Genomic DNA, 72,089 nt, shown 5'->3' on the forward strand with positions numbered 1-72,089 from the left:
CCAAACACACGCTTAATCTTTGCTCATTGTAGCACTTATGATCCTAATGATTTTTCATTTAATTCTTATTCTCAAACTTTCCATTAATTGATATATTTTCTGAGGAAATGGTGGTAGATGGCCGGGTAACCTGGCCACTTTTTCACAATAGTCTTTGATTATATTTAAGTAAAAAAGGGTAAAAAATTTAAAGAAATCACAATACCCATCATACCTCCATTTTGAACGTTGAGAATTTGAAAATTCTTACTATTTCTTGTTCTTAAATGTTTCTTCATCTCCATCTCCATCGCCATTCTTCAAGACTTTTTCATCCATCTTTATTTCCATCTCCATATTCAAGATTTCTTCATTTTATTTGGTTAAATTTTAATTTATTTGCTTATAATATTGATGGATAATGTGCTTTATCTTTAATTTTCAAAGAATTAAACAACAATTATTTCATTGTGTTTTAGCAGATATGTTATTTGTTAATGAGGTCCAGGGTCCGATGGGAGAAACCTTGCTTTTTAATTTTGAAATGAAGGGTATATTTGTCTTTTAATGTTAAAAAGGCTATTGTGTGAATAATTAGTAAGTTAGGCTTATGTGCTGAATGGAGTGTTTGATGTGGTTATTTCAAAAAATGCGGCATATAATTTATATTTGATAACAGTTTTATATCCAAAAGTTCATTAAAGTAGTGAAAAACAACTTATTTTTTAATCATATTTTTTAAAAATAAATAAATAAAAAGTGCAAAAAAATATTTTTCCCTGACTTCAGAGCATGAAAATAAAATATATTGATCTAAATCATAATTAAAGATGATACGTACTAATTGTTGGGTTTGTGACCCAAATTCGGTAGGGGTTTTTGGAAAATTTTTGTTTTTTATTCCACGTATTTTTTATTGGAAAAATATTGTTTTCTTTATTCCACGCTTTTTTGATACTATTTCCATCTTGAACAATATTGTTAGTGTTTTGATATGTCATTTCTATATAGTTTGCTCTTCTTTACAAGCTGATTTATTATAGAAATTAGAATAATTGTGAGAAATACAATTGTTGTAATTCTCTCTCCATTATAGTTGAATAAAATCTTCAATTCTCCTGTCAAATTAAATTTTTGTCTTTGTGTTCATCTTGTTATTATGATCGATACTTCACATCATGCAGTATAACTTCGTTCTGTCTCTAACAAGTGATATCAGAGCTTTGATTTTTTTGATTTGTGCGAGGTTCTTATTTTTTATGGCAGCCATAAAGTATGATATTTCACTTTTGGATCGCAATACTAGATTCTCGTTGTACAAAAGATGCAAGCTATACTTACGCAGAAGAATTTGGATGATGTGTTGTTAGGTTTTGATAAGATGCCCTCAACTTAGTTGATTGAGGAGAAATAACATAAAGATCGAAAAGCACTTTCATAAATTTATTTTTATCTTTCGAAAAACATTTTTCAGGATATTTTGAAGAAGAAAATGGTAGCAACATTGTGGTTGAAGTTTGAACAATTGTGCATGAGCATTTGTATTCTTATCACATGACAAAAGGCGAACTATTAAAAGATCGCCTAGTTGTTTCTAAGGAGATCATCGCTGATTTGAAGACTTTAAAGGTGAAGTATGACGAAGAAGATTGGGTCTTAATTCTTTTGTGTTTGTTTTCGGCTTCATTTACTTCGTTTAGAAACATGATTTTATATATTCGTGATACTCTCACTATTGAAGATGTGTATGATGCTTTGTTTTCAAAGGAGAAGATGAAGTATCTGATTGGATCTGAGACTAGAGATAGAGAATGTCTCATTGTTTATGATGGTCGCGAAAGGATAATTCCAAATCTAATTTCAAAAATCAAGTTTGTTTTTATTGCAAGAAGAAATGGTACATCAAGAGGGATTGCAACAAGTTGCACAATAAAGGAAATTTGGCTCAGATCAGAAGAGAAAGCAATCAGAAATTATAGGTGAAGCCGACGTTGTAGAGAACTACTTGAATGATAGAGACATATTGCCTATTTCTGACGCCGAGTCCAAACCTGACGATGATTGGATTTTAGATACAGCTTGTCCTTTTCATATGTGTCCCAATTGGGATTTATTTTCAACATATGAAATAGTTTCGATAGATGTCGTTGTTAAGGGAAACAACGCACCTTGTTGGGTAGCTGGTATTGATAGAGTTAAACTTAAATTGATGAATGTGACAGTTAGAATACTTGATCATGTTCAACATGTTTTAGATTTGAAGAAAAATCTCACCTCCTTGAGTACTCTTGATTAAAAGGGTACAAGTTCTTTGGTGGATATGGATATGAAGTTTTGAGGGTCCGTGTTGTATTAGAGGGGTAAAAAAGTCATAGTTATACGTCTTGCAAGGTTGTGCAGAATCCATGAAGAATAATCAACAGAGGTTTAGAACCGTGGTGGATATTCAGTTTGGTACAGTACTGTTGGGATTTGATTTGGGGGTCTATGTTGAAGAATATAGCTCAATCAAATTTGAAGGACATGTGTAATGCCAATTTGCCACCACCTACGGTGCCATCGTATTCAATTGCTAGGGACAGACCCAGTGAAGATATATACCGAGATGCTGATTTTGTTGCACATGCTTTAAGTTTATTAGACATGTTTAGTCTAGTAAGAAGCCTTCTACAAAAGCATTTGGTATTGATTTTTTAGGGTGTGTTTCGACCTTATTTGGTAAATGTTAAATAATTTGATTTTTTTTGGTTGAACTCGAGGTAATTTCATAAAGTAGTGATTAGATTCATTTATCCTAGCTGAATATCGTGGAAGAGGTGGCGAATTTTCGGTTCATTGGAGATGTTAGTTCTGTTCTTTTGAAGAGTTTAGTTAATTCCTTGCAATCATATTTTTTCTGCAGGTGGAGAAATTTTGGAGCTTCGTTTATTATAGTGGAATTTGTGTCAATGTGGAAATTGTTGAGTTTGTGACTTAAATTCGGTTGGTTTTTTGGGAAAATATTGTTTCTTTTATTCCACGCGTTTTTAATTGAAAAAGTATTGTTTGCTTTATTCACTTTGTGTTCATCTTGTTGTTATGATCAATACTTCATATAGTGCCGTATAATCTCATTCTGCTTCCCAATACTAATTAATGGAATGTTAAAAATAAGAATTTGATGAAAAAAGTTTTAAAAAAATATAATTGCTACAATGAAAAAAATTGAGAAGCTTAACTACAATTAAAATGGGATATAACAAAAAAATAAATAAATAAAATTGTGGTGTCAACATAATCACCATACATACTTTATACTAGAATAGTGTCAAACATTAAATATTTTCATATTTAAATCTTTTTTTATGCAACAATCATTAAGATGAATTTATATACTTTTACAGTAAATTCAACCATACTATAATATATTAAAAGTAATCTTCTTGTTGAATATTTAGCATTTGACTAATTGACTCCACCGATAATTTAATTATATATATAAAACAACTTATTAATATAATTCAACAAAAATATGTGAAAATATATTACTATTATTAAGTAAAATGGAAAAGAAGGGCAAAAATGATATTAGTCATTTTGGTGTAAAATGGTGCAAAACTTGGTGTTGGGTTGGAGTAGGATTACGCCAAACATTTGGTGTAAAATGGGAAAAAATGGGGGTTTGGTGTAAGGGTTGGAGTTGTCCTAATTTCACATCAAAAGTGACTAATTTAGGAGCCTCACGATTGGTTTCTCTTGAACATCTACAATGGTTCAACGAACTTTAGGATACATGGATCTCGAATACTTTATCACTAGCCAGTTAATAGAGAAAAATGATGTATTTTTTAGCTTTTGAATTGTCTTTGTGGAACTGCTAACAGGACAGAAGGCTCCTTTTGTCCTTCGACAGACCATAAAATGAATGGCATCTAGCAAACTATTTCCTTTCAATGATGAAACAAGATTGCTTATTTGTAGTTCTTGATGATAGTATAGTTTGCAAGGGGAATGATGAAGGGCTAAAAGAAGTCGCTAGAATTGCAAGAAGATGCTTAAATGCAAAAGAGGACGACTGGTCTAATGTGAAGGAAGTATTAATGGAACATGAGGGACTGAGACTTGTAGGAAAAAAACTTGTGGGTTCAAAATAGTGCTCATTCATTTCTTTGATCGAAAAAGGAACCTAGCATGCACATGAAGTGACGAGTTGAAATATAAAAAGTCTTTGAAAGTTTAAATTTTTAGACGGCATGTATTAAGAAGTTTTATCTTAATTGATCAACATTACTAAGAGGAGTATCTAAAACTCATATATATTGGTTATCGGTTGCATCTTTAATTGATATGATATTTATTTCTTAATGTACTTGTAGAAATTGGGTTGTTGTCCTTTGTGAAGCCCAAGTTAAAATGCCCAACCCGTGACCTGGCTTAAGGCCCAAAAGACAGAACAATTTGGAAGCTGAAATTGGATTAAAAGAAAACGCGTTTTTTTGTTTTGAATAACAACTTTCACCGGATTTTGACATTTGGCAACTGCTGGACCATTAGATCAAACAATTAGCTTCTCCCATATAAAAGAAGCTGAAAAGTCTAGGGTTTGGGGCTTTTCATTTTTACGCGCAGCTTCTTTTTGAGTTAGAAATTCTCTCTATAATTTTGGTTCTTTCCTTTGGATCTTGTCGATCTTCTGTTGTTGGTTGAGAGAAAGTGTGATGTAATGAACTCTTGTGTGAGTTCATCGTGTTGTTAAGGGGATTTTGTTGTTGCTGTGGCTGAAACTATGTGTTCCGTTTGTAACTCAAAAACTGCTATATTTTTAGGTTGGTGATTTAGTGGATTCGAGCTTATTCCTTCATGGATGCTCAATGGGGACTAGGTGATCTAACCAATCGCTAAGCTTCGGGGCTTCGGCCGAAAAATCGTTCGTGTTCTTTACTGTTTTGTTCAGATCTACAAATCTTGATTTTAGCTTTGCGATTTTTCGATGTTATTAAAACGTTCCTAGGTTCTTACAGTGGTATCAGAGCTTGGAAATATTTTTTGTTTTTTTTTCAATCCCCTTTAGTCGAGGGTCTAAAACTCCACTCACTGGCCGAAAGGAAAACAACAGGTCTTAAAAGATCTGCCAACATTTTTATTTTTATTTTTCTCTTTTCTCCCTCGAGTAATACTGAAATTTTTCTAGGCACTATAGGGTGTGCCTCTTTCAACTCTGCAGTATTAGTGTGGGTGTCGATTTTTTTAAAAGAAATCGAAGCTTCTTTCATTGGTTTTGGAACTCAGGTTGGTGCTGTTTTTAAAAAATTGGACAGAAATTCTTGGTACTGTAGGTGTTGATCTTCTTTTACAAAATAAATGAAGCCTACTGTGTATTCTGTAAATTCTGTAGTGTAGTGATAACCTTTGAGTATATTGTGAGCTGTAGGCTAACCTATTTTCTTGGTGAAATTCACAGACGTTTCTTGTTTGTGTTGTGGTACCTGCAGTTTGCAGACATTGCACTTGTGAATAATTAGACATTTTTGAGTATTGTTGGTACATTTAGTTCTTGAGAGTATTGTTTTGGTAATAAAATCATTTTTTTTAAAAAACTAGGGTTTCACTGAACCTCCTCTAACTCTACCTCTGTCTCGGGTTCCCTGAGAGAATCCTAGAAACTTTGGGGATTAGGGGTTCGGTTCAAGAAACCTGTAAAAAACTGTTTTTTGAAATTTCTCACTTTGTGTGGACAATAAAACCAAAAATTATATTTCCATAGTTAAATTGTTATACATTCTGTGTGAATTGTACTAATACTCAAATTTGTGTGAATTGTACTAATACTCAAATTGATATTCTCAGGTGTTGAACTGCCTGAGAATAATTGTTTCAAAGGTACATACATTGCACTTACTATTTTTTGGTAGCTTACCGTGTGTAAGTTTATGTGATTGAATTCCATTGCATGCTTAGTGATATGTACATTGACTGTGTCTTAATTTGTGTGATATACTTCTGTACACATCACACCTAAGCACAATCATACATAATCTGAAATTAGAATAATAAGATAGTGACCTTTGTGACATACTGTTGACTGAAATACTACTGTGATATATCTGTTTTATCATATTTGTGAACAATTTCACACTATTGCACACCATGAACTCTAAGGTAGATGTCCAAATTTGGGATGGCAAATGAGACTATGTCTCTAGCATCTAGAAAATAAAAGCACTCATGTTACAGTTAAAATGTGCTAAGGCCATTGATAAATCTTGGCTAGAAACCTTATCTGAAGCTAGGAAAACTGAACAAGATGAACTGGCCGGAGCACTTTGTTTCTACACTTATCTGATACTGTGATTAGGAAAGTAGGAGAAATTAAAACTGCTGTAGAATTGTGGACTGCCTTAGAAAAACACCACCTCACTAAGACTGTACCAAATAAATTTTTCTTTGGAGACAGTTCTTTAGTTTTAAGTTTGATCCTAATCTTGACATGGGAGATAATATGGATAGATTTGATAGGATCACACAAGACTTAGCAAACTGTGATGAGAATAAAAATTTTAACAAAAGGCAATGGAATAACACCAAAGGAAAAGGCAAGAAACCAATTAAAGGAAAAGCGAACAGCAACAGTAACAGAAAATATTTTTATTGTGGAAAAACAGGTCACTTTATTAAAGATAGTTTTAAAAAGGCAAATGACCAAAAGAATGGGTCTAACACTGAAAATGCTTCTTTAGCAGTTGCTGCTAATTATAAAGAAGTATGAGCAAATATTGGAGTTGCCTATGTGTCTCTATCTGAAAATACTGATCAGGACTGGGTCCTGGATTCAGGTTGTTCTTTTCATATAACATTCAATATTGGCTGCATTTCAGACTTTTGTAGTCTGGATGGAGGATTTGTAAAACTTGGGAATGATGAGTCATGCCAAGTGAAGGGAATTGGAAATGTGCTGTTGAAATTTAAAAATGGCCATCACATGTTAAAACACACGAGATATGTACCAGCACTTAGAAGAAATCTCATATCTCTAGGAGTTCTTGATGATGAAAATTACCAAATTGGTATTAAAAATGACTTTACAAATATAACAAGAAATTATGAACTTATTGTCAGTTGACCCAAGCTCAATAGAATTTATGTAATAGGTGCTGAAATAATTTCACCTAAAAGTTCCATGAATTTTGTCACACATCTCGATAAATTAGAATTATGGCATAAAAGACTTGGCCACTTAAGTGAAAAAGGTTTAAAAACTCTATCATATCAAGGGGCATTTGGGAAGGATAGTGTTCAAAAATTGACTTTTTGTGAACACTGTATCATGGGAAAACAAGTCAGACTGCCTTTTAAGGCAGGTCTGCACAAATCTTAAGATGTCCCTAAATACATACATTCTGATTTATGGGGACCTGTACCTGCTCCTACTGTATCCTGGTTACAAATATTATCTTCTTACAACTGATGACTATTCAAGGAAAACATGGATTTTCTTACTAAAATCTAAATCTGATACCTTTGCAATTTTTAAAGAATGGAATGTACTGATTGAAAATCAGACTGGTAAGAAAATAAAAATTTTAAGAACTGACAATGGGCTAGAATTTTACAATACCGAATTTGATCAATATTGCTGTAAACAAGGGATAATGAGACATAAAACTGTGAGCTATACCCCACAACAAAATGGGGTTGCCAAGAGGTTAAATAGAACAATTCTTGAATGGACCAGATGTATATTAATCAGTTCTAGGCTTCCAAAAGTTTTCTAGGGCGAGGCTGTAAAAACAGCTTGTTATCTTATCAATAGATGTCGTTCCAGCTCTCTAAATAACAGAATTCCGGAACAAATCTGGTCTGGTTCAATGCCAGATTATTTTCACCTAAGATCTTTTGGATTTGCAGTCTATGCACATCATATTGAGTGAAAACTGGACCCTAGATCATTGAAGGGTCTATTCTTAGGATATGGAGAAGGTGTTAAAGGCTATAGACTGTGGGTAAGAGATATGGGGGGTTATAAGGTGATAATAAGCAGATCTGTTATCTTTAATGAATATGACTTTCCTTGTTTTAGTGACAAATATGGTGAAAAATTGGGAAAGAATGACTTTATTATCATAGAAATTAATTTTGATAGCCAAAATACTGATGACCAGGCTCAGTTTGAGGTGGTGGAGCCACATTAGGTAGAACCACAGAATATCTCTGTGTTGAAATATTGGAAGATAAACAGCATCTGGAGCTTGCACATGACTTACAGGGCTCCCAGCTTACTAGAGACAGAGAAAGGAGGCAAATAAGACCTCCTTCCAGGTTTCAGTATGCTGATTTTGCATCTGATCAGTCTAAATCTGATCTGTTTGACAAAGAACCTACCTCTTATGAAGAGGCTATCTCTTCCAAAGAATCACCTAAGCAGATTGCTGCAATAGAAGATGAAATGAACTCACTCTTTGAAAATGAAACCTGGACTTTAGTTGAAAAACCAAAAGATTGTAAATTGATTGACTGTAAATGGGTTTATAAGATTAAAGAGGGTGAGACTAAGGCTAATGATAAAAGGTTTAAGGCAAGACTTGTAACTAAAGGTTTTAATCAAAGAAAAGAGATAGATTATATTGAAATCTTTTCACCGGTTGTTAAATATACATCCATTAGAGTCTTACTTGCTATAGTGACACAATTTGACTTAGAGTTAGAATAACTCGATGTGAAAACTGCATTCTTAGATGGTTCTTTAGATGAAACCATACATATGACTCAACCAAGAGGGTTTGAAGTAGTAGGAAAGGAAAACTTAGTGTGTCTCTTAAAGAAATTATTGTATGGCCTAAAACAGGCCCCTAAGCAGTGATATAAAAGATTTGACTCTTTTATACAAGGTTTGGACTTCAAGAAATCAGAATATGATCCCTGTTTCTATTATAAGAAAGAATGTGAATTCGATTTCTTCTATCTGCTTTTGTATGTTGATGATATGCTCCTTGCTGGCCATAATTCTGATGCACTTAACTCAATTAAAGGAAATCTGAATTTAAAATGAAAGATTTAGGACCAGTTAGAAAGATTTTGGGCATGGAAATAAAAAGAGATAGAATAAATGAAAAGTTGTTTCTAACACAAATATCTTATGTTGAAAGGTTGTAAAAAGGTTTTCCCTTCATGAATCTAAGCCTGTTAGCTTGCCTTTTTCTGCTGGTATGAAATTATCTGTTGATCAATTGCCTAAAACTGAAGAAGAACATAAAAGAATGATAAATGTTCCGTATTCTAATGCTGTTGGATCTATAATGTATGTTATGGTATACTCTAGACTTGATATTGCTTATGCTGCGAGTGTGTTAAGTAGATTTATGAGTAACCCAGGTGAAATACATTGGCAATGCATGAAAAATATGATTAAATATTTGAAAGGAACTAGTAACTTAGGTTTAATGTTCAAAACTAATAAAAATGGACTTAGACTTAAGGGTTATGTAGATTCAGATTTTGCTGGTAATCTGGACAATAGGAAGTCTACAACTGTATATTTTTATGTTATAAATGATACATGCATTAGCTGGAAATTCCAGCTTCAAAAATTGGTTGCATTGTCTTTTACCGAAGCTGAATACATTGCTACAACTGAAGCAGTTAAGGAGGGTTTATGGTTGAAGGGTTTACTTAGTGAATTAGGACTTATAGAAAATCAGGTAGAGATGTGTTCAGACAACCAAAGTGCTATTCTGAGTAAAAATCATATTTTGCATGATAGATCCAAACATATAGTATAAAGTTTCATTTTATTAGAGATATCATTGATAGGTGTGATATTAGATTGATCAAAATACCTGCTAAGGTAAATCCAGTAGATGTCGGAACCAAGGTAATCCCTATTAGTAAGTTTGTTGATTCTTTAAGATTAATTAATCTTGAAGAAGACTGATTTTCATTATTTTGTTTTTACAGGTAATAAGAGCAAATGAAATGGAGATAAGTTTAGCAGGCACAAAAGACAGCAAAGGTGGAGAATATAGAAATTGGGTTGCTGTCCTTTGTGAAGCCCAAGTTAAAATGCCCAACTAGTGACCCGGTTTAATGGCCCAAAAGACAGAACAATCTGAAAGTTGAAATTGGATTAAAAGAAAACGCTTTTTTTTGTTGTGAAATAACAACTTTCACTGGATTTCGACATTTGGCAACTGCTGGACCATTAGATCAAACAATTAGCTTCTCCCATATAAAAGAAGCTGAAAAGTCGAGGGTTTGGGGCTTTTCATTTTTACGCACAACTTCTTTTTGAGTTAGAAATTCTCTCTATAATTTTGGTTCTCTCCTTTGGATCTTCTCGATCTTCTGTTGTTGGTTGAGAGAAAGTGTGATGTAATGAACTCTTGTGTGAGTTCATCGTGTTGTTGAGGAAATTTTGCTATTGCTATGACTGGAACTGTGTGTTCCGTTTGTAACTTGAAAACTGCTGTATTTTTAGGCCGGTAATTTAGTGGATTCGAGCTTATTCCTTCATGGATGCTCAACGGGGACTAGGCAATCTAACCAATCGCTGAACCTCGGGACTTCAACCGAATAATCGTTCGTGTTCTTTACTGTTTTGTTCAGATCTACAAATATTGATTTTAGCTTTGCAATTTTTCGATGTTATTAAAACGTTCCTAGGTTCCTACAGTACCCTTGTAAGATGATGGTTTAGTTGAGAACATTAATTTTGAAATCAGAATGTTTATGTGAACATTAGACGAGTTACATTACTTGTTTAAACTTGAAAGAAGCCATGATGTATCATAATTGGTTCAACTTTGGTTGTCATGTATTGTTAAAAAAAAGGTTGAACCCCAACCTTGAGGGCCCCCACAGCCCCGGCCCTGGAGCATTGTGAGGGAGGTAAATCACGGTTGTCATGTATTGTTGATCTCATGACAAAGTGTATGTAGTTTTGTGATTTCATTATTTGATGGACAATGTTATTTGTCATTAGTAAAAATCATTATCGACCTAGGTGGTAATGAACTCTCTAATTTATTGTCTACTTGAATTAAGAACCCAATGTCCATCAAAACCCAACATCAAGCCCAAATCTCGACTATCAACCTTAGCTCAACTTTCTCTTTATTAGAGGCCTCCAATGCCTCAGCAACAACTAGTCGATGGTTGTCATATTTATAAATTCGCTTCATGAAAGCGGCCACTTCACACTAGCACTCGTGCTTCCCTCTTTAGCAGACTGACCTCTAAATCAGTCGAATCAAGCTCATCTTAACCTCAATTCATTTCAACTCAACTTCAAGGATGTCATCTTTAGCCTTCTTCACATCCTACTCTAGCTTCGAAGATGCTTCGACGCGATCATTAAGCTCTCGATTGCATCTCATCAAGTCCTAAAATAAGTCTTGCAAGGCGATGCCCTCCCCAAGTGCTCAAACCATCTAGGCATAGGTTACATCAAGGAGGTTATTGACATCACAAGACGAGGTGTGATTCAGCCACCTCTCCATCTCATACTTGAAGAAAGTGGTAGTCGTAGAACTGGTCTTCAACATCATCAATGTCTCAACAACTATCATCTCAACATTGGCTCCCAAAAAATCTTAAGCCTTGTCCTTTATGCCTAAGGTAGCAAACCTCTTTTGTCTCTGGGCCCAAGGCAGAAGGCTCTTACACATTTAAACAAATCATTAGAAACACGTCGCCTCTTTGATTGGTAGGGAAGGTGATCATAAGCATTTTCTGGTCAAGTCAATCAACAATAGAAATGTATGTTGGGTGTGGAATGAAGGAAGTGAGATACATGGTTGTGTACGAGCACCATATTGTAAAAAGAAAAATACCAAACAAGATTACTATATTGAGAGTGTAAAATTAAATTGCCTGTGAATGGCATTTAGTTTGAGTTTTTATAGTGGAAGGGTTGAAGTAATTATCATTGGATGAAAGATAAGTGGCCTCGTCATAAAGGCCTACTCGTCATCCTCATGGCGTCACTTCTACAATCTAAGGTTTAGATGATACTTAATGATTTTGAAAAGTGGTCACCATATGGTCTGGGTTTGATATTTGAAAAATAGACTGACAAGTTGATCGAGAGACTTCTGTTGTAGAGATATCATATAAATCAATCATATGAAAGATCTTGTATAGAGGATCTCATAAGTGAGGCGAAGTAATAGAAGATGTCTTGTGGAATGAAATATTTCATCATCGTTTCGAAAATAGGCTAGAGCAGATTGTGGCACTTTGCCTCGATCATGAAGACCTGACCTCTATATGTCGCATCGACTGAGGTAATAGCATCACTTCGGCTTCCTTTGTTTGATGGCCTCGGGTTGGGTCAGTTTATTGTGTTTGTCGAGGGGGTATGTTGCAGTGCTGCTCATTTCAAGACGAAACCAAACAAAGTAAATAGTTGTCTTGTCACGATGAGCTGTGACATGTGTCATTTATTTTCTTTATATACCTTTGTAAAGTAGTGGCTTATTTGAGAATATTAATTTTGGAATTCAAATGTTCATTTGAGTTTTAAACAAGTGACATTGCTTAAATTTAAGGAACTTTGATACCATATTGAACCATAATTGCTTTTAGTGTGGTTGTCTTGTATTAGTAATCTCAAGACAAAGTGCGTGTAGTTTTGTGGCATTTGATGGATAGTCCCATTCGTCATTAGCAAAAATAATTACAAAGCTATGTTGTAATAGACTCTGATTTATTATCTACTTGGATCACGAATCTAATGCTACCTACATCAATAACAATCTCTTTTAATAATACTTCACATTGAGAATTCCTTAGAGAAAATTCTTTGAAGTTGTGTTCGGTTTCAATAATATTCTATTATAAACAAAAAAAGAGTTGAAACTTTAATCACTGAAGGGTTATCATTGATGTGTAAAATTTTCACGTTCGAAATCCAGTTATTCATTCTTATCCTCCTCTTTGATTCAAGAATTGCCATATTTTTACGATGGATTTAAAGATGGAATTTATCCCATTGTAAATCGAACCTCCACCTTAACCATGAAAAATAAGTGGGAAATAAGTGCTGCAATTTTCTGGATTCTAAATCTAATCACAATTTATTTAATTTTAAGAAGAGTTAATTAACATATAAGTGCTAATATAATTTAACTTGTCAAGTAAATTTTAACTCAATAGGTTTTGCTGCCAAAATTTTTCTACCCGTAGTAAGCAAGCAAACAAATTTTATCTATCATATATTTGCTTTAATTTTGGTATTTTGGTTAATCTTTTAAGCTCCCTGTTTATAATTTACATTGATAAAGGAGGGTCAACACTACATTAACTCCGTCCAAAATTAACCTGGAAAAGAAGTGAAATTGTTGAAACATTCTAGAATTTTCCCTGATATATTATTCCTTGAAAGGTCCAAGATTTGAATATCGGTAAGGTGGCAAATTGTTGGATGCATGTTTCCATGAAATTTATTAAATCGAAGGCTAAGAACTGTCAAACTTGTTAGGTGAGTTCCTATCCATTGTGGAACTGCCAGTAGGCCCAAAATTTTATTTTATTTATTCTTTTTTTTTTTTTTAAAGCCTGGTTAAATGTCCAACCTAGATGGAAGCCCAATTTTCCACAGCCCATGACCCATTTACCAACCCAGACCCAGACCCTGAATGTTGATTCAAATCATTCAATTAACCCGTTTCATTGAAATCAAAACCAAACCAAACCCTTGAATCGAGTCTCTCTCCATCTCTCGACTCTCGCCCGCTTCTCTCAAAACTCTGCCCTTGATCTCGCCGGCTACTTCTACTTCCAGTCCACCGGTGGTGGCCGGCATCTCCTAGATTAGGGGCTCTAATCTCCGACCCAGTAAGTGTATCAAATATCCCCAAAGTCGAAACCCCAATCCTCCTCCACCCAAGTCCGCAGGCGGCAACTGCCATCGCCTCCCGCCAGGCACCAGCTGCTGCCCCTAAAGAAGAAGAACCGAAGAAAAGAAGCCGTAGGCGACTAGGCGGTAGGGGCTTACAGCTTTCAAGTTATTGATGCACACTTCTAGGTATTATTTTTTATCGAGATAAAATGATAATTCTACACAATCATTGATTTTTTTATTTTTATCATCCTTTTAACTTCAATTGAAAAGGAACGAAAATCTTTATTAAACTTACGGAGTGTTCTTAATCTTGAAAATATCATAGAATTTTGGATTTATGCTCTGTGAATTTCTTTTAGAAAAAACAATTTGGAGTAATTGTTGAATGTGGATTAAAAACCAAATCTTTTCGATGTTACTATTGAAAATTTCAGGAATGTATCTTCATCTTTTGTTTGTGTCTATTTCCTTAGTTTGCAAGTAAGTTAGGTTGTTGAATAAACAGTAGAATTGGCAAAGAAAATGAAAGCTTGAAGATATAGAAATTGTTTGTTTAAAGCTTTTTAGATTTTGAAAGGCAAAGTTTGAAGAACTGTGGTTGAGCTGTAATCTAGAATTTGGGGTTTAAGATGCAAAGGGGAGAGAGTAGTTAAATTAATGAAGAAGAAAATTTTGGAACTGGGGATATAGTTGAGGCTTCTCTGGACCTGTCTTTGGCTTTCGTGGAACGAAATTTTAAGGGATTATATTTTTTATTTTTTAAGTAATGGCCAATAAGATTTCTAGTTCCCAGTTATCCGATAATGAAATTTTGCGCGTGTCTGGCCTTTGAAATATTTGAATCTGAATTGCACGTAAGGGGGTTTATTAAATTCTAAAGTTAAGTAAATAAACGTAACATCTCTTAAGAGATTAAGCTTTCAGTCATTATTGTTAAACAAATGCCTCTTGACTTTTTCAGCTTTTCTGTGAAATCTATCATCTGATTATTCATGTAGTTGAATATCTATTATTTATTTATTTTAGGCAGAATGCTTAATGTACGGGTGGCACTAGTTGTCATTTTTGTTCAAATATAATTAAAATTTGACTTATTAATACATAATGTTCGCCGGTGATTTAGAAATTATCATGAGATAAGAGTCAACAGTGTGAAATTGAGATTGTGAAAGGTGAATTGCACTGCGAATTGATAGGGTATATCCATTGGTTTACAGACTTTTGGCTTTGACATTGATTTTACCGGTTGCTACAGCTACTGTGGAGAGTCTTTTCTGCAATGAGTATCGTAAACGATAGATTGCGCAATCGGATGGGTGATCAGTGGATGAATGGTAGCACAATTGTTTATGTAGAGAAAGATATATTTTTTAAGCTTGATAATGAAGTTATTGTACGACGATATCGAAATATGAAAACTCGTAAGGAACAAGTTTAATATATAAATTATGTCGTTTTCAATATTGTTTTAATATTATTTTATTTTTTTATCATCATTAAATCTATGACCAAAACCTCGAAGTTCGGCGTCGAAAAATGATGCCCGCACCCTGGTTATATGGATGTAATAGGGCAGCAAAATTTACTAATTGAACTGATATTTAATTGAAAATAGCTTTATAAAGATGAGATTTTTTCGTGCACTGTGAATTAGTTTAATGAGAAGTTTTAATTTAGATTTTCGTGTTATTAACTTAAATTTTTGTGTTATACACTACTACTTTCAAACTCACACAAAATTTGGAAGTAGAAGAAATCTTGAACCTGTGTGTTGGAAGATAATAAATTTATTTTGCAACAAGGACCAAAAGAACAGAAATTTTGAAATGCGAAAGCAATTCCAGGTCAAATTATCCTTTATATATACTGAATAAATGGATTGAAAAATGAATTACATTTTATTACATGGGCAGAATGATTAGTAGGTAATTCAAAATTTGGCATAGAAAAACTGAAATTATATAAAACTTCAGAAATTTCTTCAGCTCTATCTATTGAGAGTCTGAGACCATCTTCAGTGTGTCACGCTTGGGAATTCACAAGATCCATGACCTGCCTAACAAAACAATAAACATGGTATTCGAGCAGGTCATTCATTTATGAAATCTGTCCAACTAAAGAAATTGTTGAAGATTGACTTAAATTTTTAGACGAGATGGTGATTGATTAGAAATTTACTTGGGTTAGAGGTGATTTGAACAGCAAGGCCGTTGAAGTATCAAGAAGCACCACTGTCCCGAAACTTAGCCAAATACGAGCTGAACGCATAGTTCGCATGTGCAACCTCCGATACTGGATGGTAGCTAGGGTTGTCAATGGATTGGTTATGGATCGGATCTGCTCTGCTGCAATCTGATTTGATTCGTTAAGAATAATTATCTGATTCGATCCGATTCGATAATCCGAAGGATATTTGAATGTCAAATCCAACCCGATTAACTATGTTATCCGATAACCAATCCGAATTTGAAAAAATTAGAAAAATAAAATTTTTTTTTCATTAAAAATCATAGTCTCAACAAGATTTTAATTATTTATTTATTTTAAAAAATATTTGAACTATTTTGATGTGTTTACTTATTATACTAGTGTGGATAACGTGCGTTGCACATTGGTTGGTTAATGTTGAAAATAAATGCAATTAAATTTTGGAGAAATTCATTCAAAAACATGAAATCTATTCGTGAATTATTTCAAATGAATTTACTTGTTATCTATTTTCTTTGTATATTTTCGATTCTTCATATGAACATTTGCTATTTAATTTTATTTAACTTTTTGTCACGAATGTATTCTTAACTAAATATAAGCAATGATTTGATGATTACCTATCATTCAACAATGGCAAAGTATTGTAGTCAACAATTATTTCTTAAAATTCTTCTCGTAGTTCTGCAGGCCAAAGATATTCAGCATGGATCTTGTTTTCAAATAGTTCATATCTTCAGTTGGTGATTGTGGGAACTTCAGCCGTAGCTGCATCAACCAATATTTAAATTTTCGGAACATTTGAAAATAGAGATAATCAAGAAGAAATAATATTATTGCCATCATCAGGAAAGAAATCCACTTTCTTTCTCAAGACCTTATTTCCATGTCAAAAGTTGGTACAAGATCATAGTTTTCAAAATGAAGCAATTTTTTTGATAAGATTTAGCATATTCCCATCCGAGATTAAATTTAGCAAATTTGGGGACATAAATTTAATTAAAAGTGATGATTTCCTCCACTTAACAATCACCTGGAAAAGTCCGCATTGAACGAGTGCAAAGAAAAGATCAGAAGTAAGAACATTTGTTGCCTCACTTGGCCCACACAAGAACTTCTAACTTGCACTTTGCTAGATGAAATGCAAGAAAACACTCTTCAAATTTGACTCTGGATCTTTCTCTTCAAATTTTACTTTGAATCTCCATTGAACTATCACTCTCTTCAAACTACCTCACATTACATAAAATGGGAAAAACAAGTGAGCAACACGCTATTAAATTATGAATTTAACCTCTTTTCAAAACCCAGACTGGTGGTGATTTTATAAGGAAGTAGTAAGTATTAACTGGAAACCATGTTATCAATGTGATAGTGAAAATGCTTCTTGTATGGAAATTTGAATGGATATAGAATTGTGAAAACCTATAAAGTAAAATTCATCAAATGGGACCATGTATCACTGAGATCTCTTCTAGTTAATGTCATTGATGGTAGATTTTAAGAATCTCAGGCGTTCATCAGATTATACATAATGTAAACATGACTGAATATCTGCAATGAGTGTATAGCAAAAGAACTCTATGGCCAACAAAAGATAGAAAAGTTGAAATGAAGAAAATGAAACACTTACAAGTATGTCACCCCAACCCAAAGTGAAAAATAATACCAAGTGATACAATCAAAACTTAAATAAATAAAATTGTAATGTATCTTTGCTTTGGAAAGGTTGCAAAGAGCCAAGGGATATCTAACAAGGTAGAAGAAAGTGCCAAATTAATTTTCAATTTGCACTGTGTTCAAAAGAATGAAATAAGTTCGAATGTAATGTATTCTTGAGTTTTTCCAATTAATATTGATAATAGGTACATGTAAAACCTATTCAATGTAGAAAAAGGATTTTCAAATAGCCCATATAATGAACAGCAGGCACTAAGGAATTTAAACAAAATCACTTTAAAAACTTCGGTTTGTAACAAGACACTAACCATAGAAATATCCTTTTTCACATCTTCTTTATTATGTCCCAAGTCGTCCTCTCAAACATTCTAATGCATCCCTAAGCTTCTTCAAAAGAACATGTCCCTCCAATAAAGGCACCTCTCTCAGTTTAGCCCAAAGTAAAAAATCTAACAACTCATTGAGTCATCAATTCTCATGCAACAAGAAATGAAATGATAGAAGAAACAGAAACTGAGTTTCTATCTATTTAGCAACTATCTAGATTAAACGATTATATGGACAGTGATATTTAGATGCTAAAAGGAACTGATTTTTGCATATGTGATTTTAGAACTTCAGTAGCAATATAAATAAAAAAATAAAAATTTATTAAGACCTATGCGGTCAATTTTACAGCAGCAAATAAATTCTTACCGAATTCACTCGTTTGGTCGCGAATTGAAAGCCTCTTCCGCTGCTCCATTAGCTGGTTCATTTCTTCAACCACCACCTCGTTCAGGTTGAATTGCCGTGACGTAGAGGAGCTACTCGTATTCAAAGGGGAAAAACGAGTCCACTTATTTTAAATAGGATCCAAAAGAATATACAGCATAAAAAACAAAATAATGAATGCATTGATAAAATGACAGATAAGCTATAATAATACTGGAAGGAGATGGGGTTACCTTTATTCTTCCTCTTAGCTCATGAAAATTCCATTGGAATTTGGATAAAAATCTCAAGATTACTTCCCTGAAATTCAAAAAAATAAAAATAAATAAATAATAAAAAAAATGAAACTGAATTCATATTGCAGAAAATTGGAAATTCCTGCCCCTCTTGAACACTCAAACAACCATATGATACTGGAAAAATAAATTAAATACATTTTAGCCAGAAGAACATAATATTTACCTCAATTTCGATCTCAATTGTTGAACTATCATTTCCTCTATATTCTTGGAATCATCACGAAGAAGCCCACTCTCCTTAACAATGTCTTGTATTCTAAGGAAAACCCATCATGTACAATAAAATAATTTTTTATAACCACGCTAACCAACGCAACAGAACCTCAATGAGAAAAAAATAGTCACCTCGAAAATAGTCTTTTGGATTTTGATGCATCAATAATTGAATGATCACTCACATCTAATTGTAAGAAAATCGACTAGGATCTTTTAGAACCCATTAATTCTAATTTAATAGAAAATGGACCTTTAAATTTCAAGATACTATAATTTCCTACACAAAAGCTATAAAAAACTAAATGTAATATAGACAATCAAAATTATATTCACAAAACATGAGTTTTGACTATCAATATCAACTGCATCAACGTTAAAACTATATTCACAAAATAATTACAACACTCACCAAACGAATGTCATGGCCTAATGAAGGTGTGATAACTCGAAAGAAATGGTTGGTAGATCGATTTCGCACAACATAATATCTCCACTACAACAATAAATGTATTTATTAAACTCTTAGAAGCAATTGGAAATTAATTTTTTTATACTAATCATTGTCTAAAAATGTAAAATCACATTGTAAAGTAATGTAGTTTGAAAGAATAAAACTCAAATGGCTTAAATGACATAAATTTGCTAGGCATATAGAGATGTGGTAGCTAAAAATTAAGTCTCTGAAATTTGTTAAGCATAAAACTGAATGTATTATACTTGATCTAGAAATGTAGATATCCCAATTTTCATAACTACGGAGAAATCCTAAAATAATAAAAGATTCCAATACAAATTTTTAAGATATCCAAAAATTGATACAAATAATAAAGAGCAAATTCTATATACGTTACCAAAAAAAAATTAATAATAATAATAACGACAATAAACAAAAATCAGCAAAATGCAAAAATAATCCTTACCAGATTGACTTGAGCAGGAAGAACGGTCCAATACTTATAAATACAAAAGCCTGGAAATGGGAAAATTTCAAATTAGAAAATAGTACACAATGTACTTTGGAAATTGGAAAAAAAAATCTAGATCCTTTACACGAGTTAAAATAGATGCAACTTGTGAAACCATTTCAAGAGAAAAGTGGTGTTTGTGTAGTAAGAAATCTCACACTGTTGCTTTTTGGTTAAGGAAGAGATTAAAATGAGAGAAAATGACAAAGAAAAAGTAGGGTTTGTTGAAAAATGAAGGGGACCATTAAAACCTTTATAAATTAATTAATGTTAGAAACCTATAAATTAACGAAGAGGAACGTTAAAACCTTTGAAAAAATGGGGGTTTTTTTAGTTGATAAATTAATGTTAGAAATAAGTGTTTGGTAATTTTCCCGAAATGCATTTGTAAATGTAAAAGACATTTTGAAACTGATTTTGAAAATAAAAATAAAATGAACATCTTGTTTATAAAGAATAAAGTTCAACTTTTGTTAGTGAGTCATTCATCTACATTAATGAAATTTTATTATTAGACAATATTTTGTATGAATATGAAACTTGGTACTAAATTTTGTATGTCCTAAACGACTTATTAGACAATATATTGTATGTTCTAAACGACTTAATCTGATGAACTCTGGGGTATTTGAATACTATCTATATTTTATAAAAAAGGGCGGCGGGGGAGGAGGAGGAGGTGTGCACAACAAAAGTCACTACTAGAGAAAATAAAAATAAAGTGAGGGGAGCTCTGTGTTGTCACTAGGGGAGCTTAAAGCTCCGTGTTTTAGCTTCTTTTTTCTACTTTTTTGTTTAAAAAAAATGTTTTTATTATTTATTTTTCTTTTTTTTTTCTCCATAGCCCAGTAGCACGGAACAGTTTCTACACTACTCGATCTATATATTTTCTCCATCCAATTTCATCTACTCAGATCTGAACAAAAAAATATGCAAATATAAACTAATAAATTTTGACCAAAAATCAATTAAGCACCTCATAAATCTAATAAATTCAAGATAAATTACTTGAAAACATTGCCCATATAAATTGCTTAGCAACTTTAGAAAAGAGAAACATAAAATTTCCTTTTATAATAAGGAAATATCATACTACATCAACAAGTTAAGCTCAAATGCATAGATTCCATACCCAAATGAAGGAATACTACATGCCACCATAGCTTTTACTTCTTGAACCAAGAATACTTTAACTAGAGATTGTAATCGGACTCGTCGACTTGGGTCGCTCGTGGTTTAGCCTGGAAAAAGCTCGAGCCGAGCCCCATTTTAGGGTGGCTGGCCAGCTCGGGCTTATGGGCTTATACATAAAAAAAATAAAAAAATAAAATTCAACATTTTAAAGGCAGCGTGCTGCTGCCTTGAATTAAGGTAGGTTGCTAACAAGGCAGCAGCCTGCTACCTTAATTAAATAAAAAAAAAAGGAACACCAAAACCAAAAAATAAAGCCTGCCCGGCTCGGCTCGGAGAGGCTCGAGCCGAAAGCTCTGGTCGAGCCCAATTTTTTGGCCGAGCTTCGGGCTCGAAAAAAAGCTCGCTCATTTTGCTCGAGCTGAGCTCGAGCTTTGGCTCACGAATTGGCTCGACTCGTTGACATCTCTAACTTCAGCTGATCAAAGAAATCCCCCACCATCTACAAAATAAACCAAGAATACTTTTACTTGGGTAAAACAACGGTAAATTTAAATCTATAGGTTCATTAGCTCTACCAATAGAGGCAACATATTAGCCTCCCATTGGTGTACCTCAGCTAGGGTAATCCAAACATTTACCATAAAACGCACGTAGTATTTTTTACAAAATTCTCATTTTCGTAAAGTAAAAACTTGTTCGGTAGGGATCTCAAAAAAAAAATTATGCAAGCTCAATATCAACAGATTCCTACCTCCTTCCTCTGTAGAAATTGCCTAAGATTTTGTAACAATCAATTCAATCCCAACTTACATGCAACAAGGTTTCAAAATATTTCCTTTTTGTGCAACCATGTAATCAAGTATTATTAGGTTAACAACAACGAACGTGAAAGGAGGAGCAATTAAATTCCATAGTTCTCCACAAAAATTACTACTATCTTGTCTAAATTAGCCACCAGTAATAAGTCCGAACAACGCAATAATTATCACTTAATCAATCATTATAGCAAGGCTTCAATTTGAGATCAATCACAGAATTAGAATTTAATAACTCACAGGACATAAAAAAGAAGTCAAAACCAGAATAATTCAAACTGAAGAGCACATAAACAATAAGAACAAATCGTTCAAATTGAGTTAAAAAGCAACATTATATGGGTAAAAACTCCCAAATCGGCCAAAAAATCTCTTCTATACCCACAACAAACTCTTCTAATCCTCGTGAAAGCATTAAAAGCAAACATCGAACATAATTCTGAAATGCACAGCTAGAGGAACATGTATATGCCAAAAATAATTTGCAGGAAATGGGTGAAATTGGTAATTGTGTGGGAGAAATGGAGAAGTAAAGAGGTACGGCCAATAACATAGGAAAATGGAGTAAGAAATGGAAGAGAAGGAAAGAGGTATGGCGATAGCGTGGAAAATGGAGAAACGATGAAATGAATAAAAAAAAATGCACAAGATGATGTATATTCATGACACGTGTCCCACCCATGTTTCACTCTTTTATATATGTAGGATTAGAAGGCCCAAATCAAATTTTTTTTTATTCAAGTCAAGTGATGCTCCTTTTAACTCATTTTTAAAAGAGACTCCTCTTTGAATGTTTTAGTGATATTTCAATGTGGGATACTAATTTTTTAAAGGATTCATCTCTTTCAATGATTTAGTGATCTTTCAGTGTGGGATACTAATTATAATCATTTGTCAATTCTAAGTATTTACTAGTTTACTTTATTATTTTCATTAAAAATCATAGTCTCAATAAGATTTTAATTATACACAATATCAATTTGAACAAAGTAAATTATTTTGGATATATTAATTGTTAGTTTTTTATGTTATAAAACAAATTATTATAGTACATCTAATCAATAAATTAATTTTTAGTTTTATCTTATTTTAATTAATAAAAAAATTAAATCTCTTCAAAATTTTCAATTAAAAATATTATACTATTATATAATACTATTTATTATTTAAAAATTACAATTAAATTATAATACAATTTTCAAAATGGAAAAAAACAGTGTCATAAATTATGCGATAATATAAAAAAATATAATATATTATTATAATAAATCGGATCGGATTGTTATCGGATCAGATAGACCTATATCCATATTTGACTCATTTAGTTAATAGATTATCAGATTTGGATCTCGATCGAATTATCGGATCTCGACCCTAAATCCATCTCTTATTAATTTCATCGAATTCATATCGGATTCGAATCAAAATCCAATCCATTAACAGCCCTAATGGTAGCATGCCTTCTTCGACGCAAGTTTATCAGGAGTCCCATTTTCGCACGTGAAATCCAATGCTGACCCCAACTCCAATATATCCACTGAATTCGCCACCACGCACCACAACTTCCATTTAAACAGTCCGTTATTCAACAACTCCTACAGTTGCGGATAATCATCTCTAGGCCGAACTCCAGTCAAGTATGGCTCATAAATTGGAGTCCCATTTGGGTTCAACATTCCCAAGTGCCTCTCAGTTCCTGGCTTGGAATTCTTGTTCTTATCATATAAGGAGAATAAAAAGGTTGGGATCAAAACCCCGGTCAAGCTGGTGTTCCAATTGCTAGAGAAGCAGTCATTTTTTTGCTGCATTGTATAAATTTGCACCAGTTTGATCCATGTCACCTCCATTAGGCCAGCCTGTTTCTTATATCCCAATCCTGATGTTTTCAAACCCAAGTTTTTGCATAGCGAAAACAACAGAATCAAGCATCTGATCAAGAAGATTAGTGTAAATCAATCCACTCCCTGTATCGTTGTACGTCTGATTTACATCCTCAAACAATGAAAAATCTCGGCTAATGTTTGTTGGAGTCTCGGACCATGTTAAGAGTATGTCTGGTAGAGATTTTAATCCAATTAACATCAAATTTTTTTTACCGTTATTTCACTATTTTAATCGTCATTTTTGAATTCTTCTCTTACAAGTAGGACCCACTTTATCTCTAACGATCAAAAATTAATTAACAAAATCCCTACCAAACAAGCACTAAATAAGGATACGCATCAAGAAAAAAGTATAATTTAGTCCCATTCAAGAATTTCAGCAATGGGATCATAATCTTGTCCGAAATTTCATCCTTAAATTTCCCACCTAAAAGTGGGAAAATTGATTCCACTACATCCATAGCCAATGGTGTCCCAACTTTGATGTTATGAATGTTATAGAAAACTAAAGATTTCTTGATTTTCTGCTTAGTTGGTACAAGATCAGCCCACATTTTCTGATCATCGTAACTAAGAACTTCATTCCCGACAAGAATGGATCGGATTTTGGTGTTGGGATGATAAGCAAGAACGTTGTCACGTACCCATTGATAAGCTGGTTTGAAGCAATACCAGAAATTATATCGTTTGTCACCATTACTAAGACCTGAAGCCTCGTGCCTGATAGAAGTTTTAGTACTTCAGGGCTAGCATCATAGATCTTCACTTGATCGGCATTCATGGATTTCAGGAATTCAATTGTTTGATAAGGAGATGGCAAATTATTTCCCAGTCGACCATAGTTTATGCCGATGTTGCTTAAAACCAGTGCATCTATAGATAGAAACTCCAAGAAGCGAATATGAGAATTACTTGTACAAAGTTCTGTCTAAAAATTACAAATTTTCTGTTTAAGGGCTTGAGATAATAATGAAATGAGAGATTCTACACTCATTATTCAATCATGATGTAACAATATAGAAATTTGGAAATTTTAGTAGCATTTTACAACTTGTCCCTGTGAGGAAACTTGAGAAAGCGAAGAACAAATTGAATAAAAAAAAACTACCCTTTTCATGCACATCTTTTTGTTGAAAAAAATAGAGAAACTCTCACATCGTGTGTGAAGAATCAGAAGAATGGAAAGGTGTATATGTAGTGAAAAAAAATGAACTGTTGAAAACTACCAAATTTCAGAGTTGTAACTAAGAACAGATCAATGATCTTTGTGAGACTTCGAACAGAAAAAAGAAAAGACGAGTTATTGTAACTAAATGTAGCAAGGGAGTGACTGAAGAAAGAATATTGAAAATTCCAAGACAAGGATTGTAGGACACACACAGTTTGTTTTGGATTTATTGTGCCATGTTTTAGTAAAAGTGATACTAAGTGTGCGTAACTACTGAGCCATAAAACAGAAATTTAGCAGCCCAATTCGCTATTAGTCTTGTTGGGAGTTAGATTTTGCTTGGTGTCTCTTGTCAATGTTGTGATCTGAAAAATGTCAAGATATGTGTGATACAAAGTCGATTAGTGAGCTGAGCATATCTAGACACGAGTGATTGTCATTTCACTCTAGGGATCAAATCAAGTTAGCACTGAGTAGATGGCATACTAGTTGACGTAACCAACACAATTCTTAAATTTTTGAGGTAATCTAAGCCCTACAGGAGACTTTTGTTTTACTTTAAACATACAAATTTGATTTTACTAAAACTGGTTTTAATAGTATGCCATTCCTCATTTTTTATGTATAAAGTATCTTAGAAAATTAATAAATAAATATTGTCCCCACACACACTTATTGTAATATTAATTACTTTGAACAGATCTTATTTTTAAAGCGCCTGTCTGAGACGGATTCTATTCGGACTTTAGCATAAATTAAAACGTTATACAAAGTAAGTGGGTCCCACTCAATGAAGCAGCCGTTTTTTTTTAATGTGAAATCCCAAAAATGCCTAATTTGGTGAGGATTGAAAAAACATAGGGGCACAGAAGTCTTTTCATCAGTCCACTTTAATTGTTTGTAAATTTTTGAGTCAAAGATTGTTGCTACAATAGGACCCACGTGACTGTTTGATGGTCTATTTTCTAATTAAAATCTTCATATAATTGCTGCCAGGTAGGGGCAAAATCTGGTTGATCATGCATATGAAACAAAGAATGTAACAATTCGTCAACGAATAATTGAAGGGGGGAAAAAAGGCTTTAAGAAAGAATATAGGGTAAGAGAATGTCAATTTATTTCATATATTCAAGGGCGGCTGTGGACTAAGCCCCTGTTCATCGGTTCACTTTAACTATTTGTTAATTTTTGAGTCAAAGATTGTTGCTACAGTAGGATTCACATGACTGTTTGACGGTCTATTTTCTAATTAAAATCTCCATGTAATCGCTGCCAAGCAGGGGCAAAATCTGGTTGAGTATGCATATGTAACAACGAATAATTGAAGAAGAAAAGGAAAGAAAAAGAAAAAAGCTTTAAGAAAGAATATAGAGTAAGAGACTATCAATTTATTAAAAAAAAAAAAAAGGATTGAACCCCAATCTTGAGAACTCTCACTGCCCCGCCCCTAGAGATTTGTGAGGAAGGTAAATCGAGAGATGTGCCTCAGCAGGTCAGGTAACAAGAGCTACATGTACACTGCGCCTACAAGAAATCAAATTTCATATTTCAGGAATCGAACCTCCACGCTGCCAGCAAGGCGTGAGATAACCTCACTCATATCCTTTGCACCACTAGGCTATGCCCCGGGGGCGAGAGTATCAATTTATTTAATATATTCAAGGGCGTCTGTGCACTAAAAACTTAAGTCCCTTTATATATACAGAAAGGGCTTTCAATCCAAGTTTTCAATCTAAACAAACTGGTAAAAGATAACATTGAGATAATATCAAACTCATAACACTACTAAAATCCAGATTTCTTTCAAAATCTTTTTCTTCTTGAGTAGTAGACTTGTGGATGTTTCCGTGTTGCATCAATCTGCCTTTGAATCAATAATTAAGATAGGAGAAAACAGTTTTGAATTAACTGGACAATGATTGGTTTAATCCAACAATCTGATCCGTGAAAGCCTTAAGATTCACATTGGAAGAACCACCTTCTTTAACTGCTTCCTTAGCCAGAATTTTCCATTTTTGAGCTTGTTTTCTCATGTCTTCTCCTCTCTCTCCACCTCCCATAGCAATTTCTAAGCACCTTGCAATCTCATCAGCCATTACAATTCCTCCATCTGTGGCAGCTGCTGCTCTCAGCCCAGTTTTCCAATAATCCTTCACAAGTTTTGAATTCATAGGTTGATCAGCCCATTGAGGAAATGCCACCATGGGAACCCCGGAAGACAAGCTTTCTATGCAAGAATTCCACCCCGAATGAGTCAAAAAACAGCCCACAGAAGGGTGTGATAAAACCTCCAATTGGGAACACCATGGAACAATCATACCTTGTTTTTCCACTTCTTTCATTAAACTTAGCGTGTTGTCTTCTTCCCCCTCTGTACCACTTTTTCTGTCTCTAATCACCCACAAGAATGGTTTCTGGCTTTTGATCAGTCCTTTAGCAATCTCTTCCATTTGTTGCTTCGATAAATTGGAAAAGCTTCCAAAAGATACATAAATAACGGATAATTCGTCTTTCGAATTTAACCAATCAATATAATCTACAGTCTTCTGTATGAGATCACCTCCAAATGAGGTGTCCAAAGGATCCTTTCCATCTAAAAATGCTGAAGGAATCAAAGGTCCAATGCCCATTAAATCATACTTATTAAAAGCCCTTAAGGTTTCGAATTCCAATGCATCAAATGTGTTTACAAGTACCTTCTGCCTGGTCCCAGCTCCATCAAGAATCTCAAAATGCTCTTTGTAAATAGGAAGAGAAAAATTGTAGATCACAGGGCTTGAAGATTGCATAAAAGATGGCAAATCACTAGAACTAAGCACTAATGGCAGTCCTGGAAGTTCAACAACTTCACTGTTTTCTCCTGTGAAAATTTCATTCTTACAGAAATACAAGTAATAAGCATAAAAAACGGTAGCCGGTTGATTCCAAAGAAGCGTGGATGGGATTTGAAGCTCATTTGCCACTTCACCTGCCCATGTAACGAGAGTAGAGTATACCATATGTGTAAACGGGTGGCCTTCGTTTTCTTTAGCCAAGAGAAGATTTTTAACAGCTTCAGAACCGCAATTTCTGAAAGATGACATGAAATCTCGGACATCGTCAGCGCTTGTCCAGCCATTGTCGTAGCCATCAGAAAAAGGAGCCAGAGTCAGGCCTGGTATTGTCGAGGCAGCTTCGGACATGCGACTGATTGCAGATAGACTTGTGGAAAAGGTGACTTTCGCTCCGATTTGCAGAAGGCGCTTTGCAAATTGGAGGGACGGGTTTATGTGTCCCTGTCCTGGAAAACTCACAAGAAGGATATGGCAATTCACCATGTTGGAAAACTCACACGAAGGACGAGTAGTGTATCGCTTGGATTTTATAGCAGATTAATGATTATGACATGACGTTTGTGATTACACAAGATTCTTTGTCTAATTCAAAGAAGACAAATTTGCTGGGTAAAATCATTAGTCTTCAATCTTCATATGATAAAAACGTCGCTACTTTAAGTTTTTTGGTTTCTTACGACAAACGTTTAGTCCTCTTTGAATTCATGTGACAACATATGTATGGATAATTTATATAAACTGTTTTATTTATGCAATGATAGAAAGGGATAATGGACATGCGGATAATACTTGTAATTTCTATATTACGTGTAAATAAAAAGTTGTTTAAATCTTTATAAACATGAGCCAACATATACTAAAAAGTCTACTCCAGCTCGAGAAATGCTTAAGTATATTTCAACATATACTTAAGTTAATAGAGTCTTAATGTGAAGATAACATATATAGTCGTGAAATTTAAAAATAATTAAGTAAAAATAATTGAATTACGAAAGCCAACTTGAAATAAATATACTGTTAGGTGAACGTAGCACGACACTAATTCATTACCAATTGAGCTTAAAAGTCAAACCAAACTTCGAAATATCATACAATGGATATCGTATACAGTTGTGACAAAACATAACATGTTGGAAAAAAATATTACCAATTGAGCTTAAAATTCAAACCAAACTTTGAAATATCATACAATGGATATCAAATACAGTTGTGACAAAACATAACATGGTGGAAAAAAATGTAATCTTGTTCAAACCAAACAGGCATCAACATCGCTAATCCACGCCTAGAATTAAAATCGAAAGACTTAACCAACTATTCAAGAGCTTTACTTGCATTAATGAAAAATTGAAATCCAAATTAGGAAAAAACTGAAAGACGGAGACATTACAAGTAAAATATGAAAAGAAAAAGGTTAGAGAATTTATGCATTATGTGATTAGTTATTACTGTTGAAAAGTTGCTACTTGGGAGAGAATTTTATCGCATAGGTTGTAGGAGGTAAAGACATGCTCGTCTTTTCTTCTCTACTTTACAATTCTACCTTTCATTTTTTTAAGCATGTTTTTGGCCAATTCCATGGAAATCGAATTTTCATGGTTTTTGTGATTTTTTCTTTTCCATATTGTATAAAATTGGTTTGCCTTTTCCACTTTTGCAATCAAATGGACCCTAAGTGTTAACATTTGGTGATAGAATACTTAGTACCAGAATTTACATTAGTAAGGAAAAAAAAACGTATATATGACACAGCATGACACAAAGATGTTGTCTTATGAATAGTAACAAACTTTGCTCTTTTATATATTGTTGGGATACACGCACAAATATGAGTCAAGATTTGCTATCTATCCAATTAATTCTTAACACGTCATTAATTTAGTAGGTTAATTGTGAAGTTATAATGAGGATAAATTTGAGATGACATATTAATTATTAATGACATATCAAGAATTAATTGGATAGAGGGCAAAATGAGACAGTAAATCTTGACTCCACTGATACACGTACAATGATAGCACACCTACAATGATAGCCCGCCATTGAATCATCATGCTTATTCACCACGAAGCAATCAACTATTCGTCGACCATCACCGAATGAGAACTATTCTCCGTCATGAAATTTATTTATTTATTTCTTATTTATTATTATTATTATTATTATTATTATTATTATTATTATTATTATTATTATTATTATTATTATTATTTTAGGGTTTCTTGATAAATTTAGAGTCAAGGTCATCAAAATAATTTAACCTAGATTTCACGTGATTTCATACTTCTCTTTATGCAACTGACCTATAAATAATTATATTTCGTGTCTCTTTTCATGGAGATAACTTGACACCAAACAAAGGTGTCCAAAAAAGAGGATACAGGGACGCATGCGAAAGAATGAATCATCGCATGATATCGAGAAGTATTTCTATCCTTCCTTCGCTTATTTTTATGCTTAAATTGAAAACAATATAACTTTGACTTTGGGGGCAGATTCAACTTTAAAACTCAAATTTCTGTTTGTTTTGGCTTGTTTTCATTGCTTTACATAACATAGAAAAATTCCAGAAAAATTTAAAACTTTTCGAACATTAAAAAGAAAAAAAATAAAATAAAATTGAAAATGTCCAAAAATACATGTATTTGTGTTTCTTTTTGTATTACTTAATTGGATAGCCTTTTAGCTTACTGATGTATTTATATTTGAAATTGGGTTGATTTCTGATATGTGATCGATTAGCCTAGTGACACTTGGTGCTTATTTCCATATCTTACTTATTGTCGCTGGGCTTTTTCTAACAACTTGCAATGGTGTTGAGGTTTCCTGCCTCCAAGAAGCCAACACACGAATTTACACTTCCGGATAATGAAAACACACGAATTTTAACCAAGTATAATTGCAGAAGATTGAAGTACACTATTTTTTGTACCCTCAAAGTCATGAATGCTTCGCACTTAATCCGAGCTTTATTGTGTACACTATTGTAATTTCCAATGTGCTTTTGAAGATTTTCTTTTGTTTTCCAATTTGAGAATCCTCGCTCAACAAAAGTGTCACCTCATCCTCGTTCAACACTTGATTTAAAAAGATAACAGAAAAGTTAAATTCAGCATCTTTTGCTTTGTTATACTCCAACCAAGAAGATTGAAAACGCTTCAGAAAAGATTTTCCATATGTTTTCTGCAGAAATTTATGTTTGGGAGGTTGATAAGGACCCCTTCATATGTATGCTCTGAAAACTTCATCCCAAACATTAACACGATATTCCATAATTAGAACTCGTAGGCTAAGATCTGTAGAAAGTTTGCAACATCAATTTACCCGAAATATCTCTATCATCTCGAACGGCATCACTTTCATCTCAGAAAACATCACTTTCATCCTGAATAAACATCACTTTCATGGCCAATATCACGTTGGCTTCGATTATTACTTTCATATCCAATATAGCTTTAAACTTGAATATCTCTTTCATCTTTGAGCAAACACTCCGGCACTACTAGATTTCTTTTTATTAACATTTTGACCTTCAATTGAAATTGATGCTTTCCTTATTAAATATCTCTTCATTACTGTTGATATTAAATTGAGTACTATGAAAATAAAAATTTGCAATAAAGATTATAAATTTCACAAAATTTTAATAAGTCAACTAATAACTAAGCAAGTCTCCCCTAATCTATTAACTTTAGTACCAAATAACTTAAGCCCACAGAGGCTATTATAATTGTTCTCCAATCTACAAGTCTACCTCATGCCCAAAATGTAGATTGCACTTGCAGAGGGTGTTAGAGAAATAGAACAAGTCATTCCACATGGAAAATTAGTGATGTAGCTTATAAGGTCGCCTAAGAGCTTGTTTAGTTTGGATTAAAATTTAAATCAAATTCAAACAATCAATATTAAACACATCTTTCATGATCGCACAACTTTTTAGTCACACATTTCAAAAACTTCCATTACAAATTATTAAAAAATCTCATTTTAATCCCCACCAAACATTCTCCAAATATTTTACGTCTTTCTGTCTCTGGCATTGGATTCTCAAGTTCCATCTCATTACTTTTTTGGTTTGTTCTCCTGTCATTGAAGGGATAAACATTAAAGTGAACGGACAAGAAGTCAAAAGCATATGATATTGTTAGGCTTGGTTTGAAATTTGATGGTTATTATTTTTGTAATCATTGTTACTGTTGTTATCATTATTATTATGCAAAATTAATTGTTGTATTGTGTTGCCATGTAATCTGCTAGCTTGTTTGAAATAATTCCTTCACACACGTAGGCCGTAGCCACAACAATCAGAGTGAATTCTACAAGGAAAAAAATAAATAAATATTTTTCGACAACTGCCAATCAAGTTTGCAACTCCAGTTCTTGAAATCCCACAGCATTCCGTCATGCTGCAGGGTTCTAATAATTTACAGTTTCTAGCTACAAAGCCAAGACCTATATCTGTTATCTGTTCACAGCCTGATATCTTCAAATCCTTAAGTAATAGGCAGCCAACACCTATTGCCGACATGCCTTTGTCTCCCAGCTTCTGTACAAATGGGAAGCGACTACAGATGAGTAAAGACTAAAGCAAATCATGGGAAGTTTTGAACGTTATTTCAATTTGGCAATGTTCCATCATATCATATCTTAAAATAACTAGTTTTGGAAGACACGGCTGGTCGAATCAGAAAAACCAGCAACCAGACCAATAATAGGTTTGGTTATTAAAAATCTAGGTTGAAACCCGGTCGACCAGCAGTTTTGCACTGGAACTGTCAATTTTTAATACAAACGTCTTATATCCCTGTCTTGGATATCTCAAGATTCATCTAGCCACGTTTCATGGTATATCCAAATAATGGTGGATGCACTCTCAATTTTATGAAGTTATACATGCAAATCACTCCGAACATAGAGAGGTCGGAGGTTGCATAGTGGATAGACATTTAGAACGAAATGAAATATGTATTATGTATTTCAAAATCTAGATAATCTTGTGAAGGAGGTGACAAATATTAGTAGTATATTGGAATGCATCATTTATTCCACGTGATTAGATAAATACCAATCTTTGCAGTAACAGATTTCATAATCCAATATATATGTGATGCAGAAAAAGATAGGACAAGTATGACAAAAAAAATTTGTAAATAGAACTACCTTCAGCATAAAATCTAATGACTTGATATAGGAAAAGACAGGAAAATATGAATTTGAAGGAGGAAAAGGAGAGATTGCTTACTGGTCGCAGTAACATAGGATGAGGTCTGTAAGAAATTTACAGTTCCGACTAACAGAAATTATCCCTTCATCCCCCACCTATCCATAATGAAAAGAAAAATAAAAATGAATTACTAGAGAAACCAAGGTGACAGAGAACAACAATAAACACACAAAAGTAAAAACTATTAATGGACAACAACAAACGTCAAAGCCTACAAAGTATAGTGGATCACATTTCATGTAAAATCTTAGAACAAGGCTCATTAAGTCTTAACAGCCAAAAGCGTGAAGGGATCTTGTGTAACATTTTATGATGATCTCATACATGAAGATAGTTGAACCACTTCTATAACCAATTATATCATGGACAACTAAAGACAACGAACCAAAGTATAATCATCTAAGGGAAGTAAAACAATCTAGCTAGATGATCTGTGGATGTTAAATCAGGGCGTACTCGTAATTCCACTGCGAGAAATAAAGATGATAATGAAATGCAAGTAAACTAACGAACTGTTTCCTATAATAAACAGAACATCACAAATTCGGATGTTTTCCAAACACTAAAATGAATTAATCTTCAAGGATAAAGAGTTATACAAACATAAAGGTTTCAATTGTGATGGATGCACTCATAGCTAAGGGGGGAAAAAAGTACCCCAGGACAATGGAAAATATCGAGCTTCTTCAAGTTCCTGCACCCTCTTGTTATACCACATAAGGCTTCATCCCAAATACTCGAGCAATTGATCAACTGAAGAGATTGCAGGTACTTCCAACTAATGGCACTTTCACTTAATCCATCATAATTTAATTGTTGGAACGTCCCATGCCGCACCACTAACTTAGTAAGGCGGCTCCATTAAAGAGTGTAAGAATAAAATTTGTAAATGATCTGAAACATAGGGTACAGTAACAACGTGATTCAAAGCAAGAAACAGTTTAGACCATCACTTGGAAGTGGTTAAGGTCCTCACCAAAGTAATTGTGGGTTAAAATCTCATAAGAAGTTAAGAAGTGGTCAAGCTGCTTATGTGCAAGCTTTTGCAATAGATTTCAGTCCACCTATTCCAACTCCGTCGCCCTGAAGGACTTCAAGACACATAAGCTCCGCACAGCCAACAGCAATAGAATCCAAACCCAAGTCACTCAAAATTTGGCAAATGTTTAAGCTAAGACTTTTCAACCTCTTACATCCTTTTCCTATAGCACAAAGGCTCCTGCAGAGTTGTGAAGGAAAGAATAATATTAGTGAGCTAGCAGGAATATTGTCCATTCTCCTTCATCACTCCTACCCCTAAAAAAAGTGGAGAAATTCGAAATAAAGCACCATATAAAACACCATATTCTAACGTAGATAAAAATTAAAGTTGTTCCATTTTGACAAAATATACCCAATCTATCATATGGACTCCCATAAAGGCATTAATTACATAAAATAGACACTTGAGGCATGCATGGAGGTACACGATGAGTTTAATGTGCATCACTAGCCAAATAAAATTCAAAAATAAGAAAAAAAATCTGCCCTGCGTTATCAGTGAAACGAACAAACCTAAAGATGACATTTCTTTGCACCAGACATACATACCTTATGTCATTTAAAAAAATCATAACTTGCCTAATCTCCAAAAGAAAACAGAGTTAATAAGTTCAAATTGCATTCGTAACCTGAACCACAATTAAATAGAAAACCTATGTTAATCCACATTGCTTATAGTTTCAAACAATAGGTGGTAGAAGCCCCTTAAATGTACAAACAGAAGGGTAAAAGTATGGAGACACAAAACATGTTGAAATAATTGGTGGTTGAACAAAAATATATATTTTTATATGCCTCCAAATGAAGCACATCAAACAGGCACAATTACAATACACATACTAAAAGCTGCTGTACTTAATATAAGAGAATAATGAGATCAAGAGAATCCTTAAATTGATATCATTGTAATTCCAATGGGGGGCAGGGATTCCGTATTTTTAAAGTCATAAAAGACAACTTACTTGTCTGTCAATTTCTCACCGAAGTCTAGAGACAATAATTCCAAAGATAAACAGAAACTTCCAACCGCTTGCAATGTTTAAGCAAAGTAGCTTTAGAGATTTTAGATGAGAGCATCCTTTCACTATAGAAAGCAAGCCTTTGTTGTTGATGAACGCAGATTAAATCAATAAAATTTGAAGAGATATGCAGTGAAACCCCACAGCTTCTAACGACACATCAATAAGGCTTTTTCCAAACACAAGACCAAGAGATTTCAAAGTTCTCCCACGACCAAGGACTAACTGAACGAATCCAGTATCAGTCAAACTTTTGCAACGCTTTAAATTCAAATCTTCGAGTCGAGTACAATATTTTGCAATAGCAGCTAGACTTTCATCTGCAACACAAATATCCTTTAAGAAAAGGTCATAACAAAAGCTTAGGCATAGCATATTACATAGGCAGTAATCGGAGTTTAATCACTGATAATTTTAAACATGATCAACATATTATAAGAGTTTAGTGGAATCCAAATAAACAGCATGCCTAAGGCTAGGTTTGGTATGAAAGGAAGATGGGAAGAGTGGAAAGAGAGATGAGACACCACTTTATACCCATGGTTCTTCGACATATGTTAGTTGAAATAAAAGATTTAAAAAAAAAACACTTTCACTCCATTTCTTCCATCACTTTAGACCTTTCCCTCCAATCGAGCAAACGAAACTCAATTTCGCCCACATTTTCCCACTCCCATTAATCATTCTGTGTCTTTCTAATATCACAGGCTAAACAAATAAGCAAAAGGATTCTAGATTTTACTACAAAACAGCTATATATGTCAAAGCAAAAGTGCAAGTAGAAAAGCCAGATTCATATTCTAAATTCTCACACAATGCAAATGTTCTTCTATGATTTCGAGATAGCATGCCAATATTTTGATCCAAAACAGAGTATTCCTGGACTCGAACAGAATGATAATTAAAAATAAATGGTGGAATGCAAGTAAAAGTAATGGGCAATCACCTGTAAATCCAGAGACTTCAGCAATTGACATTTCTCAGCAATAGATATTAGCCCTATATCTGTTACATTACAGCACGAAGTCAACCTCAAACTCTCAAGTTTGGTAAAGCCACCTCCAATGGCAGCCAACCCCGAGTCTGATAAACAACACTTTCTCATTTTATCTAGTTCAGATTCGGTTATCGAAGTGAGAGGAAATAGATTGATAAGACTTGGTCTCACCTACATCAAGAGCAAAGAAAGACATTTATATAGAGAGATTCCACTAGAAAGCCAATAAATTTATCTTAATTGCAGTTTTAATTACATGCAAACTACCAAGGCAAATTAAGTGACTAAAAGAGTAATGTACTTCAGCATATTTACTATAAATTGAAATTTCAGTCCTCCACATGTGAACCTAGGACATTACAAAATTACACATATGAAGCAACTAGATAGATCGAACAACGATAAGGAGGAGCTGTTTTGGGATACGGAGTCTATTTGACGTCAAACGTCCATTAATCAAATTAGAGTAATGTTTCGCGCGGGTTAGTCGCTAACAATTAAAAAAGGATCAGACAATTGTGTAAAGGACAAAACCTCTTGAGACAAAGTCCCAAAAAGGGGTGTTTTTATTGGCGATGACTTTACAATTGGAAAAATAAAACAGAATGCCTCCAAGGGGCGCAAGCACACGAGTTATTAAAAAGAAGTATTTAAATCTAAACTAAGAAATTGAAAGTTACATATTCTCTGTTTGAGAGTGTTTGATTCGGGGTCCTTTGCTCCATATCTTTTCTTCCTTTTATACTCCCTGGATGATCTCTTCGTGATCAACCGCTTAAAAACTGCTTGATCGCTCTATAACTACCCACTTTCTTCATAGTAGCCAACTTATCATGGAACCGCCTTCTCTAACTGCTGCCATTACTTTTGTCATTCAACCGTCTTCAATTGAATTCCTTGAATCGTGGAACGTAATAGGGCTACTCAATAACTGCTTCATTAACTGCACCTTTGGGTAACCATAGCATCTTATGTTTGCTAAGATCCTGGGCGACTCGAAGGTTTGGACGAGAACAGGGTCACAGTTCTGGGCGACTGCATGGCAATCCATTCACTCAAATCTTGGGCGACTTGTAACCTTGGACGATGGTATTACCGCGTTCATGGGCTTCCCTATTTGGGCATTTATCCTGCATTGTCTGATTGGACCTTCTTTGGGCTATCTGATTTGGGGATCCTCCAATTGGGCTTCATCATTTGGGCTATTCCATTTGGGCTGAACTTTTGTGTGTCAACAATTACCCCCCAATATGGCAGAATTAATACCAATTATTAATTTTTGCCATATTCACTTTGTGTTTTCCAGCAACATTCGAAATTCTCAAGAATTTCAATCATTGTTTTCTTCCATAGCCTGAAAAGGTGCGACGTTTGCAAACCCTTATAACCCCCAAATACACGTCATTTCATTGCACCACTAAATCACGCCTCATTGTTTCGCGTTTCTCTCTCGCAATATTACTGTTCATCTTCTTGCTTCTCTGCTACGTAACTTCGACAAACTCTATTTCGTTCCTAATGGCTACTTCACAATCCCAGTCTGGTGACTCCTTCAGTTTCGAAGACATCCAGAAACTTCTCATTTGGCCATATATAACTCCGAACTTCCTTACACCAACCAATGTTGAACTCAATGAGTTCTATCTAGGTCCTTCATTTAACAACGTCGAAGCCATCGAACAAGCGACGGTCGGTTAGCTGTTCCCTTGTACTCAGGACCCTTCGTTTCTAAACTCTTTGTCGCTGAGGCCGCTTCGCGAAAGAGGTATTCGCACTTGGCCTAAATCTGATGTCGTTTTTCGTAAATGGCATGCTCGCCTTGTGGACCATGGTCCTACAAGGCAATTTTTGATAGTACTATGATTTCTGATTTGTTAAAAATCTCTCTTCAACCCCCTATTTTTGACCCAACACTTTTTCCAATCTCTTTAAGTTTTTGATCTTCTGAGTATAATACTTTTGTTTTTCCTCTTGGTCCCATGTCCATTACCTTAAGGAATGTTAGGGCCCTAGTAAATCTGCTACCTTTGGGCTATACCATTTTTCCTAGTATTTTGATTTCTGGTGTCGCCCCAAAATTTGATAAAAAACTTACCGAGTCTTATTCAAGCCTTCAAACCTGTCATAACCATTCGAGCGTTGAGCCTTCCCATGCTGAGCGTGTGGCCTTTCTTCAGGTTTGGCTTTGTAAATACATTTTGTGTGTGCCAAGCATGAAGCCCTCCATGAGCTATTTACCCATAGCGCACGAATTGGCGCATGGTAGGCTTCTAAATTTGTGTTCTTTCTTTTTAGCTGCCCTCTATAGAGGCATGACTTCTCTTCAATCCCAATTGAAGAATGGTGCATCTCCCACTGGCAGTAGGCCTCTTTGGTTCACTCAAATGTGGTTGAGAGCCTATTTTCCATCGCTTGGTGCTCCATCCTTTTCCAGTCCTTTTGGTAGCTGCTATGGGCTAGCCATTGATCCCCTGACTCCTGTAAATATGTCCAGAAGGGATATTTTTTCATTCTTTTATACTTTGGATTCAATCCCTTCCTTCTTTCCTTTTCCTCCCTTTTTGACTCCGGATTATGTGCAACCTCCATCCACTATGGATAGTGCGAGCACCTCTCTGTTCGTTTGGATTCAATTATTGACCAGGAGGGAGTTGTTCCATGATATTTTGACTGGAACCAATGCCAAAGATGGGGTTGAAATATACGCTCCCCAATTTTTTGCTCGCTAACTTGACTTTGGCCAAACTTGGCCCGTTCCCCTTGCTATTCAAGAAATTTAATAGACCGCTTCCACACCATTAATAAGGCAGAGGCAAAAGCTATATATACTCGCAATATTCTTTTGGGAGGAGCAACTTTTCATTAGCCCCTTTCAATCCTAACCGTGCCATCCATCCCCTTTTTGGACGACTCTGGCCGTCAGTGAAGCGCAGATTGTTTGCGACTGATGCCAATCGTGCTTTCCATTCACTGGACCAGCCAAACATTTCTTCCACCTCTCCTAACTTGGTCACTCCTATGTCTTTTAGGAGTCCCTCTTCCTCTGCTCGTGCTAAACAGTCTGCTCGTCCATCGACTTCTCTTCCTGCCAAGCCCACTGCAACTAAAAGTGCCCCAAGCCGCAAACGGCCAGCCTCAGCATCTCCTATTTTGGAGGATGATGCTGATGATGATAATGAAACCCCTCTCATCGTCAGGAGGAAGGTAATTAAATTGGTTTACTCACAAGCATACCTTTCCATACTTGAAACTTTTCTATGTGCTGATGGTTTATTTGGATTTCTCAGAAAAGTCCAGCCTCTCTTTTGAAGGTTTTGGTGTTGGCAGCTCCTGCTTCATCGTCCTCTGCTGAGGCTGCTTCGTCCAAACCAGCTGATGAAGGGACTACGCTTAAAAAGAAATCTTCAGTCCCAGAATCTTCATCACAACCAATGGATGAGCCACCTTCTTCCCAGGGTGTCGACCCCCAAACATCGAAGCAGAAGGTAATTCATTTTTTGATGCTTCACCTTTGCTTGTGCTATTGTTTTTTTTTTTTTTTTTTTTTTGATTTGTTGCTTTTTGAGTTCTGCAGATGCTCCCATGAGTCTGCCCGTTGTGACAAGTTCTTCTCGCTTAGACAAGGGGAAATCTTCACGAATGGTGGAGCCACAGGTGGTAGATTTGGCTGGGGATATGCCACCTTCCAAGATTGCTGATGAGGTAATCTTTGCTTCACCTTTACTTTCACTTTGTTTAGTGTAGTGAAAACCTTCAATGTTGGTAACTTTCTTTGTAGGATGCTGATAAAATTGTGTGTTCCATCCAAGACTTGTTCACTTCCTAGGGGCAAGTCAAGACATCTCGCCCTGCTTCAGCCAGTCTTCCTTCTGCTTCTTCAGAGGAAGACATGAAGTTCTTCAAGCAGTCGATATTTGAGTATGTGTCCTTCATGGATATGGACATCAGTAAGGCTAGTGCTACCAAGCATAAGGATAAGCTTGAGCATTTGAATACGAAATTGGAGCAAGCACTGGCACTTCCGTCGCTCAATCTTTCTGCTGATTTTAAAGCGACGTTGAAAGTTGTCCATTTCGAGGTCCTCCCCTTGCTGGCCAAAAATGTTGAACTGAAGGCCAAAAGTACTCAATATCTTCACGCCGTGTCTGAAAAAGAGTCCTTGCTTCTGGAGATCAACAAAGCTGAGGATGAATTGAAAGAAATCTCTTTCGAAGTCATGATTGAAGACTCTTTGATGACTAGTTTGGCTGCACAGATGAAGGAGCTTCAAGCCAAGATGGACGACTGCAAGGCGAGAATGGCTGCTAAAAAGCGTAATGCCCCCCCAAGGAATTGAGCGAACTAAGTCTTTGGTCGAGCAGGTTGATGATGATGTTGTGGCTGAATTGAATATGACTTCTTCTCGGCAGAGCGAGGACTGGGGAAGACTTAGGGAAAGAATTCATTTGGTATCGGGCGAATTGTAATTAAGACATATAATGCCTTAACTTTTTCTTTTTATAATTTCGTATTGACTTTTCCTTTGTAACCTTGTACTGATATCCATTGCTAATTTTGATCATAACAGCAACCATCATTGTTAATGAATAACTATTTTAGCTTCTTGTGTATTTATTGATGTTTGTCTTTTAATTGTCAATCGCTCAAGCATTTAACTGCTTTCTGCTAAAATTATTTGCACATTTTCTCTTGATATTTCTGCCTCTTTTCCCAAGACTTTGGGCCACTTGATTCCATTTGCTAGGCACGAATGTGGCTATTCATATTCTGTCTTTTTACCTTCACTCCCCTATAAATGTAGGTATACTTCACACTTTCCATCTTCATTTCCATTTTCTTCTTCCAAAAACCAATTTGCTGCCATTGTTTGGCATTTTGACAGTCAATCCAAAACCTTCGTTTTCCATGGAAATGGATCATCTGATCCGCCCATTTTGTAATCTTTCTTGATGTCACCTTTGGTATGGGAGATATAGGAAATATTCTTTGGCCGGCGAAGTTCTTCCCATCATCTCCATGTTCCTTACAAGGAGTTCGATGATGGAAGACAATTTTTGAGGGCGCCTGCAAGCCACCTTGCTTGCTGAGAGTGCTTCTCAACCTCTTTACCCGTCATTGCAGCAATGCATTTAGGAAGGCGATGTGAAGGCGCTTAATCTTCCTTTCTGCTTGCTGAGAGTGCTTTTCGGCCTCTCTGGTTGCCTTTGCAGCGGTGCGATCGGGATGACGATCAAGGCCAGTACACCCTCTTACTCGGCGATCGACCGGGAGATTAGTTTGCTCTTAATTGTAGTTTATAGAGCATTTAGCATCTTGTATTTTGCAGCTTTGTAATGAACGTTTGATAATAAAGGAATTTATTTGAACGTATTTCGCTCTGGCCCTTTTTACTCTACGATCGTTCAATGTGATTTGATTATACTTTTATTTGTTCGCTTTCCCATAAGGAAGAACATATTTTTTTAAATATTTGCCATTAATGAACCTCATGTGCTTGGTGCCGTCTAAATCTTCCAAATGATAGGCTCCATTAGGCAACACATTATTTACTTTATATGGTCCTTCCCAATTGGGTGACCATTTGCCATACTTTGGATCTTTGCTATCCAAAGGAAGTACTGTTTTCCAAACCAATTCGCCCAGGCTGAACGACTTGGCTATAACTTTTTTATTATAAAATTTAGCCATTCTTCATTTTTGAACTTGCAATCTATCTAGGACGTATAACTTTAATTCGTCAAACTCCAATAAGTTTTAAACTAGTGATTCGGTATACACATCACCACTTAACTTATGTTGCAAACACACTCTGATCGATTGCACGTTGATTTCGATAGGCAAAACGGCCTCTTGTCCATAAGTAAGTTGGAAATGAGTAATTTTTGTACTTGGCCAAGGCGACGTCCTATAAGCCCATAAGGCCTTGTTTAGTCATTCGTGCCAATTTCTGGCATTTTCATCTATCATTTTTCTTATGATACTTTTTAGAATCTTATTAGAAGATTTTGTTTGTCCGTTGGATTGAGCGTAATATGGTGTGGAGTTCACTAATTTAACCCCAAACTCTCTCAAGAATTTATTCACTTGATCCTTATTCAAAGATGTTCCGTGATCTACCATCAAAGTTTGTGAAATTCCAAATCTATAAATGATGTGATCACGGATAAATTCTATGACATTCTTTTGGGCGATCTCCTTTAAAGGTACAGCCTCTACCCACTTAGTGAAATAATCAGTTGCAACTATAACAAAAGAATGTTGCTTGGACGATGGGGGATAAATCTTCCCCATTAGGTCTATCGCCCAACCTTTGAACGGCCAAGGTTTAATAATAGGTGTCATCTCTCGTGCTGGTGCCCTTTGTATTGGACCATGCTTTTGGCACGCTAAACAACTCTTTGCATACTGAACGCATAATTCTCCCATCTTTAGCCAAAAATATCCACTCCTAATAATTAACCATCTCATCCTTTGGCCAGTTTGATGAGCTCCACATATCCCTTCGTGCACTTCAGCCATGATCGTCATGGCTTCTTGCAAACTTACACATTTTAGCAATATACCATCAGAGCGATTCTTCAACAACTCTTCATTTATTAGTGTATAGTTTAGCAAACGCAGCTTTATTTTTCTACTATTTCCTTCATTAGGTTTTTTAAGGAACCTTTTAATCTCTGTTCTCCAATCCATTACATCTCCATCTTGTACGCAATGAAGTTCAATCCTTCTCGCCCTTCTTTGGATCACGGGCAATATGGTTCCATACTCACAAGTAAACTTCCAATTTAAAACCTTTGAGTACCCCGAGGCCATCTGGGCCAACTCATTTGCCACGTCATTACATATCCTATTAACGCATTGAAGTTCTATTTGGTCGAATTCTTCTAACAACTCTTGGGCGATTTCATATTGACTCATGATGGAATCACTTTGGCGTTTAAAATCACCAATCAATTGGTGAATTACCAATTGAAAATTGCCTCTAATGATTACATTCTTTACCCCCATATCTATCATTAGTTCTAGGCCCACGATTAAGGCTTCATATTCGGCCTGATTGTTGGTGCACATCCTATCCAAAATGAATGTGAACTTGTAGCAAATCCCTAAAGGATTTATCAATGATACTCCTACTCCTGAACCTTTAGAAGTTTTTGACCCATCGAAATACAACACCCAAGGTTTTAGTTCGAACGAATTGATTTCTAATTCAATTTCTTCAGGCATGTCAAGGCATGGATGATCGGCTAGAAAATTAGCCAAAACTTGATTTTTGACTGCCTTTTGGGTTATGTATTGTATTTCGAATTCTGATAAAGTTAATGTCCAAAGGCCTACCCTTTGGTGTAAAATAGGGCGAGAGAACATATACCTAATCAAATTTACTCTAGAAATCAAATAAACGGTTACGAGCCGTAAATAAGCCCTTAATTTTATACATGTGAAATACAATGCAAGACATAATTTTTCGATAGTAGAGTAATTACATTCACATTTTGTTAACCGGCTACTCAAGTAGTAAATCGTCCTCTCTTCAACAAATTGGTCTTCTTACGCGACCATTCTAGCTATTGATTCTTTTTCAGCCGATACATACACTTTCATTGGCCGTCCTTGGATTGGTGACACCAACACTGGTGGACTTGATAAATATGTCTTCAGGCTTTCAAAAGTCTTTTGATGTTCTTCTTTTCAGACGAATTCGTCCTGATTTTTCAACTTTAAAAGTGGCGAAAAGACTTTAGTTCGCCCTGCACAGTTAGAAATAAAGCGTCTTAAAAAGTTTACTTGGCCTATAAACCTTTGCAATTTTTTTTTGTTGCTAGGTGATTTGGCCTCTAAAATGGCCTTCGCTTTATTTTTATCAAGTTCAATCCCTCTTTTGTGTACCAAAAAACCAACAAAGTTCCCTGCATTAACACCAAATGCACATTTCAGGGGATTCAACTTTAGCTTATATTGCTTCATTCGCTCAAATGAACGTCTTAACTGTTCGAAATGGTCCTCCTCTTTAATGGATTTGACCACTGTATCATCTACATACACTTCAACAAACTTGCCTATCATATCATGAAAAATTAAATGCATTGCCTTTTGATAAGTTGCTCCTACATTTTTCAGGTCGAAAGGCATAACTACCCATTCAAAACATCCTAGAGACCCAGGGCATCTAAAGACAGTTTTGTGTATGTCTTCCTCAGCTATATAAATTTGATTATATCCTGAATACCCATCCATGAAAGAATACATGACGTGTCCGGCAGTTGAGTCTGCTAAAGAATCTACCGTGGGCATTAGATACTCATTTTTGGGTGTGCCTATGTTTAAATTTCTAAAGTCTATGCACACCTTTAGTTTACCATTCTTTTTTAGTACTAGCACGATATTGGACAACCATTCGACATACTTGACTGTTCTAATAAAGCCTGCTTTTAATAATCGCTCTATCTCTTTCTTAATCTCAGAGAGTACATTAGGAGCAAAACGTCTGGGAGGTTGCCTATGAGGTTTAAAATTAGGCTTAGTTGGTAAACTATGTTTCACCAAGTCTCTATCTAAACCAGGCATCTGTTCATATTCCCAAGCAAAACAATCTTTATACTCCTTTAACAAAGTGATTAATTTATCACTAACCTCTTGATCGAGCATCTGGCTGATGAATGTTGGACGATCTTCTCCTTCATTGCCAATATTCACTTTAATCAGAAGGTCTTGTGCTTGAGCGTGTCCAGGCTTGATGATCCACATTACTTCATCGTCTAGTTCCTTTGTAGGTACTTCTTCTTCTAAACAATCCACCTTGTTGACTTCTCAGCCAATACTTTGTTCCAATTCGAATACTGCTAATTTGTCTTTCAACGCTTTCAGGGCTGCCTCTTCTTTCGTCTTGTCCTTGCATTCTTTATTGAAAGCCGTTAATTTGGCTTTGAAGGCCTGAATATCGGCCATTTGCTTGTGTTGCTTAGAACTCACTCAAGACTCCTTGATTATTCTTTTGCCAATTACTGGCTTTTCTAGGGCCACTATATTTGGTCTCATCTGACTGAACATTTCAGTGAGTGCATCCACTGAAAATGGCTCTTCACTCTGTGCGATAATCTGAGTTTCTTCTCCACCTTGGACTACCCCCACAGGTCCATAGTTTCCTTCGTACATGAACATTTCCACCGAGTTTGCTTCTGCGACAAAAGGCCTATGATCGGCCTACACTACCTCTGCTTCACCCTTGTTATTCCAAAAAACCAGGCATTGATGGAGCGATGAGGGTATACAATGACTTCCGTGTATCCAATGTCTTCCTAGTAACACATTGTAACTAGTAGGACCATTTATTACAAAAAAGACTGTGGTCCTAGTAGTTGTCCATATAGTTATGTCCAATGGCATAACTCCCTTAGCTGCAGTTGCTCCTCCATTGAAACTTGTAAGGATGACTTCTGTTGGAATCATATCCCCTTCTGTCCTTGCGAATTTCCTCATCATCCTAGATGGAATGGTGTTTATAGCTGCTCCATTGTCGACAAACACTTTTGCCACAGGTATGCCGTTAACTAGAGCTTTAACGTACAACGGCCTCAAGTGTTTAGTCAATTTCATGGCTGGCCACTTAAAAATAACCTTTTTGGTAGCCTCTAATTTCACTTCCTGTTTGTCCTCTGTCGAGTTATCTTTTTGTGATAAGTCAACGTGCAGCATATCGCACTGAGCCTCTGTCTCCTGAATTTCCTTTTTACCATTTTTTTGATGCTTCATCTTCAGTTATCCAACTTGTGGGAGGAGGCATTATTCTTGGAGTTGATCCATACTTTTCAGAGTGAGGCACTCTCTTCTTCCTTTTGGGCGTCCCATACAGCACGTAAAAATTGAAAGAACGCCCAGATGGTTCTCCCAATAAGTCTACTTCACGAACTCCCTCTCGATGTAGTTGCTTCAATAGAGTATTGTACGATACTCCTTTTCTTCTTCTTTCTGCTTCCAAGTCGATTTCCTCTTAAATGTCTGTCATACCATCATCTTCCTCACCATTGTAGGCCTCTCTAGAAGTCTGGCCTTCTTCATATTCCAGCACACATGCTTCTCCTTCGTTATCCTCTCTTTCTTCTTCTTCTTTCTCTTTATTCTTGAACTCATTGGCTAGTAAATAGTTATTAGCCACGCTAGGAGGTAACGTACCGAACTGAATAGTAAGGGGCTGATCTGGATCTTCTCCATCCCTTCTGTTTCTCTCAAACTTCGATCTCCCAGAAGAAGTTTCTGGCAACTCTTTCATTGAGTCATCTGTACCAGTCTCTTCACTGTCTTTGAGAACATTTTGATTCGCTACCTCGAGTAGTTTAGGTGCCTTAGGATGTGGCACTCCCTGTTGTTGCCTCATCAGTCGTCCATAATTTCGTTGGACACGCTTTTGTTGGGTCCTAGTCATCTCGTTAAAGAGTATCGCCTTTCCTGCATTATACTGGAACGAATTCCATACATATGGTTGGCGAGGTTGCGGCCTGAATGTTCTCCCATTATTTACTGGCCTGAACTGCCTCTCAAAAGGCGGTCCCTTATAGAACGATGTACCTCGCCATCTACCAGGCTGAGCGTTTGGGAAGAAAGTAGGGCGATGGGGATGCTGCCATATCCCTGGTTTCTCCGTATTCCCACTCACTTCTCTTTTACATCTTGCACACAAGACGTCTTTTTCCTTTTTTGGCTCCTTCCCTTTAATACGCTTAAAGACACTAGGATGTGGTCCAAGGTCTTCTTCTCTATCATCTATAACCAACTTGAATTTTGGCAACTTGTTTTTGAAACCAGACGTCACCATATTCACTCTAAGTGCCTGTGGAAAAGGATTTTCATCCACTGCCATCTTCTTCTTATCATCGAACGTAATTCGTCCTGATTCAATGGCATCCTGTAACACATGGCGAAAAACCAAGCAATTGTTAGTCAAATGTGACCATGCATTATGCCACTTACAATATTTTTTACCCTTAATTTGTTCAGGGCTTGATAATTTATGCTTATCGCTCAACTTTATCTGGTTATCCTTATATAATTTATCAAATATAAGGTCAGCTTTGGTTACATCGAATGAGAACGTTCTAGCTTTTATGTTTTCATCTTTCATAGGTTCATCCTTACCCGATGGTCTAGGCTTAGCCATTATAGGACAAGTATACGTGTCTCCTTTGACTAATTCGGCCAAACACATTTCGGTCTGATTGTATGACTCATTATTGATGGTATGAAGATCAAAATTTGGGTCTCTATAATAAGTCCCCTTGCTAAAAATTTTTATCTGCTCTTCTTCTCTTATTAATCGTTCATACCTAATCACGTTCGCGCTCAATTGAAAAAGGTCAGGAAATTCCTTGCCTTGGAATTTCTTTTTCAAATCAAAGTTCAAACAACCTTGAGCGATTTTAACAAACTCTTTTTCGGGCAAAGGTACAAAATATTTACTTCTTGCTGTCTTGAACCTTTGGAGGAAACCTTCTGCCCATTCGTTTGGCATTTGACGTAGATTCGCCAAATCTATTAAAGTAACTTCAGACTCAATCTTATAAAACTGAGCGTGGAATAATTGTTCCAATTGTTGCCATGTTTGAACAGAGTTCGCTGGCAAATTGATGAATCAGGAGAAAGCTACTCCTATTAATGAACTAGGGAAAAGCCTCATTTTATGGTAATCAGTTACGTCTCCACTTTGCAGTGTGAATCGCCCTATGTGTTCTAGAGTAGACACCTCTTCTAAACCGGTAAACAGTGAGAATTCTGGCACTTTATACCCTCTAGGCCATGGATATGCTTGATCTACCCAATCAGGATATGACTTTGTGTAAGTCGGCCTAATGACAGAATGTACCCCAAGAGCCATCTGATCCTGTACGATTTCCATAATTTGATTCCTCAGCATGACTTTGGGGTCATATGAAATTTCTACAGGTTGGTTAACCGGTTGATTTGTTTGAGGCTTGATGTTTGGTCCCTGATTGACAACAAAGTTACCATGATTTGGGCCATTGTTACCATTAGCCTGAACATTTATTCCCTCATTAACACGTGGGGTATTCTGCCCATTATTTAGGACATTATCTCTTACATTTGGATTACCCCCCAAGTTAGGCGTACCACTACCATTATTCTGATTTGGCATTACACCATCCCCTTGGTTTGAAGTAGAGGGACCGAAAGGTGGTTCTACCCTTGACTTGGATTTAGGACTGGGAGACTATGTCCCACAATTGTCCTAGTTTGAAAGTGGTTTGCAAGAGGCATAACTGGTTGACAAATTTGGACTACTAACTTATTCATTATTTCGTTCAAAGTATTCAGTTATTTGGTCATGTTGTCATAATGTGCATTTCCATTCTGGGTAAATCTTTCCATATTATAAATATTTCGAAGATTTACCTGTTCAACGACATCTTGCGTGAGTTCTCTAAGTAGTGCAGGCATAGTTCGAGGACTCAAATTTGTCATTGATTCATAATGACTGTTACTGCTCTGATTCTATCCATCTGTTCATGGAGAGCTATGCTGCTCCTCATATCGCTCGATCACAGACTGGACTCCTCCCTGACTTGCTGCCTCCTTATCGGATCTCTGAGGTATATTATTTCACCTTTTGTATCTTCAACACCAAACACCACTATCTCACTGGGCGTGCCAAATTGTTTCTCGCGGGTTAGTCGCTGACAATTAAAAAAGGATAAGACGATTGTGTAAGGGAATATACCTCCAAGGGGTACAAGCACACGAGTTACTAAAAAGAAGTATTTAAATCTAAACTAAGAAATTGAAAGTTACATATTCTTTATTTGAGAGTGTTTGATTCGGGGTCCTTTGCTCCATGTCTTTTCTTCCTTTTATACTTCCTGGATGATCTCTTCGTGATCAACCGCTTAAAAACTGCTTGATCGCTTTATAACTGCCCACTTTCTTCATAGTGGCCAACTTGTCATGGAACTACCTTCTCTAACTGCTACCATTACTTTTGTCATTCAACCGTCTTCAATTGAATTCCTTGAATCGTGGAACGTAATAGGGCTACTCAATAACTGCTTCATTAACTGCACCTTTGGGTAACCATAGCATCTTATGTTTGCTAAGATCCTGGGCGACTCGAAGGTTTGGACGAGAACAGGGTCACAGTTCTGGGCGACTGCATGGCAATCCATTCACTCAAATCTTGGGCGACTTGTAACCTTGGACGATGGTATTACCGCGTTCATGGGCTTCCCTATTTGGGCATTTATCCTGCATTGTCTGATTGGGCCGTTCTTTGGGCTATCTGATTTGGGGATCCTCCAATTGGGCTTCATCGTTTGGACTATTCGATTCGGGCTGAACTTTTGTGTGTCAACAAGTACAACAACTGAATTATCTTTCAAGATCCTCACTCTGGGGCAATTTAATAATTGACTAGTTCTTTATATGTAGTGCCGGATCTAAAAACTTTTGAACGATTGAGCTAATGTTCAGGAAGAGTTAGAGAAAAGGGAGAAAATAATGTAAGTAGGTATTCAAAGATGTATTAATATAGAAATTTCCATCCAATTGAAGTCCCATAGAATATATAATATTTATTCATCCCGTAAAATTTGCATTACCAAAAAAATACAAATTATCAAATAGTCCCGTGCAGCCGAATAAATTCAGGTAAAAATATTGAACGGACTCATATTCCCAAGTTTTAGTCAGTTAGGAACAAGACTTTATTCATAAAGCAGTAGGAACCAAATAAAACTAAAAAACACAACTTCATCAACTTATCCAAATGAAAAGGAATACTTATATATATGGGAGTAGGAGAAATTACGGGTTGTTCATCAATAAAAACGTCCCTTAACGTTGAAGAAGCGGTCGGTTAAGATTGTTGACCCCAAAAAACATTGTCAACAGATGCCGAACCCACCCGTGCACACGTGAGCGAAGGTCCTACACGCTAAGACAAGTGGACGGTCTAGAACGAATGGATCAAGGGTGTGGGAGTAGCTCAACGACGCGGGACAAGAACGTTCGGAATCCGACGGGATGTTCGTAATCCGATTGTACAATAATTACCAATCGGTGCTCAGGAATGTGCATGTAAATATGTATGAACTCGTATTGTGTTGCAAGATATTATGAAAGAGAGAATAAAGTGTGGTTTCTTGTATTGATTCTTACATTAGCCCTTCAATGTTATACAAGGGAAGTATTTATAGTGTTACACGTGAAATGACAGCCCTTAGATGAGGTGGCACGTGGCCTCATCTCTTTAATCCAAACATCCAATCCTAGTCATCATCCTTGACTTGCTAGCTTGCTGCACATTTATTGCTTATGCAGAACCCTCATGCTATGACAAGACTTGACATGTACACTTATAACAAAGGTTCCATCAATCATTCTAACCAGATCTTTATGTAGAAAATCTCTTGGGAGAAGTGATCATGGAAGACGTTCCTTCATGGTTCAGAGGCTTCTGGTTCGGCTTCAGATTCGGGGCTTCTGCCACTCACGTAGTGCTTCCGCTTTAGGGCTTCGGCTATCTTCATAGGCCTTGGCATATGACCCTCGACATGAAGGGCCTCGGCCATACATGACACCTTGGCTAGAGCGCCACGTGGTTCAAATTGAGTGGGCCATAGGCCCAAGTAGGTTGGCCAAGTATGACAACACGTAACAATAGTCCCCTAAGTCCAAGTATAGTCATTTATGTAATGCATGGACTTTAATGAAGTAAAGCCAGTGGATTGGGTAAAAATTGAAAGAATTTTTGAACTATAAATAATAACCCCCCAAGTCCAAGTATAGATATTTATATCATGGTTGGAGTTAGAAATGTGTTGTTGCGGGTGAATGATGAAGAAGCCCAGGTGGTAGCATGAATTGAATGTGCGAGGCTTGCGAGAACTGAAAGATGAAGATGAGCCGAGGTGGTTGGGAAACCGAACCTGCGAGGCTCGATGGCTGAATGTTAAAGATGAAGCCGAGGTTGTTGGAAAACTGAACCTGCGAGGCTTGATGGTTGAATGTTGAAGATGAAGCCAAGGTGGTTGGGGGTTGGGAAATCGAACCTGCGAGGCTTGATGACTAATGTTGAAGATGAAGTCAAGGTGGTTGGGAAATCGAACCTCCAAGACTTGATGGCTAAATGTTGAAGATGAAGCCGAGGTGATTGAGAAACCGAACCTGCGAGGCTTGATGGCTGAATGTTGAAGATGAAGACGTGGTGGTTGACAATAATTGTTCCTAGTTGTGCCAATGATTTGATGTTTTGTGCATGTTTTCAAGGAAAGGTGGCTGAATCGTTGCAACTTCCAAGGCACCTGCTGCCGTCGAATTAAAATCGTAATTATTAGAACAATTGGAGCTTCTAGAAGCAGACGTGTTGTCTGAGGTGTGTGGGAAACACGCTTAAATCTAAGGCGTAGGTTTGAAAAACTGTTTGAATTCTATGCCTCGGATTTGATTTAAAATGAACGGTTCAGATTGAACGAGCTTCGATCTGACGGTGGGGGTTCGTCCTGGCCCTTTATAAAAAGTAAGAGAACTTCCTTTTTCTGGATTTTCTAGCACTTGCAATCTGATTTCCTCCCTTAGAACTTAAACATTCCGGCATTGAGGCTGTCCGTTCACTGTTTTTCTGGCACATTCTGTTCACGTAGTTTTCAGTAGGTATTTTTCACAGAAAATTCTCCTTTTACTGCGTTCTTAGTCATTTCTGAGATGGAGTCCACTTCAGGTAGGGAGTTGGTCACAATAGCGTCATTGGGCCATGGGGTCAGTCATAGGGGGGATTCCGAGGTGGATAGGTATGCTATGACCGAGGAGCTAGTAGACTATAGCGAAGAGTGGGGGCGTCTAGGGTGCCTTCAAATATGATAGGGAAGAGGCTGGGGGAGATTAGGGAGAGGTATTGTGTGCCTCACTATGTGGAAATGTTAGTTCCCGAAGCCCATGAGCGGGCCTGTTATCTAAGGCCCAGCTGTGTGGTGGTGAGTAAATACCTGTTTAAGGCCGGTATGCGTCTTCCTCTGCACCCCTTCTTTAGGGCGATGCTGAGGAACTTCATGCTGTCGTCGACCCAGGTTTTGCCAAACGGGTGGAGCCAGTTGCTCGGCTCGTACTTCCTGTGGAAGGAAGTATCACTTGGGGAGGACATGTCTCTCCACGTCTTCATGACCCTGTTCCAGCCTAGGGTAATAGGGAAGGAGTCGGAGGGGTGGTATTACCTATGTCTTTGGGGGGCTCACGCACCATTTGTGGTGGGACTGCCTTCTTCCATCAAGGGGTGGAAGGAATCGTGGTTTTGGGTGCGAGGCAGGTGGCAGGCAGTGGAGAGGGACAAAGCCCTGGCTTACACAGTACCGACCCAGTACTACGAAGCTCATGAGTCTCCCAACCCAAGTTTGTAATTTGTATTAAAAAATTTATTTTTCTAATGCTGAAGCATCCTTTACAGATAGTAGTACGAGGTTCGAGCTGAGCAATGAGGAGTTTGAGGTGATAGAGGACATTTACAAGAGACCTCTGAAACTTCACCACTTCAATCACCTCATCGATAGAAGTCGCTATTTCCTCAATTTTGAGCTAATGGCCTCCAAGGGTACGAAGCTTCCACACTTTTATATTTTTGTGTTTTCATTTTGATACTGACGCGCTGTGTTCTGTAGACAAGTTTAAGAGGAAAGAGTACCCAGCTCCTGACATGGCGTCCATACTTAAGGCAATCTCTACTGTGAAGGCGAGTCCCTGAAGCCGGGGTCAATTGGTGCCAAGAAGGTCCGAGGTAGAGTGGAGCATCTCTCCTAGGATAGCACATCGTGAGCTTTCAAAGAGGGGACCCCCTGAGGCCAGAAAAGTCTAAGGAGCCTTGGGGAAAAGAGAAAGTCCCTAAGGAGCTGAAGAAGAGGAAGCTGGTGCACATCTCCAGCTCGTCTGGCAAATTTGGGACTTTTGTGTCCCATGAAGGCAAAGAAGCCGGGTAGCCCAAGCTACTAGAAGCCGCCTTGAAAGCGGTTAAGATTGAAATGGTTAGGCGTGCGGAGGCTGAAGAGGCAAGGGAGGAGGCTGCGAGGAGGCAAGCTGAGGTGGCCGAGGAGGAAACTACCAAACAGAAGCCTGTACGAGTGCAAGAGAAGTCTCCGAGCTTCCTTGTCGGTAGGGAGGAGCCTCTGGCCCCAGCTTTGGTAGAGGCCCTGCCACCTGAGATCCGAGGCACTACTAAAAGTTTTTATAAATTATGGACGGATCGGTGGCAGCTGCACGCCTCCGCCTGTGATGCCATAGACTTGACGAGGGCTCTTATGAGCCAAAGCGTTAGGACTTTTGGCCTCTCACTGGAATGCAGGGAGGCCCTCACTGACTTTCAGACGACGACCGCTACCTCAGAGAGGAAGACGACCTCCCTTGTAGAAGAACTGAAGGCAGCTAGGGCCGAGACTGAGGAAGCTAGGGCCCAAAAACTTGAAGAATCTACCAAGTTGGAGTCTGCCTTGGCTTAGATAGAGGCATTGAAGAAGGAAGTTTATGAGTCCCAGTGCAAGGTAGCCTCCTTGACTAAAAAGGTGGAGGTTTCCAATGATTACCAGAAGGTGACAGCCGAAACCTTGGAGAAGGCGAACAGGGAACTGGCAGGGGCCAAAGATGCATACAAGTTCATCGAGGGCCAAATTAAGTGGTACGTCGATGATGCGACCCATGCTAGGGAGGAATCCCAAAATACAAAGGAGGAGGTAGTGAGAGACTACATTGCCAACTTCCACAATACCGAGGAGTACAAGAGCTTCAGCACTTACTGGAGGAACTTTGCTTATGCTGAAGTGATAGAGTGGGCTGAGGAGTTGTATCCTAATCAGGATCTGTCTCAACTCAAGTCAGAGTTTGTGGACGACAAACCCCAGCTGATGAAGTGGTGGGATATGAAGTAGCAGAGGCAGAAGAAGCAAATTTTGATGCTCAAGATGTGAAAGTCCCAGCTGCTGAGGCACCTCCATCATCTTCCCAGACTTAGGATAGTTTTCTTTTCAGTTATGCATGATGTACTGGCCTCAGGCCCCCCTTTTGTAATATCAGTCGAAAATCAAAATAATCTCTTTTTCATTCAATGTTGTTTCTTTCTCTTAAGTCTGTTGGCCTCGTTAAGTAATTGAACGTAATGTTGATTGAAGAACTAAATAACTTTAACTGGGTATCCTAACTCCAATCACTTGAACAAATAAATTGTATGCAAGCCTCATGAGTTATGACCAATATTGGACTTAAGCAAATGAATTGTACTTAAGTTTAATAAATGTAACCTGAAGGGATCCTAAGAATGAACCCTGTTGCAGCCGAACAGGGAATATTACCCGAACTGGGATCCTAAGTGTATGAGCCTCGGAGTTCAGGTGAGGTGGCCTAGAAATGGGATGTTGGCCTCTCCTCTGAGGTGACGACACTTCCCAACATGGTAGTACAGCCATGTTGAGACTTCTCTCCTTGGTGTTCAGCCTCCCCAAAGGGAAGCATGTTCATGCGCCTCGGAGTTCAAGCGAGGTGGCCAGAGATGGGATGCTGGCCTCACCTCCGAGGTGACAACGCTTCTCAATATGGTGGATGGTGCAGCCATGTTAAGGCTTCTCTCCTTGGCGTTCAGCCTCGCCAAAGGGAGGTATGTGCATGCGCCTCGAAATTCAAGCGAGGTGGCCCAGGGATGGGGCGCTGGCTTCTCTTCCGAGGTCATGACGCTTCCCAACATGGTGGATGGTGCAGCCATGTTGAGACTTCTCCTCCTGATGTTTAGCCTCACCAAAGGATGGCATGTTCATGCGCCTCGAAGTTCAAGCGAGGTAGCCCAGAGCTGGCCTCTCCTCCGAGATGACGACGCTTCCCAACATGGTGGATGGTATAGCCATGTTGAGGCTTCTCCCCTTAGATTTCAGCCTCGCCAAAAGGAGGCATGTGCATGCGCCTCAAAATTCAAGCGAGGTGGCCCAAAGATGGGGCGCTGGCCTCTCTTCTGAGGTAGCGACGCTTCCCAACATGGTGGATGGTGCAGCCATGTTGAGGCTTCTCTCCCTAGCGTTCGCCTCGCCAAAGGGAGGCATGTGAATGCGCCTCGGAGTTCAGGCAAGGTGGCCTAAAGATGGGACGCTGGCCTCTCCTCCGAGGTGAGGAAGTAATGCAACACGTTAGTTTAATCATAAGATTTTATTGAACCATAGAAATGCTACAAGAGCTGGGAAAGATCGTCCAGCGAGGCAGTACATTTATTGGTAATAGATTCTAAGGTGCTCGATATTCCATGGACGGGGTTGGGCCATGCCGTTCGTGTCTTCAATCCAGAAAGTCCCAAGTTGGATCTCTTCTCTGATTTTATATGGTCCTTCCCAGTTCGGACCCAGGGAACTGGAACCAGGTTCCTTTGAGGAGAGGAAGACTCTTCTAAGGACCAAGTCATTGACTCGGAATGATCTCTTCTTTACCTTTGAGTTGAAGTACTTCGTCATCTTCCTTTGATATATGCCGAGCTTCAACTGGGAGTCATCTCTTCTCTCTTTGATGAAGTCAAGGTCGCACCTCCGAAGCTCATTGTTTGTTATCTCACTAAAATGTAGACGTCTTGAAGATGGAAGCCCGACCTCAACGGGGCTCATCGCCTAAGTACCATATGCCATGAGAAAAGGTGTTTTCCCAGTTGGGGTCCTCGTGGTGGTTCGGATTGCCCAAAGTACTTGTGGTAGCTCATCTACCCAGGCCCTTTTTGACACATCAAGCTTCCTTTTCAGGATGTGTTTGATTGTTTTATTTACAATCTCAACTTGTCCATTTGCTTGTGGGTGGTGAGGCGCGGAGAAATGCTTCTTGATGCCGAGTTCTTCGCATAGTGCTCTGACCTTCTTGTTGTCAAATTGTCTACTATTGTCCGAGACGATTGAGTAGGGAATCCCAAACCGGCATATAATATTCTTCCACAAAAACTTGGAAGTGTTGGCTTCTGTGATTTTTGCCAGTGGTTCAGCCTCAACCCATTTTGTAAAGTAATCAATGGCCACAATTGCAAAGCTTGCACCTCCTCTACCTTTAGGGAGAGGACCTATGAGGTCTACACCCCATTTCGAGAAAGGCCAAGGGCTGGAGACCGCGATCAAATCCTGTGACGATTGTCTTTGTATTGAAGAGAATCGTTGGCATTTGTCACACTTTCGTACGAATTTGAGAGCATCCCTTTTCAGGGTAGGCTAGTAGTACCCCTGCCTCAATATTTTTTGTGCCAAAGATAGACCTCCGGAGTGATTGTCGCACACGCCCTCATGGACTTCTCTTAATATGTAAGTAGTCTCTTCTCCTCCAACGCATCGTAAGAGTGGGGAGAAGAAGCTCCTCTTATAGAGAACATCATCAACGAAGAGAAAGTGAGCAGACCTCCTCCATAACTTGTAGGCCTCATGCTTGTTAGTGGGAAGTACCTGGTTTTTGAGGTATGTTACGATTGGATGCATCCAGGTAGGAGTTCCAGCGACCCACATTACATTGGGGGCCTCAGTTGATGGCAAGAGGAGGTGCTCTATAGGTACTACTATGAGTAGTTCTGAATCTTTGCTACTAGCGAGCTTGGAGAGTGCATCCGCATGAGAATTTTTGATGCGAGGATCTGGGTTAGTTCAAACTTTTCAAAGGATGGGATGAGGTTTATCACCATTTTCAAGTAGGAGGTCATTGTTTTGTCCTTGGCTGAGAAGTTACCATTGACCTGACTAACAACCAGCTGGGAGTCACTGCTGATGAGTAGCCTCTTTACTTGCATTTTCTTGGCCAGCCTGAGGCCTGCAAGAAGTGCCTCATATTCTGCTACATTGTTGGTGGCTTTGAAGCCGAACCTCACCGCTGAGTTTAGCTTATGACCTTTAGGGCTGATGAGAACAACTCCAGCACCCGAGCCGAAGTCCCCAGCCGACCCATCAATGAATAAGTTCCACGTAGGGGGCTCGGTGGGTTCCATGATTTCATCTACCTCGAGTAAATTAGCGAATTCTGCCACAAAGTCGGCCAAGGCTTAACCCTTGATGACTGCCCTAACCTTGAACATGAAGTCAAATTCACTTAGCTCCACTGCGCACTTCAATAATCTTCCTGAGGCATGGGGTTTTGGAGTACCTGCCTTAGGGGAAAGTTTGTTAGCACGTGGATGGTGTGAGCTTGGAAGTAGGGTCTCAATTTCCTGGAGGCCGTGATCAAGGCCAAAGCGAGTTTCTACATATCGGGGTAACGGGTTTCCGGTGATAGGAGTGCTTTACTTGTATAGTAAATGGGGAGTTTGGTGGTCCCCTCTTCTCTGGTTAGAACCGAACTGATGGCTTCATTGGAGACGGCCAGATATAGCTGTAGGATCTCACCGAGCTTCAATTTGGAGAGGAGGAGTGCCTGCCCCAGGTGCCTTTTCAGACGTTGGAAGGCCTCTTTACATTCCTCGTTCCATTGGAACTTCTTCCCAGCTTTTAGCACTTTGAAAAATGGGAGGCATTTGTCTGTAGCTTTGGAGACGAAGTGGCTAAGTGCGGCCACTCGCCCAGTCAAACTTTACACCTCCTTTGGCTTTTGGGGGGATCTCATCTTGTATAGGGCCTCAATCTTCTCAGGGTTGGCTTCAATTCCACGTTGATTGACCATGTATCCTAAGAATTTTCCAGAGGCCACTCCAAAAGCGCACTTGAGGGGGTTGGGCCTCATCCTATATCTTTTCAAGATTTGGAAGGTGTTATTGAGGTGCGTTATGTGGTCCTCAGCCTCCAAACTCTTTACCAACATGTCATCCACGTATACCTCCATTGTCATGCCGATGAGGTCCATAAACATTTTGTTGATGAGCCTTTGGTAAGTCGCTCCGACATTTTTCAATCCGAAGGGCATCATCCTATAACAATAAAGGCCTCGGTCTGTGATGAAAGAGGTGTGCTCCTCATCGGCCAGGTGCATGGGTATTTGGTTGTAGCCAGAGTATGCATCCATAAAGCTCAACAACTCATGCCCATCCGTGGAGTCTACTAGTTGGTTAATCCTTGGGAGAGGAAAGCTGTCCTTCGGGCAAGCTCTATTGAGGTTGGTGAAGTCGATGTACACCCTCCACTTACCGTTGTGTTTCTTCACTAAAACCAGGTTGGAGACCCACCTCGGATAGGTAGCCTCCCTTATAAAGCCATTTTGGATGAGCTTCAGAACCTCTTCCTTCAGAACCTCGTACCTTTCAGGATTTAGGGCATTCCTTTTTTGTCTGTGTGGGGCAACCTTAGGATCGACTTTCTGGTGGTGGCAACTGACCTTGGGGTCTATGCCTACCATGTCCTAATGCCTCCAAGCGAAGACATCAAGGTTCCTACTTAGGAAATCCTTAATCTTTTCCTTCAAAATGTTGGATAAGCCCTTGCCTACTTTCAGCACCTTGGATGGGTCTCGAGGGTCTACCAAGAAGCTCTCAAGTTCCTCAACTGGGGATGCTTGAGGTTCATGTTCAATTATGCAGGGATCTATCTCATCAATGACCAATACCTCTAGATTGGGTGGTGCATCAATCATATCGATATCTTTTGGTTCAATGGGAGCATCACCTGGGACGTCAGCCATAACTATATTGGCTATGATTACATGGACGTCCCGGGGCTCTACCTTTTTGATAGAGCTTAGATAACACTCTCTCGATCCTCTTTGGTCCCCTCTCACCGTTGCCACCCCATTTTCCATTGGGAATTTCATGCGTAGGTGGTGGACGGAGGTGACTGCTCCCAATTCTTTTAGGGCTAGCTTACCTAATACTCCATGGTAGGCCGATTGACTGTCGACAATGAAGAACTCCATGAAGTTCGTCGTAGTTTGGGGAGACTCTCCCATCTCCACTACAAGTGTTATCTTTCCCCTTGGAGTATGCTATCTCCGGTGAATCCGTACAGAGAAGTTGTGGTGGGTGTCAACTGATGATCCAATATCATCTTGTCAAAGGCGGATCATAATAAAATGTTGACAGAGCTACCGTTGTCAACTAACATTTACTTGAGCCCATTTCGGGCTATGACGGCTCTCATAACAAGTGTATCGCAGTGGGGGTAGTGAACTCCTTCGTAGTCCTCCTGGGTGAAGACAATGGATGGAATTTGGTTCCTTCGGGAGCTGTTGTCCACAATGTAGCTTGCCAAAGGGGGGTGTTTAGCCTCCCGGGCGTAATTCCTTTTGGTGTTTCGTGTTTCACCGCCAACATATGGTCCTCCAAATATGGTATCCACCTCGTGGATAGGGGCCTCATCCTGGGCTTGTCGGTTTCTTCGGTGCCTGTGCCCTTCCCTGGGCCTCTCTGTATCACACTCTCTCAGTCGTGGGGAAACATCCCTTTGATGAGGAGCAGTCTCCTCATGCCCACGTCCGTTGTCGTGCCTGAGCGGGGGCCTGTTCGCTTGGGACGATTCATTTCTATCCCTAGGGGGTTCCAGCAGGGAGCGGTGCGCATAGTCTCGACAATCCACTGTGTCGTGTCCATAGGATCGGTGGTGTACACAGTATCCCGGTGGGTTCTGATTTGACCTATTTCTAGGTCCCGAACCCCGACCTCGACCTCTTCCACTACGGGATCCTTGTGTGGTTTTCGTCTGTTAGGTGTCAGTATTTGGGTTGATATCCTCATATGCCAAAGGTAGGAACCGCGTTCAAAGTGGTGGTGGCAAGTGCTTCGCCAGAACTCTCATTTCCAGCCTGGTTCATTTGGTAGTTCATCAGGTGGGAGGTCGGCCCTCTAGCACGCTATCTTTGAGGAGGTGGGAGGCCCCTACTTGCCCTATTCCTATGCTCAATCAATTCTTTATTGATGATTTCCCGCCTCATCATCTTGAGTAGGACATCATAGGTGGTGTACTCTTGATTTTGCACGTCCCTCCAGAATAGGGTATTCATGTTCAGACCTCCCCTTAATGCGGATAGTGCCTCACAGTCGGTGACTTGTACGCAATACGTCATCTCATCGGTGAAGCGTGATAGAAAGCTCTTTAGGGACTCCCCATGTGCTTGTCTCATGTCTTGGAGACGTTGGATGGGAGCCTCTCCTTCTTTGCTTACCGCGAACCTCTTCAAGAATATTGTCTTGAACTCAGGCCAGCTTCTTATGCTTCCAGGCAGTAACCTACTATTCCAAATTTTAGCCGCTTCACTAAATGTTAAATGAAAAACTCTGCACTTCACAGCTGGGATGTCACCCCTTAGGCTCATGTGGGTTTTATAAGCATTCAGGTGCTTCTCTGGGTCACCTCTTCCGTCATACTTTGGTATCTTTGGCATTACATAGTGGTTTGGAACCTGGGCACGCCTTAATTTCCTTGAGAACGGCAAATTCTTATCGTCATCATCCAAGTCACAGGACCTCTGCTGCTCATCTGAATCGTATTCATTGGCCTCATGCCGTGGTTGTTGATGAGAGGTTCCGGGACGGTTCCTAGCCTCTTCCTCCCTCCTCTGGCGCCTATTTCTAGGCAGAGCAACACGGGGGTCATTTTCATGTCTTTCTTCCGACTACTGGGGCATTGGAAGTGGAGGCGGTGGCCTTGTCCAAGGCTAGTGAGCCTGCTGTTGTCTAAGCCTCGGTTCAGCGGGGCTAATTCTATCAAATACACTGTCTGCCCTCCTATGTCTCGATTCTTGCTCAACGAAGGTGGGAAGTTATCATGATTCAATGGGACCTCGGTGGGTCGGCCAGAAGCGTAGTTGGAGGAAATATCAACTTCCACTTCCCTTTCAAATGGGCTTCTACCTCGGCTATAGTCCGGCGAGGCAGTTCTATGACTTTGAATTTCATCTTCTTGCTAGTAGTGCCCTTGAGAGGCGTATGGAGGAATGGGGAAGCCTCCCTGGCCCTGCATTTGGGTCATGAGCTCTCTCATAGCTAAGTTTTGGCTAGCAATATCCCTCATATTGATCGCCATGGCAGCCATTTCTCTTGACAGCCGTGCTGTCGCCCGCATTCCACCTCTTCTTTGGTGGTGGAGGAGTCTTTGCCGAGCTACTGGGACAGCAAGTGGAGAAGGCACATTTGCGTTTTCTCTTACCCTCCTAGGGGGTGTGTCTTCGTTTGAACTCATTTTCTTTTCGTCTGACTCTTCAGATTTTGCTAAATTGTGGGGCTTCCTCTTGTTCTTTTTCAAGAATAAATCCTTTTTCAAGGGGGATGCCCAAATGCTCTTCAATAAACTTTTACCACAAGGTTGTTCGTGGTTATGGTATGGTTTGCCACAAACGGCGCCAATCTGTTGACCCTAAAAAATGTTGTCAACGGATGTCGGACCCACTCGCGCACACGTGAGCGAAGGTCCTCCACGCTAAGACACGTGGACGGTCTAGAACGAACTGATCAAGGGCGTGGGAGTAGCTCAACGACGCGGGACAAGAACGTTCAGAATCCGACGGGATGTTCATAATCCGATTGTACAATAATTACCAATCGGTGCTCATGAATGTGCATGTAAATATGTATGAACTCGTATTGTGTTGCAAGATATTATGAAAGAGAGAATAAAGTGTGGTTTCTTGTATTAATTCTTGCATTAGCCCTTCAATGTTATATAAGGGAAGTATTTATAGTGTTACACGTGAAATGGCAGATGAAGTGGCACGTGGCCTCATCTCTTTAATCCAAACATCCAATCCTAGGCATCATCCTTGATTTGCTAGCTTGCTGAGCATTTATTGCTTATGCAGAACCCCCATGCTAATGACACGACTTGACATGTATACTTATGACAAACGTTCCATCAATCATTCTAACCAGATCTTTAAGTAGAAGATCTCTTGGGAGAAATGATCATGGAAGACGTTCCTTCATGGTTCGGAGGCTCCTGCTTCGGCTTCGGATTCGAGACTTCTGTCACTCACGTAGTACTTCCGCTTTAGGGTTTCGACTATCTTCACAGGTCTCGGCATATGGGCCTTGGCCATACATGACACCTCGACTAAAGCGCCACGTGGTTCGGATTGAATGGGCCATAGGCCCAGGTAGGTTGGCCAAGTATGACAACACGTAACAAAGATCTTAACGTCGGCATCGGTGCCATCTACTAAGCCAATGCGGATGGTCTACCGGCTTAACCTTGCACACTAAAGAAAAGGCTTCGCGGTCCTTCTTCCAATCCAGGTACCGGAATATTTCCAACATTATGTCGTCCGACAGTACGATCAAACCGCCTCCTCGTCACCCTCACCCTAAGAATAATTAACTCGTGGTTTCTAATTAATTAAAAAATATATATTAACGGTTGCAGGATTCCGATTATTGGTGAGACCATTCGACTTGCGGTTTTTATATAGTTTTAGGATTGGAATGTAATTTGGGTTGGGCTTCCGACATGGATCACAAACCTCTCTTTAAGGCCCATAATTTTCAGCTCTCGGGGAAATATTCATATATGCCTATAAAATAAGGTTGGATCTGGTCATATTCTCTATTCGATTTTATAGAAAATCGAATCGAAGCTGAATTTTTTGGTTTTTAGTAAGTGGACTCATCAAGTTTAAATTTAATTAAGGAAACATTCGAGTTTGATTTACAGGTTCCATATCATATTTAATTTTTTTTTTAATATTTATAATAACGTTGCATTAATTCAACTAATGAGAAGTTTAATCTTAGCTCTCACAAAACAACTTAATTCAATCTTACGTATCTTTTGTACCTCTCTTTATTAAGTTCTCCATAAGTTCAATTGTTAAAATCATAAGAAAAGGAAGATAACAAACTCACAGACGCAACCCAACTTCCGATTAGATTTTTCCAGAATGGTATAAAATGCACGATAATAAACTTAAAGATTTATTTAAAATTTAAATCAATTTAATTAAGTTAGATTTAGACTGAAAATTAAAAACAAGGTAATCATATTTTTGGTTTGGGATAAATTAATTAGTTAGCAAATTTACTTAGAAAAATAAAATAATTTGGTTTATTTAAGACAAAAAATTTAAAAAATAGAAAATTCGGTTCTTATTCGATTATTAGCTTAGAACCAAAAATTGAACCGAATCCGTCGATTTTCGATTTAGATATCCATTCAGTATTTAACTTAAAAAGAACCATTTCGTTTATTTCGTTTGGGTCGGGTAATGTCCGAGTCGGTTCGATAGTTTGTCCAGCCCTACTATAAAATTTAAAATATTTTGAAACATACTAAAAAAAATTTTAAGTATACAAAGTACTACATGTCACCAAAATTACTAGTAAAATGTTTCAGCGGCACTGAACTTTACACATCGTCATGGCTTACTCACCGAATTTGTCTGAGCTTCGCAATGGCCACTAAACAGTCTAAAGTTAACTTCATTGCACTAAATTGGCCATCGGATGGATTCCACCAATGATTGTGTCTACGTGGAAGATCAAAAATTGACGTGGAAGTTGAAATTCTCCACCTGATAAAGAGACTTGCACGTGGACGCCCAAACATATGAAATTCAATTAAAAAATGGTTTCTATACATTAATTCAAAGATCCATCGCCTTCATGCTTCCTCCTCTCCTAAGGTCCATATTCACTTATGTTCTGCTAAATTTTCAGAATTGACTGACCCAACAGGGAAGCTTTATTCTTGGAGATTCTCAAACTCTTCCATTGGATTTATCTGTAAATTTTGATGGGTTAAGTGCTAGAACGACCGCGAAATTAGCTTCTCCGCCTTCAGCTCCGGGAATAAAGAGTCCAGCCTCGCCAGAAAATTCTTGGATTCTTTACAGTTTTAACACAACCTTCAGACTCTCAATCTCTCCGGTAATACTCTCTTGGTTCGATCCTACCTCAAATTTGTACACGACGATAGATAGGGGTCAGGTTTTTTTGGCATCTATGCCTTGGAATAAATGGAAGAAAACGGATTGATATTGGTTGCCTTAGATTAATTTATTCCATAATCATTTATCTGGTGAATTCCGGGTGATATTGCAAATTGCACGTGGTTGAATAATTTGATATTGTATAATAATGGTCACTGTCCCTATTTTTTTTTTAAAGTGCAGGAAGAAGATTTAATGGGTAGCGAAGGCCACGACTAGCGGCGGCAGGGTGTGCATGGGGGTGGGATTTTTGGAGTTAATTTGCAGAAATCATTTTTTAATTTCATACGTCCACGCATGCAAGGCGGAGAATTTTAACTTCCACACGATCTTTTCGTGCTCCACGTAGATATAATCACAGACAAAATCCATCTGATGGCCAATTTAATGCAACGAAGTTAAGTTCAATGGCCATTGAGAAGCTTTATAAAATTCAATAGATAAATTGTGACAAGGTGTTAAGTTCGGTCGCTAATGAAATATTTAACTCCCAAAATTATTGTGGTTGAAAATCCCCCACTTATCGAGTTTGTAAATGAAATTTTGAATATACATTTATAATGCTCACATTAAGAGCCTGTTTGGGAGTGATTTTGATAATTGAATTTTTGATCGTTAGAAGAAAAGGGGTCCACCAGTGAAAGAAGAAGTCAAATATGACGGCTGAAATAGTGAAATAACGGTCAAAAAAATAGGGAAAAAAATCACTCGCAAACATGTTGTAAATTAAATAGCTAAGCAATAAAAATTCGAAATTTGAAATCCCAAGTCTTTGTGCTTGTTTGGTACAAATTTTAAACCAATTAAAATCAATTTTTTAACCGTCATTTCATTATTCTAACAGTCATTTTTTAATTCTTCTCTCACATGTAGGATCAATTTTTTCTGTAATAGTCAAAAAATATATTATTAAAATTCCTACCAAACAAGTACCTTGTTTGAAACTAAAGATATTGAAATCATTCAAAAATCATCATCCCCAAATATAATAATATCAATAAATCCTATTTCCTGGTGCATAACATTTAAATGTCATCCGAGCTTCTGATTTGTGGTGTGCATTGAGCCGCCGGGAACTATATTTTATAAAGAAAGAATCATGAGTAAAACATCCTAAAATGCAGCATCTGTGGTTAGCATTCTAGATATTCCATATTGAGAGATTAATCAATTTCATAATTGTTCCCCTTTTTCCACGTGTTTAACGCCCTTGGTTATAAAATTCAAGTTTTCTATCCGAAAATTCTGGGCTTCTGTCCTGCCTCTGAACTTGAAATTTGTTTGTGGAGGTATTTTCAAAAATATCTAATTTCATGAATGTGAATTGAAAAATGTCTACCTTTTAAATTTAGTACTAAATTATCTATTATACTTTTAATGAAAAAAAAGAAGCAATTTATTTATTTTTTCAATTTGTTGCGGATTTCGAGAAATAGCTTCCATGAGAAGCTACATTAAAATGATATTATCGACATTTCAAATGTCATTCTCGATATTTGAATCCTGTTTATATTTTAAAAGTACGCATGTGAAATCACAATATTAAATATTATCGACATTTCAAACATTGTTTTCGATATTTTAGATATTTAGAATGACATTTCATTTCGAGCACGACATTTCTCTATATTTGAAATGTAATTCTCGACGTTTCTGTGTCAATGAGAAAATAACATTAATTGTGATTTGACATGTGCACTTTTGAAATAAAATATGACAGGTTATGTGTCAAAAATTTATTAGCCAATAAAATTTTTACAAAAATGTCTATTTCTTGTCTTTGTGTGGAATCATAAATTTGTCCACATGGGTATTTTGATCGAAAATATTCCAAAATGGACATTTTTACAAGAATTTGTGAAAGTGAACATTTTTTGCAAATGGACATATGAAAGTGGACATTTCAAATAATTTCCTCTTTATTTATTTGACTTCATGTATCTATGAATTTTTATAATTTCCTATTATGATTTCAGCTGAATTCCCACTTACTTCAATTCCAAATAAATGGTGTCCCCAGTCAGGCCAGAATGGCAATCATTGGTGACAGAGCAAAGCAAGATACGAGGTCGGGACAGTCAAAGGTCCCTGTTTGAGTAGCATAACACCGCGAAAAAATGCTACACGGCTTTGTACGCTTGATGCATCATGTCACATGGTGATGGTGACCAATGAAGAGTGACAACTACAGATGAAATCAAATAAGCAAACTGAAGATCCAAGAAGACCAAGGAGACAGACAAGGGTAGAGGATCTTAAAATCAACATGATGTGGGAAGTTTGGTGACAATGGACGTAATAGGAGAATGTGTAAGTAACCATGTCATTGAGTAATGTACAAAACATGCATGAAAGTCATTTTGGACAAAGTTACACTATTCAATTGAGACTTTGATATACTTTTTTTAAGTAATGACATTTGTGAACTTCATGAGTTTTTTTATACATTCGTATGAAATTAGTGAAAGTCTTTCATAAACTTCTATAAACTTTCATTTTAAAACATTTATAGCCTCTTGTAGAATTCAAAAGACTTTTGAAAACTTTTATTTGAAGTAGAATTCACATAGATCTAGTGCAATAACGTAAAATTCTCACATGCGAGATCAAGGGCTAACTCAGGGGTCAAGTTCAGTTAGGGCGGATCACAAGCGTTGAAAGCTTACTATCGATAGCCAACGTCCGTGATATCGAGGGTTGTTTATTAATATTTAATTAAGTAATATTCAAAAAATCGTATAAATTATAACTAGAAGAATTAGATACACCATTAGAACTAAAATTCGGTACGAACTTTAATTTTGGATAAAAAATCGCTTCATAATCTGCAAAATGTCCTAATTTATTTTTCAATTAAAATAGGCAATATATATTAATAAAATGCCAATATTGAGTTTATAATTAAAGTTAATTAAACAAGCATTATTATATTAATAAAATTAAAATTATTTATGTACTTATATTGATTTTATTTGCTTGTATGATTCCACTTTTTCGTAATCAACAAAAGGTGGAACATTTTATTAATTAAATAAGTTTTGTTGAAAGATTCCTTATAAAACTAAGACCAATTTTCCTACAAATTTATCCACCATTAATTGACCAAACTCTCAAATCAATTGATTAGAGGTGGGAAACAAAAGAAAAAAAATCAAGAAGAGGGACAAATCACCGTTAAAAAGTTTTTACTTACATTAAACTAGTAAAATTGAATATATATTATTTTCTTACATTATGTGCTAAAAACCAACAAGTATGAGTGTCAAAAAGGCTCGACGGCTCAGGTTGGGCCACATTTTGGGGGCACGGGCCGAATCACAGCCGACCAGCTAGCCTTTAATTTATATTATTAAAAAAAAGGAAAAGAGGTAGCAAGTTCTGCCTTTTAAAAGGCAGAATTGTTGCCTTTTAAAGGCAGAATTGGCAGTCTTGGGCAGCGAGAAAAAAAAAAAGAAAAAGAGCCAAGGTAGTCCAAAAAGGGAAAAAAACGAGCCGGCCCTCAGCTCGAAAAAGCCCGAGCTGAAATTTTTTGGCCGAGCAAAAGCTCGACTCGACTCGAATCGAGCTCATAAAAAACTCAACTATTTTAACCTAGCCGAGCTCGAGCTGAAAGTTTTAGGCTCGAGCTCGGCTCGTTGACATCCCTATCAACAAGTGTCGTGATGGTAAAGTAATCAGTATGTTTAAGGAATGTAGCAAGTTCGAATCACTTTCCTTACATTTGTTTTGGTAAAAATTATTGAAATATGAAAATTATAAAAAATATTTCTCTTGAAGAGTTTCGAATACAGGACCTCCAATTCAATAGTAAAAGGGCTAACTAGCTGAGCTACCAGATATATTTGTTGCTAATATGAATTATTAAATATATAATTTAAAATTTCTATGATTATCAGCAAAAAAATATTCTTTCTGACGAATCCAGCCCGTGGTCTAAATTCGCCACTGCCAGCGAGATTGTGGTTCGCACAATTTCCCTTCTCCTTCCCATATAATAAAAATTATTTTAAAAAAAATTAAGACCTTAATTAAATAAATAATAATCAAAATTACACATACATGTGATTAAAAAAATTGATTTACTATTCAATATTATTAATATTATATATCATTAAAAATAAAATAAAAATCAATATATTTAATTTTTTTATAAATTTGTCATATAAAATTGTATAATTTAATTAAAAAATAGAAAATTTTCACAAAAAAATGAATAAAAAAGGGAAAAAAAGTTATAAGAATCAAATTTAATTTTTTTCATAGATTACATAGATAAACAATAAGAGAGTGGAAAAGATAAATGAAAATAAATTTTAATCATAATTCTAATGTTCGTAGATGAAAAAAGGAAAGAGAAATATTGAAAAAAAAAAAAGAAGAAGACATATTACTATTACCACTACTACTACTATTATTATTATTAAAATCTCCTATAATCTTGTGATTAATGAGAGACAATTTTTGAGATTTTATATCAGTACTTTCTATTTAAAAGTTAATACCCTAAAAGTCTCTAGAAATCATTAAAATTTGAATACCCCAAAATTTATAGAGACTTCTACAAAATTTTAATTGAATACACCGTAACTTTTAAAAACTTTTTAAAAGTTTGTAAAAGTATCAATTGAATACACCAATATTTTTATAAAGTTTCAAAAAATCTACATTGAATACTCCTAAACTTTTTAATCTCAAAAAGTTACCAAAACTCTCAATTGTATACGCCCCCTAAGTGTATTTCTTGTCCACCAAAAACTAAGAAAATTCAATGCATGAAGAGAGAGATTTCCCAAGCACCAAGAATGTGAAATTGAAATCATCTACTTGAAATTCAAAGAACACCCAAAACAGTACATATTGGTGGCTGCAGAAGAACAACTCTAATATGATGATCCTAAATGCATCACTACACCATCTAAAAACATGGTTGATGATTCTATGAAACTTGGCAAACCAAAGCATTACAAGTGAATGTAAATATAAAATGAAGAATAGAAGCGATGCACCAATGCATGCTCAATAGCTTTACTAAATCGACAAGACCAACAATGCCGACCGATAATAAAAATGCTGCAATATTTATAATACATAAAAGCGAAGATCAAACTAAAACTGGAGTACAGCATCCATAGTTATATCTAGAAAAATTCCAGATAATATAATATGAACTACATACTTAGCAAAAATAATCGGGACCGAGTCAGCTGATATACAGAATCTAAAGCTACGCTACACAAGATTTCGAAAGTAGAAATATCCCCCTAAAGTTCATAGACGACGTAAACAACTTATATTTTTTCCAGTCCCTTAGACTTTCTCTCCTCACACTACATGGTACAAGATCGAAATCTATTCCACAGACTTCAATCATCTTCTCGCATCTACATTTGTAAAGTAAGGCTTCTAATAAGTGTATTTTATACACTTTTTCGGGCCTAAAATAGAGATATTTTGTTGTTCTTTTGATAAAATATATTCTAAATTGTTGTATTTTATGTTAGATAGGTAAAACTCAAATGTTGAAAGAGGAATTGAGAGAGAAGCGAAAATTGATGAAAAATGACAAAGTCCAAAGTTTGAGGACCAAATTGCAAAATTCAGTAATTGATTCGGACCATAAGACAATACTTTGAATATTGCTATGAGGCAATTGGATGCAACTAGAAGTTAAAAAGGAATGGAATATGATCAAAACATTATCACAAAATCAATTTCAAATCGTACAAGTTCTGTTACAGATTTTTATCCAAAAATTGAATCCCATTTTTGGCATAGTAAATGCTCGAATTAGAAAAGTTCTACTTCTATCAGAGTCGTAGTCCTTTAAGTTAGATTTTCAACGCATTTTGAATGCCTTAATCGGATATATCGGGAGAGAATTATGACCAAAATACTGACGACTGTATGAATATAAAGAAAAAAAACATGCGAGCCCGAAAGGCAGCTTTCCTTGATCGATTGGAACTTTTTTGGAAAACAATTTGGATGTCATTTTCTACTCATACAAATACCTAACAACAGAAAACATATTAGATGCTACTCATATACATTTCATACTACAATATTCCATCAATTTTCATTAGCTTTGGTCGGTAAATAGTCGACTGTTAAAAGAAAATAAAACACTCGGAATAAGCTAAAATTTAAATTTCATATTGTACCCAAGAATTTGATTATTTACAATTTGGCCCAAATTTTAAATAAATTTTGTCCAAAAAGTTAATATAGTGTAAAGGTCCACCCGCACCCGCACCAAATCGGATCGGACTCGGACACGGGCACGTGCTCGTACTCGTGCCGTGCCGTGCCGAGCCGGCCAGCGCATGTGGGTTTATGACTGAACCCAATAGGATATAGGTCTTCCCCCTTCCAAAGACTATTGGTACCCCTTGGGGCCCAAACCCAATTCCAAACTTCCACCTTATAAACCACACCAAAGTTTCCTAACTTTTCGAACACGGGCACGTGCTCGTGCCGTGCCGTGCCGAGCCGAGCCGGCCGGCCGGTCAGACGGCAGGGCGCGCGTGTGGGTTTATGATCGAACCCAATAGGATATAGGTCTTCCCCCTTCCAAAAACTATTGGTACCCCTTGGGGCCCAAACCCAATTCCAAACTTCCACCTTATATACCACACCAAAGCTTCCTAACTTTCCTATGTGGGATAAGTGTTTGGAAAATCAAATTCTTCCATAATCCTTAGTTTATGTGAGTTACTTTAACACTTAATATTTCATTCAATTTTAAATGGTTTTTGATAAATAAATATATCACGTTAATCATCTCGAGGAGTAGAACATGAATATGCTAGGTCCTGTATTAATTAAAAGGTGGGTCCTACTGAAATTTGGGCTCAAAGTTGACCCATTAACCATTTTTTTTCAACAATCCCCCACATGAATGAAATATGTTAGCCTTATTTCAAACGATAACATCTGATATGTTTTTCAAAGAAAAAATTGAAGAAGACTGCATCGGGATAAGTAGTCAATGACTTTGAACTTTTCCTAGTAAAATCTATCGAAATTCCTTAGCCAATCAGTAGCAAGTTGCTTTGAACAGTCAGCCATTTATGGAAATCTAGACAATAGAAGTCACATAGTTTTCTTCGAACACAGTTGGTTCTCACGTTTGTGTCCATTTTGGCCTTGGACACCTCCTGGTTCATGAGTGGTTTTTAGAGAATTCATATTCACCTAATTCTCTTAGAAGCGGCCCCTTCTCACTCACATAGATGATTTCCACAAAGAGCATTCTGCTATACTCCACTTGAACGAATCAAGATATAGAAATCATTAAAAGCGTATCTTAACCTATTTCGTGGCAGCTGGGCACTGGCTCATCATAGGAATGGGTAGAAGTAAAATCTTCCCAGTGCATACTAAGTTTTTCACAGTTCGGTTGTCCCATTGAACCTAGATCTTGGGATCTCCAGTCAACTAGGTTGGGTTGCCACCATGGAAATTTTTTATTATTTTATTAGTTTTAATCCCATCCCCTTCGATGAACTTTCGACTTGCTCTCTTGTTAAACTTTTAGTTAGCGGATTCGAAATATTCTCTTTTGATTTCACATACTCTATAGAGATAATGCCTGTAGAGAGTAATTGTCTAACAGTATTGTGTCTACAACGTATATGTCGAGATTTACCGTTGTACATTACATTTTGTGCCCTACCAATTGTTGATTGACTATCGCAATGGATACATATAGCAGGCACAAATTTTTCCAACATGGAATATCTTCTAGAAAGTTTCGTAGCCATTCGGCTTCTTCTCCAGCTTTGTCTAATGCAATGAATTCAGATTCCATTGTTGATCTAGCTATACATGTTTGTTTTGAAGATTTCCATGATATTGCAGCACCTCCAAGTGTAAAGACATATCCACTTGTTGATTTGGAGTCTTTAGTATCTGATATCCAATTTGCATCATAATATCCTTCAAGTACTGCTGGATATCTCGAATAGTGCAATCCAAAATTTTGGGTATGTTTTAAATACCGTAAAACTCTAACAATAGCCTTCCAATGATCAGTGCTTGGATTACTTGTATATCGACTTAGCCTACTAATTGAATAGGCAATATCAGGTCGAGTGCAATTCATGACATACATTAAACTGCCAATGATACGAGAGTATTCCAATTGAGACTTACTATCTCCAGTATTGGAAACAAGATGCATACTAACATCCATAGGTGTTTTCATAGGAATAATATTATATTTCTTGAATTTATCAAGAATCTTCTCAATGTAGTGTGATTGAGATAATATGAGACCATCAGA

The 72,089-nt window shown here is 37.1% G+C and overlaps 2 protein-coding genes, 1 long non-coding RNA gene and 1 pseudogene across 3 annotated transcripts; all 4 read right to left on the reverse strand.

Moving 5' to 3' along the window:
• Positions 1-16,660: 16,660 nt before the first annotated feature.
• On the reverse strand, positions 16,661-25,159 carry LOC111390844 (annotated as a pseudogene).
• Positions 25,160-26,496: 1,337 nt separating this feature from the next.
• LOC111390854 (crocetin glucosyltransferase, chloroplastic-like) lies at positions 26,497-28,236 on the reverse strand. The gene has a single exon (XM_023015981.1). The coding sequence runs from the start codon at positions 28,192-28,194 to the stop codon at positions 26,782-26,784; it is 1,413 nt and encodes a 470-aa protein (XP_022871749.1). The 5' UTR covers positions 28,195-28,236; the 3' UTR covers positions 26,497-26,781.
• Positions 28,237-32,058: 3,822 nt separating this feature from the next.
• Positions 32,059-33,919, reverse strand: LOC111390868. The gene is made up of 3 exons (XR_002702004.1): positions 33,593-33,919; positions 32,954-33,030; positions 32,059-32,257 (listed from the first exon to the last, which is right to left on the reverse strand). It is a non-coding gene; the product is annotated as an uncharacterized LOC111390868 (long non-coding RNA).
• A 45-nt stretch (positions 33,920-33,964) lies between these two features.
• LOC111390845 (F-box/LRR-repeat protein 4-like) lies at positions 33,965-50,568 on the reverse strand. Its single transcript, XM_023015974.1, has 5 exons — positions 50,491-50,568; positions 36,249-36,341; positions 35,942-36,163; positions 35,135-35,331; positions 33,965-34,154 (listed from the first exon to the last, which is right to left on the reverse strand). Exons 1-5 carry the CDS (start codon positions 50,566-50,568, stop codon positions 33,965-33,967), a joined length of 780 nt encoding a protein of 259 aa, XP_022871742.1.
• Between the last annotated feature and the right edge of the window lie 21,521 nt (positions 50,569-72,089).

This window comes from Olea europaea, unplaced genomic scaffold (genome assembly GCF_002742605.1).
Source record: "Olea europaea var. sylvestris unplaced genomic scaffold, O_europaea_v1 scaffold722, whole genome shotgun sequence".
NCBI classification, from domain to species: domain Eukaryota; kingdom Viridiplantae; phylum Streptophyta; class Magnoliopsida; order Lamiales; family Oleaceae; genus Olea; species Olea europaea.

Bases quoted from the DNA above. Each gene is read 5' to 3' on its own strand.
- LOC111390854 (XM_023015981.1), bottom strand. From the start codon at position 28,194: ATGGTGAATTGCCATATCCTTCTTGTGAGTTTTCCAGGACAGGGACAC.
- LOC111390845 (XM_023015974.1), bottom strand. From the start codon at position 50,568: ATGGCCGAGGCCCTTCATGTCGAGGGTCATATGCCAAGGCCTATGAAG. The intron at 36,164-36,248 runs GTAATTAAAACT...CTCTTGATGTAG, and splicing joins TTTGCCTTGGTAGTTTGCAT to GTGAGACCAAGTCTTATCAA. The intron at 34,155-35,134 runs GTTTCACTGCAT...ACAACTCTGCAG, and splicing joins GTGTCGTTAGAAGCTGTGGG to GAGCCTTTGTGCTATAGGAA.